Below are 66,494 nucleotides of genomic sequence, written 5' to 3' on the forward strand. Positions count from 1 at the left end.
CTTAACTAAAAATAGATTGTTGTCATGGATCGGTTTTCTCAATATACCTCATTCTTACATATCTCCATTTTCCTTAGGTGATCAAGAACTAGAATGGCTGACCAAACCGAAATGCGTGATCGTATCTCCGCCATGGAAGACCAACTCCGACAGGTTGCTCGCCTTTATGCAATTCATGACAGCTCAAATCCAATCACCCCGAACGGATTTGACTCCTACACCCCACTCTCCCGAGACAAGTAGTCTGGCAAAACGATCGGGCAAGACCCAAATGAGCAATGGCGACATGCGACTGGAAGATGACCCAATGTTGGTCACTGCCGAAAAAAACTAAACTTAACAATGTCCCTAAGATGGGGCAAGATAAAGTGGAAGTGATGGACACTCTGGGGCAGCCTAGTGACAAGTTTGATTACCTAGTGAAGTATTCGGCTCCTTCCAGCTTTTATTTTGACTCCCGCAACATAGTTCCAAGTGGATGGGATGACATGGACAATCGACGTCTCCAAAGATAGAGAACTCTAATGACACCTTAGAAGGAATCACAGTCTGTTTGATGACCTCTTCATAGGAGCCAATGACGAAGGACTTTCGGAAGACATGGACGTTAGCCTGCAATAGTAACTTATTACTTTTGTACATTCCCCGTGTGGGAATTCTTATTACTTTTAGGAATTGGTTTTTAGGAATCGTTTTCAATTTTTCTCTTTTAGGGGTTTAGGAATCACAATTTCCATTCCAATAATGTAATTCATTTGATTCTATTTAATGAAATTACAATTTTATTTCCAATTTTGAGGACATGATGGAATATACCAAACCAGTCCAATGACGATATCCAACCATGAAAAAGAAAAATATCATCCACGGAGAAATCCTGAGGGCTGGACTTTCTCATGCTTCCTCCCAAAAACTTTTTTGAAAAACAAAAGCGTTTCACTGCTAAAAAAAAATGAACAAAAAAATTTTCTAAAGCTTGTAGCAGATTAAACCTGTTTGTTTGTCTGACTCATTTGCTTCTTGTCTCAGTGCATAATTGTATAACTTGTTATGACAAGGGACATCTGAAAATAGTGTATCAAGTTTCAACTAGGGGTGAGCAGCGGTCTAGGGTTGACCACTGGACCAACCCTGACCGCCCAACCTTGCCGGTCCCGATGCCCGGGTTCCCAAGGGGACCGGGTCGGTCCTTGGTCCTAAAATTCCAGGACCAACACTTTGTGCGGGTTGGTCCTCGGTCCTAAGAGTTTTGGGTCGGTCCAACCCCGAACCAACCCCGTATATTATATTATATTATTTATAACTCTCTTATATATTCAAACCTAAGTAAAATGTCTGTTATATTATATTATATTGAAATGTTCTATCAATAGTACTAATAGTAATTTCAATTTAAAACTTTTGTTGAGTATTAATTAAGTGTCGTTTGTTTTGTTTTCAGGTGTTTAGAAGTTCAAGTGAATTAACAAGATGTGAAGTTATATATTCATGATTTATATTAAGTATTTTGAACTTTTTATGGTTTAATTGTATTTTACTAATGAATTCCATTTGCACTTTGCTTTTCAATGTGTCAAATGGTAGAAGTTTTTGAAGAGCAGTACTGCAGTTGCTACGGTGATTTGTTAGTCAAGTGGTGTGAAGCTCATTTTTTGGTTGAGTGGACTCTACATGATCAAATGCAGGAAAACGCTTTTGCATATGATGTTATGAATATTAAAGATAGATGATTACAAGAACATTCCATCTTGTCCCATATCTTGATGAGCGGTTAGTAGGTACAAAATTTCTATTATTGTGTCATCTTAAATTTGTTAAATATGTATTGGTAGTTGCACAATGTCGCATTATTGATGGATGTGTAATTTGAATTTGTAAATTTGCTTTTTTAGGGAGTATAAAAAATAAGACGAAAAAATTATTGATCGGTCCCCGTTGACCACGGAACCGGACCGAACCCATTGGGTCGGTCCGGTCCTTGGTCCCAGGCTCAATAGGGTCGGTCCTCGGTCCTAAAAATTGAGGACCGACACTGTGCGGGTTGGTCCTAGGGTTATGGGGTGGCCCGGACCAACCCGGACCATGCTCACCCCTAGTTAAGATGGGCAACTTATACTACATGGTTGTAGTTGGAGTGGAATCCACCAAAACTCTATCCTAAGTGATCCTATGTGGCCGAGGTCTGGCGGCAGGTAGTGTCACGCCCTGAACCTCGAGCACGCAAACATCCCTCGATGGTCGATAGGATTGCGACGTTCCCAGGATGCATCGCGGACCCATACACATGCGGAAGCAAATTATTAAACTCTATACATCAATTAAACATGGGATAGAAAAACAGGACAACCAATTAACACAAGCCAAACTTTATAAACACATGGGGTTTATATACAAAAGTTTAAAGCTCAAAAGAAGTTACTAGGCTAACCCTACCTCGGACCTTACCTACTTGGGATTTGGGTCTACTACGACACCATCGGGGATGTCAATGTCTAAAGGGTTAGCCACCTCTACTCCGGGCTCATCAATCTCAGGCCCCTGGTTCGCCACGATATTTTCCAAAATATTGGCATCCATGACAGGGACGAGTACCATCTCATACTCGGCATCGACGGCAAGTCCGTCAAAGCCGTCCAAGGGGCCCTCCTGAATCCCATTAGGCCTGTGATGAAATCAAACTTTGAAGCGATGAGGTACCAACTAAGGTAGGCCCTCATCAACCCAAATGGTGGTCACGATGAGCTCACGGGTCCAGGGGGTCCCATGGATAGGGAGTATGGTACGCTGGGTCTCCGCCTCCTATGGCCACCCAAAACGAATGTGGCGTACCACCATTTAAGGACTTGTAAAATTGAAACCACGACGGGGTGAGACAAAGTCTCAACGAGTTCACACCTTAAACCTTGATTAGGACGAGAATTCACCTAGAGGTAGCCTAAACATGCACCATATAAGACTTATCTCGCCTCAAGCACCTCCCCGCATATTAGAGAGGGGAAAAGGCATGAATTGCATTATTTGTTTGGGAAGGGATTTGAATTTTCATGAGACAATGAGAGTTAATTTAAGTTCATAATACACGAGATATTTGGAGTGAGGGAAATAATTTCCTAATAGTGCCGTTGTTCTTTTAAAAAAAATGGTCCCTTCTCTACCTTTAATTGTTCCAAGGAAACCTATTGATTTGAAATGAAAACCTCACTTATTGGGATTTTGTCTAATCCTACAATAAGATTCCTTAAATGTGAATATTAAAAAAAAAAAAAAAGAAAGGAAAGGGAAATCCCATTGAGTGAGCTCAAAACTCAAACAGCCAAATAGAGCTATAAAGCGTGCCCCATTTTCATCTAACAAGACAGCTGGTTTTGGTATTGCTTTTTGTATCAACAAGAACATCAAGAGCGGTGTCCTAATTCAGGAACATATCCTTTCCTTTTCTGATGAATCCTCCCTCCGAAACAAATGTAGGCCGAAAGCACAATCCACCCAAAACATGTCTCAAAGGTGCTAACATACATAGTTTAACCTTGATGGCATAACTTAATAACCCTTCCAACAGGAACTGATAGTTCAATCGGAAAAATATCTAACCTAATTAAATTCATCAAAAAATGCTTCAACTTCCCCACCTTTATTTGCTTGCGACAGACCACGCAATGTCGGAAAGCTCAATGCAATCGACAAAATCTAGGAACAGAGACTCGCATTTGATCTTATTTAGGTCGCAAAACTAAAAAGCAACACGAAAAGCTAGAGATAAAAATTCTCACTCCAACTAGGGGAAACGCGACTAGCATCAAAGAATTCTGAAACGGTTTCACCACCAGCTTCGGAACCAGGTAAGGGCAAGCGGCGATCGCTAGGAACAAAGCCGCAGAGTAGCAAAGACATCTGCTAATTCTCCCTCAACAAATTCGCCAAGTCCACCCATCTGACCGCCTGCACGAACTTGCCCAACGCCCTTGCGCCTCGGTCGGCTCCACGTCGCCTCCGTCGCCGTGGTGGTGGTGGTGGCCGTGGTGATGGCTGTGGTGATGGCCGTGGTTATGGTGGTGATTGCCGTGGTCGTGGTCGTGGTTGTGGTTGTGGTTGTGATCGCTGGCTTTGGCGAGGGGGCGGGACCGCCAATCCCAAGGAGTGGCCACGAATCCGAACCGTGGCAACAAACCACGAAAGCCGGAGTTGCCGGGAATGAGGAGAAGCAGGCGGGAAGCGCCAACTCCTCGCCGCCGCTACGCGGCGGCGAGGCAAGAGGTCGGGACTGGAACCCGCACAGATCGGCCCCGCGGGGGAGGGCTTCCATTGGCGGAGAAGAAGTGCGGAGGAGGGCTGCTCGGGCCATGGAAGTGAAGAAGGAGAAGGGAGGTTGGTTCGGCAGTTGGAATCGGCCGCGGCTGCTGCTTTGGTCTTTAAAAGGTTATAAAATAGAAGGGAGGGAGGGAGGGAGGGAGGGAGGGAGGGAGGGATGGAGTTATACTAGCCACACCACGTGCTCATTGTATAGTCGAGGGGGCGGCTGGGGCACGGCATGATGCAATTGCTAGTGTGCTTTGTTACTTTAGAGAGAGGGGGACTCTCACTTGAAATGCCATGTCATCAGCCTCCAACTTTAGTAAAACAAAAAATTAAGAAATTTTAAAAATAATGGCTTCACAGAACAAGTTACGTGGAGGTTTTGTCTATTTTGGGTTCTAGCAAAACCTAATTTTACTTTGAGCACGTTGGACGAGAAGTGTCCCTTATAACACAATAAGGTTGCGTTTGGCAGTTGGAATAAAATTCGAGATATAATATAATTTATCCTATTCTATGTTTGGTGCTCGCGTAAGACAAGATAAAGTTGAATATGATGGGGATATAGACATGATAAAATTATTCCATGAGAGAGGTGGGATAAAGGTAGATAGAATTTCTAATGTCCATAATAGGAAAGTTATTTTTCTCATATAACAAACTTATTAAATTAACAAAACTGAAATTATATTTCAATATAAATAATATTTGAATTATAGTTTAAGAAATTAAAAATTTTAAAAATGTATTTTTAATTAATCTTATTTTAATTTATATGTTCAACTTTAATTCTATCTTATAATAAACATTAAATCTATAAATTAAGTATTTATATCTATTATATATTTTAGGTATTTTTGTATTTTAGGTATGTTAGTACAGTTTACTATTTGATAAAATTTTATTAAAGAATTATGAAAGGGGAGAAAAGAAATAATAAAGAAAATAATATAAAAAAGAGGAAAAATAAAATAAAAATAAAGGAATAGTGTTACGAGAGATTTTCATCATTTCCGTTATGAACATTTAGGTTCATTTACAATGATATGCCATTTATATAAAAAAAAAATGTACATGATATGATATGAACATATTCAACTTTAATACTTTGATCCACAAAACAATAGACATAATATAAAAAAAAAAAAATCATAGGATTTCATATCCTATCCTATCTAGTCATATCCCGATTAAAAATCCAGATGACCAAACATAGCCTAAGGGACTCGAGGGAAAAATGCCAACTTGGATGCGTTTCTTGAGAAGATCCCATGGTAGAGATATCTTGGACAATTGAAATGCTAAAAAATAAGAACTCTCTCTTTCTCTTTCTCTCTTTCTACACTTGAATATGATACATTTTTATTTATTTATCGAGTAAGCAACTCATGTAACAATTTATACTTAAGTTTTATCGAGTAAGCTAGCGATGTCGACACAATCACTGACATGTCAATTTATTGAGCAAAGCTTTTAGGTACTTGATCGAACAAGAAAAATTGGGGTACTGAATTATAGAAAATATGAAAATTTTATAATTTTTACCTCCTTAGCACAATGGCATTGACCTGATCAACTTTCTCCTTATTATTTTTTTTTTTTCCATTTTCCTCATCCATAGAATATGACACAAAATAATATTCTCACTTCTTCATATTCATTTTCTCTTATTGTCACTTCTTTTATTTTCTTTTCCTCTACCCCTTTTATTCCCCAAACATAGTACAAACAAAGAGAAAGTATGCAGTAAATAATTATGTTCCTTCAAGGAAGAAGAAGCATTCCAAACCTATTTTTAATATGATAATTTTATCTCAATGGCTTTGTTTATTTTTATAATTACATTCATACTATTGTATTTGGATAATGCCAATATGTTGAGACAGGTCTTTTGGTCGATGTCATGAAGATGATTCGAAGATCTTGTTCACTCGATTTCTTGAGTCTTATCTAATTGATCAATCAGCTGAACTTATGTAGATGATTTTTCATCCAAACTAATTAGGCTTTGAATTAGGGTTTTTTTTTTTTTTTTTATGCCTAGGATCCACTAAGCCCGCCGAGCTTACGTCGGGCAGCCTACGGCTCGTAGAGTGTGCGGTACACCTTGAACCAAGTGTCAATACCTAAAGGGAAGCGAGCATAAGACCCACCACCATGGCCCCCACTTAAGACGTGTTAGTAGTCACGGAGTTTCGACCACAGGACTTCGCGATGAAGTGCCCAAAGCCAAACTAACTCAGCTACCCACCGGTGGGTTGAATTAGGGTATTTGATAGCAAGAAATTCGAGAATTTTGTGTTTTGGTTAATAATGAATTTCAGGTCGATGTCAAGTCAAGTCAAGTCACTTTTGGATTCCTCTTATTATTTGAGTATTTGATTTATGGTTGATTATAAAAGTATTCTCTAATTGTAGGCTACAAGGAAAAAAAGATGGAACATTGCAGCTAATATGTCGTTGAAAGTTAATCACATTGCCTATTGTTGCTTGTTGCCAATCATTTGGAAAAGAGAGTTTGCAGTCCACACCATTGTTTTTAGAGAATAAAAATGCCGTTACCTTAACAAAATTCCGAAAAGATATATTTTAACTTATAATTAAACATTATAAGAAGGTGAAAAATAATTGCACCAAAAGCTCTATTATATATCCGTTCCTTCCTTTCAATTAAATCCTCAAACCACATTAAAAACTTCATAATAGTTATAGAACTACACAATGATCACACAAGACACGATAGTCTCCTTTCTACATTCAATCTTTGTGAATAATTTGAATGACACATGTTGATGTGAGTCGGTCCAATTTGACACGAACACATTCCATAAAACAAGTTAAACAACACTGGCCTTGCTCGCTAGCAAAGACTATTATTCTATATTCAACCTTAAGGCCCAATGGATGACCAGGACCTTCACTTTTGATATTACAAAAGATACAAATTAAACAACCAAATAATGAAAGGGGCCATGAAATATTCTTAGTTTTTACTAGCAATCAAAGTTTGGTCATCACTAGTTCGTGCCGGTGACGTGCTTGTGTCCTTCACCAGGGGAGGGGGGGCTCGGGCCTGAGTCCTCAATCCCTCCAAGTGTCTCTGAGTTGGTGAACTTGTGTCCCTCGCCTGGGCTCGGCCCAGCTTGCTTGATGGCCCCAAGCGACAACCCGTCGAAGAACCCTCCGCAGGCAACTCCCACTGGAGCTTTCGGCTCCATCACATTGAAGGGTCGAGCTCTGTTCGCAACGAAAGTGGGGCTGAGCATCGCCAGGACCAAGAGAATGTGGAGAGCCCTTGTTGTGCTCCACATGTTCGACGAAATTACTGACAGAGACAAGCAAAAGCAAATTTATACTGACAGAGACGATAAAGAGCAACTTTTTTTATTTGTTTGAAGGGAGTTTGTGATGCGGAGTCTATGGCCGAGCGGTTGCTCAAAATATATAGTGCGAGCAACGAAGAGTTTTCTTTGACCGGTTCTTCTCGATGGTCCCGGTTTCCCAGTTCTTCTTCTCTTTTTTTCGCATGACGATTTAGTCTTCCCTGTTCAAAGGCCACGTGAGCATTTGCATTTCTGCAAGCTGCCGGCTTGAGGAAGCAACGAGGAACTTCTGTCGTGGCCGAGAGAGCGCACATGCAAGCCGGGGAAGAAGGAAGAATGTAGCACACGACTGATTGACCATTTACTAAAACATATTTACACTCATCTGAAAGGCTAGATATGTCTTGTATCACTCCATAACACACAAGTAGAGAGAGAGAGAGAGAGCAAGTTTGAAGGTCTTAAAGAAAAGGCAGAAGTTGGACCGCAATTTCTATGTCTAGTTTTTCAGCCGGCTAGTCCATAAGCAGCCATGGAGAAGAAATGTTTTACCCGAAACCGAAGACCAAAGACCTTGAGGATGACGGTGTTTTCTTGAGATGATGATGCAGCAGAGACATATTGAACGACTCAAGTGTTCGGAGCCGGCACTCTCTCTCCTCCCGCCACCTCTTATCTGAATGGAGATGGCACAACTTTTTGTTAAGTAAGCGACTTATGTAACGATTTGTACTAAAACTTTGTAGAGTTAAGCAAGTTACGTTATCACAATCACGTCACATGACAATATATTCAATTGAGGTTTTACACCAAGCGGAATTTGAAAATTTTAGGTACTTAATTGATACAAAAGAAGAAGAAAAAGAAGAAGTTAAGGTACTAAATTGTAGAAAAGACAAAAATTTAGGTACTCATGATATCATTGCCCAGGAAGAAAACTCTAAGAATTCACTCAACATTGGAATACTACCTTGAGATGTCTTTTTTTATTTGCCTATAAGTTCATCTGGAACTTCAGTTCTATTTCCCACATATACATGTATATATTTTTATTGTTCACATCTTTCATTCTTGTTTAGAATTTATAGCTCCTTGGCACAAAGGCATTGCCCTTATCAATTTCCTCCTTATTTTAATTTATTTTCAATTTTCCTCATTCATAGAATATAACACAATATATTTTTCTCTCCTCTGCATGTTCATTTTCTCATATTGTCACTCCTTTTATTTTCTTTGCCACTACCACTTTTTTTCCCAAACATAGTATAAATAAGAGAAAATATGCAGTAAACAATGATGTTGCTTCAAGGAAGGGGGAGCGCTCCGAACCTATTTTTAATCTGAATGATTTTATCCCAATGGCTCTGTTTATTTTTATTCTTATATTAATACTTTTGTGTTTGGATAATGCCAATATGTTGAGACTAGTTTTTTGTTCAATGTCATGAAGACGCCACTCAATTCCTTGAGTATCATCCAAAATGATCATTCAAGTTGACTTATGTAGATGATTTTTCATCCAAATCGATCATGCTCCGAATTCTGGTATTCAATATAAAGGAGCTCGAGATTTTTGTGTTTCGGTAAACGATGAGTTTTGAAGTTTATGTCGATGTCAAGTCAGTTTTGGATTCCTCTCATTATTTAAGGTGCTTGAGTTATGGTTGATATTCGAAGTAATCTTCCAATTGCAGACTACACGGAAAAAAAAATGGAAAATGAGATGGTGATGGTCCGTCGTTGGCGATACAGGTGACGAACCATCATCCACCGCCATTTTTCTTAGTAATCGGATATACTTGTTGCATCGGTTTTTACTTCTTTTTTTTTTTTTTAAATCCCTGGTGAAAGTTAATTAAAGCCAATATGCTGTAGAAAGTTAATCACACTGGCTATTGTTGCTGGTTGCCAATCATCCGGGAAAGGGGGTTTGTGGTCCAAAAGGCAACATTATTTTTAGAAAATAAAGGTAGTGTTACCTTAGCTAGCTTTTCACTTGTCAATTAAACATTATAAGAGTGTGAAAATTTCATGATTGTCATATAACTACGTGATGATCACATGTGATATGATGTAATGTCATACATAACAATTTACCTTTCTACTTTCATTCTTTATGAATAATTCGAATTACAATATTTTGTCCAAATTGACATGAACACATTAATAAAACAAGTTAAACAACATCGGCCTTGCTAGCCAGCAAAAAACATTCTTATTCCATATGCTCAAACCCCAATGAATGAAAACAACCTTGAATTTTGATATTGCAAAAGATAAAAATTAAACTACCAAATAATGTCAGGAACTATAAAATATTTTTAGATTCTGCTAGTAATCAAAGTTCGGTCATCACTGGTTCGTGCCGGTGACGTGCCCCGTGTCCTTCGCCAGGGCTTGGGCCCGAGTCCTTAATCCCTCCGAGTGTCTCCAAGTTGGTGAACTTGTGTCCCTCACCCGGGCTTGGGCCTGAGTCCTTAATCCTCCAAGTGTCTCCGAGTTGGTGAACTTGTGTCCCTCACCCGGGCTCGGGCCAGCTTGCTTGATAGCCCCAAGCGACAACCCATCGAAGAACCCTCCGCAGGCAACTCCCACTGGCGCTTTCGTCTCCATCACGTTGAAGGGTCGAGCTTCGTTCCCAATGAAAACGGCACTGAGCATCGCCAGGACCAAGAGAATGTGGAGAACCCTTGTTGCGCTCCTCATGTTCGATGAAATCACCGACAGAGACAATAAACAGAGAACTTTTTGATGATTCGTTTGGAGGGAGCTTGTGATGCGGAGTCTATGGCCGAGCAGGCACTCTAATAGATAGTGCGAGCAACGAAGAGTTTTGTTTGACCGGCTCTTCTTGATGGTCCCGGTTTCCTCGTTCTTCCTCTCCTTTTCTTCGTAGAATAATTAGTCTTTTCCTGTTCAAAGGCAACGTGAGTATTGGCATTTCTGCATGCAGCCAACTTGAGGAAGCAACGAGGGAGCTTCTGTTGTGGCCGAGAGAGCGCACATGCAAGCCAAGGGAAGAAGGAAGAATGTAGCAGACGACTCTTTGACCGTTTACTAAAACGTTTGCGCTCATCTAAAGGGCTAGATACATCATATATTACTCTATTTCACACAAGTAGATATAGGGGGACCAAGTTTGAAGGTTTAGAAGATGAGAGACAGAAGTTGGACTTTCTATGTCTAGTTTTTCAGCCGTCGAGCGAATATAGTCTATAAGCAGCCATGGAGAAGAAAGGTTTTACCCCAAACCGAAGACCAAAGACCTTGAGGATGACGGTGTTTTCTTGAGATGATGATGCAGCAGAGACATATTGAACGACTCAAGTGTTCGGAGCCGGCACTCTCTCTCCTCCCGCCACCTCTTATCTGAATGGAGATGGCACAACTTTTGTTAAGTAAGCGACTTATGTAACTATTTGTACTAAAACTTTGTCGAGTAAGCGAGTTACGTTATCCCAATCAGGTCACATGACAATATATTCAATTGAGGTTTTACACCAAGCGGAATTTGAAAAATTTAGGTACTTGATTGAACCAAAAGAAGAAGAAGAAGAAGAAGAAGTTAAGGTACTAAATCGTAGAAAAGACAAAAATTTAGATACTGATGATATCATTGCTCGCGAAGAAAACTCTAAGAATTCACTCAATATTGGAATACTACCTTGAGATGTCTTTTTTTATTTGCCTATACGTTCATCTGGAACTTCAGTTCTATTTCCCACATATACATGTATATATATATATATATATATATATATATATATTTATTGATCACATCTTTCATTCTTGTTTAGAATTTATAGCTCCTTGGCACAAAGGCATTGCCCTTATCAATTTCCTCCTTATTTTAATTTATTTTCAATTTTCCTCGTTCATAGAATATAACACAATATATTTTTCTCTCCTCTTCATGTTCATTTTCTCATATCGTCACTCCTTTTATTTTTTTTGCCACTACCACTTTTTTTCCCAAACATAGTATAAATAAGAGAAAATATGCAGTAAACAATGATGTTGCTTCAAGGAAGGGGGGGCGCTCCGAACCTATTTTTAATCTAAGTGATTTTATCCCAATAGCTCTGTTTATCTTTATTCTTATATTCATACTTTTGTGTTTGGATATTGCCAACATGTTTAGACTAGTTTTTGGTCAATGTCATGAAGACGCCACTCAATTCCTCGAGTATCATCCAAAATGATCATTCAAGTCGACTCATGTAGATGATTTTTCGTCCACATCGATCATGCTCCGAATTATGATATTCGATATTAAGGAGCTCGAGATTTTTGTGTTTCAGTTAACGTTGGGTTTTGGAGTTGATGTCAATGTCAAGTCAAGTCAAGTCAGTTTTGGGTTCCTCTCATTATTTAAGGTCCTTGAATTAGGGTCGATATTCGAAGTAATCTTCCAATCGCAGGCTACAAGGAAAAGAAAAATGGAAAATGAGATGGTGATGGTCCGTCGTTGGCGATACAGGTGACGAACCATCAACCACCGCCATTTTTCTTAGTAATCGGATATACTTGTTGCATCGGTTTTTACTTCTTTTTTTAATCCCTGCTGAAAGTTAATTAAAGCCAATATGCCGTAGAAAGTTAATCACGCTGGCTATTGTTGCTGGTTGCCAATCATCCGGGAAAGGGGTTTGTGGTCCAAAAGGCGACATTACTTTTAGAAAATAAAGGTGGCGTTACTTTAGCATGGTTCCGAAAAGATAGCTTTTCACTTGTCAATTAAACATTATAAGAGTGTAAAATTTTTATGATTGTCATATAACTACGTGATGATCACACATGATGTGATGTAATGTCATACATAACAATGTTCCTTTCTACTTTCAATCTTTTTGAATAATTCGAATGACGAGTTCATGTGATTTTGTCCAAATTGACATGAACACATTAATAAAACAAGTTAAACAACATCGGCCTTGCTAGCCAGCAAAAACATTCTTATTCCATATGCAAGCTTGAACCCCAATGAATGAAAACAACCTTGAATCAAAGTTCAGTCATCACCGGTTCGTGCCGGTGATGTGCCCGTGTCCTTCACCAGGGCTTGGGCCCGAGTCCTTAATCCCTCCGAGTGTCTCCGAGTTGGTGAACTTGTGTCCTCCCGGGCTCGGGCCTGAGCCCTTAATCCGTCCGAGTGTCTCCGAGTTGGTGAACTTGTGTCCTCCCCGGGCTCGGGCCCGAGTCCTTAATCCGTCCGAGTGTCTCCGAGTTGGTGAACTTGTGTCCCTCCCCTGGGCTCGGGCCTGAGTCCTTAATCCGTCCGAGTGTCTCCGAGTTGGTGAACTTGTGTCCCTCACCAGGTGGACTTGGACCCGATGAGTGCACTTCACCAATTAACTCATGCAAGGGTCGAGCTTCAGATTTGAGAAAAAATGGCGTTGAGCAATGCTAGGACAAGGAAAATGTGGAGGGCCCTCATGGCACTCATGCTTGACAAGACACAAGAGGGCGTTATGAGAGTTGATCTGTATGTGTTAGTGTAGTTTGGTAATCCAAGAGGGATAATTTATAGTGGATATGTAGCACCTTAGAAGGAAAGAAGATCTACGAAGCACCTTAGAAGGAAAGAAGATCTACGAACATATGTAGCACCTTAGAAGGAAAGAAGATCTACGAACATCATTGATATTAAGAAGGAAATCAGAATCAATGTCACCTATGGAAACAATAATTAATTATATGGCAACAATTTATTTTTATGTTTAGTTTGTGGTCCAAATATAGTATGGGTAGGTAGCAAGGATGGTGGTGAAAAAGAGTTTTAGTTGACCGGCTCTTTGTGATATTTATCGTTTTTCTTGTTCTCTTTCTGATTTTCTTCTTTAATAAGAGTAGCTAAAAAGGCACCAGCATGTGGATAGAGAGGGAAAAAGGCATGAATTGCATTATCTGTTTGGGAAGGGATTTGAATTTTCATGAGACAAGGAGAGTTAATTTAAGGTCATAATACACGAGATATTTGGAGTGAGAGAAATAATTTCCTAATAGCGCCGTTGTTCTTAAAAAAGAATGGTCCCTTCCCTTTAATTGTTCCAAGGAAATCTATTGATTTGAAATGAAAACCTCACTTATTGGGATTTTGTCTAATCCTACAATAAGATTCCTTAAATGTGAATATTTAAAAAAAAAAAAGAAAGGAAAGGGAAATCCCATTGAGTGAGCTCAAAACTCAAACGGCCAAATAGAGCTAGAAAGCGTGCCCCATTTTCATCTAACAGTACAGCTGATTTTGGTATTGCTTTGTGTATCAACAAGAACAGCAAGAGTATTACCTTTCACCAAAAAAACAAGAATAGCAAGAGTGGTGTCCTAATTCAGGAACATATCCTTTCCTTTTATGATGAATCCTCCCTCCGAAACAAATGTAGGCCAAATAAAGAAAATTCCTAGAACAGAATTCAACTTCGTTCCGCCTCGATAGAAGATTGGTGCCGACGAAGCCTCAACACATGCTTGCTTCTCAAGTTCCATGAGCCTACGCTTTTATCTTTTAGAAGGGGCAAATGTCGATCTCAAATAGACTCATTCTACTTCTCTATGTGGTCAAACACGAGAATGTCAAGGAGCATCGTGCATAACCTACAAAAAGACAACAATGTCAGTATGTAAAAAAGAAAATGATCTCTCGATGAGGTCGCTTCTTACAACAAAATCGAGGCGGTACATGCCCCATAGTCCTTATTATGGGGTTTTAGTATTTTGTTAAGATTTTATCATAAGAGAAGACATCATTAAGAAAGATCGATCAACGGCCATTAATCGAACGTCCACTTTTATTCTAAAAGTTTCATATCAAAAGTGACATTGATTTTTAAAGATTGGTTTATGATTTTACTCCTGCAAAATGAAGTGACTTTTGTTTTGAAAAATCTGTACACAAATTATTATATGAATTTCAATCCTAGAATGTGAGAGAGAAAGAATTTGATCGAAAATATGATCTCAATTTTTTTGTACCCCAAAATATAATCCTGACTTGAAAGAATTTCTAAACAAAAAGTGGTTTTGAGCCCATAATTAAAAATTTAGACAAGGTTATATGTTTAACAGGGCCAAATCAAAGTGTTTAAAACCTGCATTCAATGTTCACTTATCAAGAGTGCTTGTCAATTGTTTTATTGTAACCCTACATCATCGAGGGCATTCGATTGATTTCCGCGAATTTCAAGATGAAAATTCAATTAAAAAAATCGAATAAAAAGAAGAATGATACTTATAGTGGGCACGACTTCTCTCTCTCTCTCTCTCTCTCTCTCTCTCTCTCTCTCTCTCTCTCTCTCTCTCTCTCTCTCTCTCTCTCTCTCTCTCTCTCTCTCTAATTACATAAACATGCACAGGGGATGTGGTTCGATTTCTACTCTATACAGCTCAAAATGGAGCCATAGGATTATCGGACCGAACCAACAAGATCGCAACTAAGTTGTGTTTCCCATGACTCCGGCTTCTTCAAAGAACCGATTCGTGTCGCATGGTTGCATACTAGGGTGGGGACCTTTGACATTCAAGAAAAAAATTTCAAGGTTAAGATTAGGGGTGAGCGAATGGTCTAGGGTCGGCCTAACCGGACCGGCCCAACCCCGCGCCCCCGGTCCGGTTCCCAAGGGGACTGGGTCGATCCTTGGTCCTGAAATTCCAGGACCAACACCGTGCGGGTTGGTCTCGGTCCCTAAGAGTTTTGGGTCGGTCCAACCTGGACCAACCCCGTATATTATATTATATTATATTATATTATTTATAACTCTCTTATATATTCAAACCTAAGTAAAATGTCTGTTATATTATATTATATTAAAATGTTCTATCAATAGTACTAATAGTAATTTCAATTTAAAACTTTTGTTGAGTATTAATTAAGTGTCGTTTGTTTTGTTTTCAGGTGTTTAGAAGTTCAAGTGAATTAACAAGATGTGAAGTTATATATTCATGGTTTATATTAAGTATTTTGAACTTTTTATGGTTTAATTGTATTTTACTAATGAATTTCAGCTGCACTTTGCTTTTCAATTTGTGTCAAATGGTAGAAGTTTTGAAGAGTAGTCTTTGCATAGCTTGCTACGGTGATTTGCTAGTCAAGTGGTGTGAAACTCATTTTTTGGTTGAGTGGACTCTACATAATCAAATGCAGGAAAATGCTTTTGCATATGATGTTATGAATATTAAAGATAGATGATTACAAGAAGATTCCATCTTGTCCCATATCTTGATGAGCGGTTACTTGTGTACGAAATTTTTATTATTGTGTCATCTTAAATTTGTTAAATATGTATTGGTAGTTGCACAATGTCGCATTATTGATGGATGTGTAATTTGAATTTGTAAGTTTGTTTTTTTAGGGAGTATAAAAAATAAGACGAAAAAAATTATTGATCGGTCCCGGGTTGACCTTGGAACCGAATCGAACCCATTGGGTCGGTCCGGTCCTTGGTCCCGGCTCAATAGGGTCGGTCCTCGGTCCTAAAATTGAGGACCGACACATGTACGGGTTGGTCCTAGGGTTATGGGGTGGCCCGAACCAGCCTGCACCATGCTCACCCCTAGTTTCAACAATCATAAGCTTAACTTGTGATCAACGGGCTTAGAGCGCACTTGCAGTAAAAAACAGATTTTGAGCAACTAAAAGAGGACCATCATTCCCTGGTGGAAGAGTTGACAAATTGGGGGATGACAGGTTTTGGTAGTGACCTGATCGGGATAAAGTCTCAACCCGAGCCAAAATGGATGTGCAATTTGAATTTACTTTGATGTTGCATAGTATCATACTGATGCACGTTCTCTTGTGCAGGGGCAAAAGTGGACTTTTAGTCTTGAATGATAGGGACAATTCAAAGACATCAACTGTTGAGGCAATTCCCATTGTAGAGGAATCCTTGAATGAATGCTTAAAACCATTTTGCAGTATAGAAAACTGTTTGAAGTTGACATGCTTAAAGCTGTTGAGTTCTTTTTTAAAAAAGGGTTTTGCATGATGACTCTTACATGTTTTATCCACCAATTCCACTAAAGAACATCAAGATGGACTAATTTAATGAATGATGTGAAATTGATTGAGCATACTAAATGAGACGAGTCGGGATGATGAAAGGCAAACCCTATCCTATACACAGTCCCATATTCATACACTTGTGAGATGAGTGTGGGAAGGTTCATATCCATAAAGTAAAGAGTTCTCTCGCAAAAGGTACGGCAACCGAAATGATGAGAGGTAATTCATTTCTCTATCCCAAACACTACAGGTGATCCATTACTTAACCCTTTTGAGCCCATACACTTACGGATATTCTTTTCAAATCACCCTATCAAGAATCACCCCACATCGGGGCAACTAAGAGATCAAATGGTATCATGAGGTGAGGAAAATGAATTGAAATTTTCTTGCTCTCACTTGCATCAATCTTCAAGTCATGCTATTACATTGAATTCATGTGTTAATTTAAGTGCCTTAGGATGACGAAGAGCATTTCTTTCTCTATCATATACACTTATATCATTTGCATAGCCCACTTGAGCCTCGCAATTTCATTTCTTCAAACCTAGTTGGTGATCATCCCCCACGCTAGGGCAAGGTAAAAGGCAGATGAAGATTCTTGAAAAGTTTGAGTGTCATTCAAAGTGTAATTGCTTGACGCATGCATTGTGCGCAAGAATTGAATTCAAAATAGAACTAAAGGGCATGAAAAAACAGTGTGCACGGTAAAAGCAAGGCAATGCCCATTAAAAGAAGTGAAAAAAAAAGTGAATGAAAACTAGGGGGCATGAAAAAAAGCGGGTTCGGTAAAAGCAAGGCCAATGCCCATAGATGAAAAAAGAGTCAAGATAGGTGACCGTCAATTACAAGAATCGAATCCCAATGGAGCAATAGTCAAAGAATTCAAATGCTGAGTTTTTACAATCAATGGGGCACTTCATGAAGACAATCCCCAATGGTGAAAAAGAAAACTGGTGGCAATGCCAAGATGATCATCAACTCTCACATTTTACACATTTTGAGCTTAATGATCCTTTCATTTCTCAACCCATGAACCCAACCTACGTTATGTCCCTTACAAAGTCTCTTCAGATTAGGGCATTTGAATTAATGTATGAATTCATATGTTTATAAGCATCGCTCGAAGAAGTGCGAGCAAGATTATTTCTTTGTCATTTTGCGGGGTTCTTGACTTGTAAACCCGGAGATGATTACAAGACTATTCATTCAATAGCCTTGACTCAAAGAGTCCCTTTGTTAAGCCGTTAACCAAGCCCACATTATGGTCCCTGTTAAAGACCTCTCAGATTGGTAAGATCGTACCGCTTGCGAGAATACTCGGACCCATGTCGATATGATGAAATTGAGTGATTCGCATTAAATAAACATTCTAAATGAGAGTGAATGAAAGTCATTTCTAACCGAAAGTCTCTCATTTAGTATTCTTAAGAAATCCATGTCATGAGTGAAGATTGTCTTGAATGATAATTTTCTCCAGTGGAAATTTGGGTAATGCAAAGGTCATTATGCATAAACCCCGATTGAGTTGATGAAAACCTCATCGAATTTTGAAATGTGCATTCTAGAGTAGCTTAGATTGTCTATCTCTTTGATAAATGCATATTAGTTTTTGCTCTAAATCATGTTTGACAGATAATGTTTTCTCAAAGACCCAAGAGCTCTTGATATTCGGGGAGGTGAGAGACCTCTACAGGATATCTAAATTCCAGTAGACATATCCCCAAGAATCAAAGATATCATCAAGTAACTATATTTCTACCCATTCTCAACACTTGACTCGATCAAGCTGTCCTTTTAAATTGACCTGGTGTGCTTTCGCCTGCCCCCGAGTTCCCTCTTTATTGACCCGGCGTGCTTTTGTAGCCCGATGTCCTTTATATTGACCTGGTGTGCTTTCGTAGCCTAGAGTCCCTCTTTATCGACTTGGCGTGCTTTTTGTAGCCGATGTCCCTTTATATTGACTGGCGTCTTTGTCATAGCCCGAGTCCCTTTTGAAAACACTTGAACACTCGACCGAGTTGTCCCCCAAAGATTTTCCTCCCGGATTCAATCGATTAGGCGGCCAGAAGAACGGTTGGCCCCGGGTCAATTGACCTCATTGCAAGGCTGGGCGACCGAAGAATGGTTCGGGTCCTAGCCAAGCAAAACCTCGTTTAGGCGACCATAGAATGGTACGGGTCCTAGACAACATTTATTGCTCCTAACGAGGCGACCGTAGAATGGTACGGGTCCCGGAAAAGCAATTTCCCCATTCAGTGTGGACTGTAGAATGGTACGGGTCTGAAAAATCAATTTTCCGTCAAGTTACCGTAGAATGGTACGGGTCCTCAACAACACATATTCCCTATTTTAGGCGACCGTAGAATGATACGGGTCCTAGAAAGTGAATCCCCGTTTAGACGCATCAGTAGAATGGCAGGTCCTAGACAAAACCTATTTCCCTATTCGGCGCATCAGAATGGTACGGGTCCTAGACAAAACCTATTTCCCTATTCGGCGACCGTAGAATGGTACGGGTCTTGGAAGGTAAATCCCCGTTTAGGCGACCGTAGAATGGTACGAGTCCTAGACACAACCAAACACTGTCATACTGGGCGACCGTAGAATGGTATGAGTCCTGGGAAAGCAGTCTCTTTACAAAGCCATGTTACTATTCTGGGCGATCGTAAAATGGTACGGGTCCTGGACATGTAACACCAACTATCTTGAATCACTCTACCCTCTTTGAAGGTAAGTTATTCCGTAAGTTCCTTACCATTTGCATACAAATTGCATTGCAAACATTTTGACATCTCGGCCTGGATCTAGATGTCTCAATTCTCTTAAGTTGAACGTTTCACTCGGATGTGAATGTTCTTCAACTTTCCTCGTTATACCTTAGTCCTGGATCTAGGTATTTTGAGCTTCTAAAATCATGGCATCTGCTGCCGGACCCGGATGTCTTGATTATTTTCGTCTAAACATTTCACTCTGAATGTGAATGTTTGTCAATCATTCTCATTATACCTTAGTCCTGGATTTAGGTATTTTTAGATTTTCAAAAATTTTGACATTTCACTGGATCTAGATGTCTCAATTTTTTCCGTTGAACATTTCACTTTGGATGTGAATGTTCTACCTTGCTACGCTTCAAGGAACCTGAGTGAGAGTTTGGTACTTGTGAAGTAAATAGGGATTTATCATGTACCTCAAGATACTTTACCGCACTAATTGGTAAGTAATTGTAGGTACGTTCTTTCCTTTGACATCATGCATTTGCATTAGCATTTCCATGCACCATATGAATTGTTTTTTTTTATAAAAAAATGGGATACATTTCCCGACAAAAATCATTTAGTGCATGTGCATAGTCAAAATTTAGGTCTCAAATTATCTTTGAAGGCATCTCTACGAGCCCACCTTCAAAGAGGCGCAGTTTATTTGACACCTAAATTTTGGGCAACTCCATTAGTCATTTATTGTATAAAAATTAGGGATTAATTTTAATCCCTAAGAAAAATATTATTATTCAATTGCATAGCATATAATTTTTTTAAGTGCACTTATTTTTAATTTACATGTTTTGCATTTTTATTATTATTTATTTTATTTTTATTTTCATTTTTAGATTGGTGGTGGATGGGTTCGAATTAATATTTCTAAGCTCTAGTTCGGGCAGGCGGGCTAAGCCCATGAAAGGAGAAAATTAATCAGGCCCGTCGTTATTTTAATTGATTATCTTGTGAAAAATTAAGATTTGATGCGATATTATGATGATTTTGAAAATTAAGAAAATCACATTGTAATCTTATTTTTATCAATAGATGATGAAATCGGGGTGAATATTCATAAGATAGGGATTTTTTGTGATCAAGAGATTATAAGCAATATTCGTGAGATGAAAATATTAACAAAAGATCACATTTTTATTTCGTCTATAAAAGGATGTGTACGGAGTTAGAATGGGGGTTTTTCTTTTTTTTTTTAGGTTTTCTCTCTTCGTCGAACCCTAAAGGAGAGGACTTTCTTCCTCGTCCATCTTCAGTAAAGGGAGAGCTTTTCCTCTTTTCTTTTCCTAACAACTGCAAAAAGGAAAAAGAGAAGTCAGCAGGAGAGTGACGTGAGAGGGGACAGAGACGTGAAAGGAGGAAAGCAATCACTGTTCATCTTCTCTTTCCCTCCTACGTTCGCTGTCATCTGCCTTCCGGGCTTGCACCGCCGCCCATCCGACCGCCGTGACCTCCGATCAGCAACCCACGTCGCAAGTCAGGCGGACCCACGCCGCTCGATCCGACCTGCTGCTGCTGCTTTTGCCCGAAGCCAAGCAGACCTGCGCTGCTCGCTGCCCGCTGTCCGACGACCCAGACGCCAGACCGTCCCTACCACTGCCTGCTCGGAGCTCGATCTGCCGCACCGGAACGCCGACCTCGCCCCCAACTTGTTTTTGCAACCCGCGACCCAGCAGATCCCGAAACCAGTTCGCCGCACCTCCGCTGCCCTGAGCCCATTTGGGGAAGGTTGAGCATTGCCCAGCCAAGGCCAGGTTGATCTCGCTTAGCTAGGACCAGAAGACCTCGTCATGGGCCATCGCTGAGCCTAGCAACCAACTAGAGGAGGAAGAGGAAGAAAAGAAAATGAAGAAAAGAAAAGGAAGAAAAGAAAAGAGGGAGAAAGAAGAGAAAATGACTTGATTCTAGAATTTTCCTGTTAAATAATGAAATAAAAAATTTTCTACTTTTTGATTCTATTCTAGCTTTATTTTTGGGAACATTGTTCCCTATTGACGTTAAACCTGTTAAATGGATGGGTCAAGTAGGGTTTGGGTCAAGTCACAAATGGTCCGACCCAAATCAACGCATTTAACCTGTTTATGACCCATTTATCATAGTATAAATTTTTGACCCATACTCCCTAACCCATTTAACTAAATCTATGAAAGCTTATTTCTTATGATTTTTTAAATGGTATTGCTAAAATACTTTTATGCAATTCAAATTTAATGGACAATTTTATATATATTTTTTAATTTTACTTTTCAAAAATCGAATTTTTAATTATTTTTATTTTTAAAAATAATTTTTTAATTATTTTTATTTTTTAAAAATATAATTTTTCTTTTTTCTCTTTTATTTTTCTTTTTCTTCTTCTTTAGTTGGTCGTTGGCCATGACGATGATCAACAACTTGCCACAAGAGAGCCTCCAACTCGCTCGATCGTTGAGGCTTGAGCCTCGTTAGACGCCGGGCGAGGTTCGAGCCACACCGGTGCCGGGCCGAGCTCGATCCTTGCGGACATTTGGCGAGGCCTTTGCCTCATAGGATCTGGCCAGCTCGAGCCTTGACGACACCATTGGTGAGGCCTCTACCTCGCCAAATGTAGCTAGCTCGAGCTTGCCCGATGCTAGTGAGCTTGAGTCTCGCTCGGCCGCCTGCCAACCGTCGTCATGCGGCCACCGGCTAAAGGAGGAAGAAGAAAGGAAAAAGGAAAGAAAATCGAAATATAAAAAATAATTATAATTTCGTTTTTTATAAAAGATATTTTTATAAAGTTAATGAGGGAGAAGAAATATTTTGAGGCTTTAGTTGAAAATGGGTTCTAAGTCCAATCAATTTAAGAGCCATTTATCTTAAATCTTCAATTTTTAAACCTATTTAATTAGTTTCTTTAAAAAATAAGTGACCCATACATTACCCATTTATGATTTAAATGGATCATATATATGGATCTAAGACCCATTTTGCCACCTCTAACTGACGTTATCAAATAGATTAATCCATAACCATTGCGCCTATTGGTCTTTGTCCTTGTTCTCAGTGACCTAAAGCTCCTGCAATCATGGTAGAATGACCATCAAACCTCCTGCTTCCGTGCATCATTGCGTCTCACCCCTCCAACGTTGCGATTTGTCAGTTGCCGCATTTTTTAATTTCGTTGCTACACTTTACACCCTTGCACTATCCTTGTCAGTGAAGCAAACCTCACTCGACGTCCAGCTGTGTTGATTTCTCAAAGCTGTGCTTTCTTGTGCCTAACTCATCACCGACGCTTCAATAAAACTTATGTCGCTCCCCAAGGTCCTTGTAAACATCATCTATGGCAGCCAAGCTGTAATCCAAAACATCTTGCCGTACTTGCACCCACGCCAAAGGAGCCATTGTTCCTGAGTCTAGATAATTTCCATGTCATGCCAAGACCATTGTGTGACCGACTCCCAGCAGATCTAGGCACACCCAAACCAATCTACGGTCGCCTCCGCACGACAACATTGTAGCCTTCAGGTGCTTGACTAGCAACTCTAGTGCTCCCGACAAAGTCATCAATTTATTCAATCTCTGCAAGCTTCCGAGTGACTCCTCGGCAACCATCAGTCCAGCAATGCCAGCGGGCCACCTGCAACACCCATCTACCACAACTCTAGTCTCAATAACCCCCACCACTACCATCCTGTGCTACTCCGCGAGGTCATTGTCTAGCCCCTTAGCTGCCCTTGCCCTTGCTGAGATCTCCCTGATATCTTAGGTAAGTCAAGGTTTGTGTAATCTCATTTAATATTTTGGTTTAATATATAGTTATTAGATATGTCTCAAGTTTGAGCTCGAAAAGGAAAGCTTTCTACTTCAAGTAGATTTTCTATTTTGAATAGATTCCTGATTGAATGATTTTCGTAGTTGGAGAAGGTTTCATAAAATGAGGTTTCCTACTTTAGATTTGATTCTTATCTATATATAGAAATTTGAGACATAAAGGGTCTAAAATTTTTAGAGCCAGTTTTTGTAATCTTTGATTTCTATAGTGGATTTTGCTTCTTCTTCTTTTTTCTCATGGTTTTTTCCACAAGGCTTTCCACATAAAATCCGGCATTCCTCTATTCTTCTCAATTATAATTTTATTATAGTTTTCGCATTCACCATAACAAATATAGTTTTAGAGCCTTAGGTCATTTATTTATTTATTTTATTTTCTCTAGATCTTTTGGTTATGACTTCAAGCTCAACAACGTGATTTGGTATCGAGAAGTTTGATGGGAGCTGCAATTTCAACCTATGGCAAGTTTGTTGTTGGCTATTCTTGTGCAGTAGGGTTTGAAGAAGACTTTGTTTGGAAAAGGGAAGAAACTGGAAAGCATATAAGATGAAATGTGTGAAAAATTAGATGAAAGAGCTCTATCTGCTATTTCGTTGTCTCACAAATGAAGTTCTATAGGAGATCCTAGATTAGAAAATAGCTATAGGTTTATGGAATAAATTGAGGAGTATTTTTTCTTTTTAAATCCCTCATCAATCGGTGGAGGATCAGACAACGACTCATCATTCTTTGTATGGCTGAATGTGCTTCTCTTAAATCTCATATTTCTGAATTTAATGCTATTATCTTTGAATTAAGAAGTATTTGTTGACACATAATTTTGCCGACCTTGTAATTCATTTATTGGGAGATGAGTACATTTCGGAAAAGATTTGTATTATTCTTTCAATATTCCATGATTGCAATATATGGAAAATAAAAATAGAAAAATGAAAGGCAAGTGCGCTAAGACATTCGATCGGCATGAGGCATATATTTGGCTATATTAAAAAAAGTATCAACACGAGGAAAGGGATATTCTGAACATGCATGAGTAGAAAGGAAAAAGGGTGAAGAAGAAAATGAAATGTTTTAAAAAGTGCTTACAATAGGAAAGAAAGTCTACGCTCTTTCTTTAAGAGCCCTAGTCCTCTCACCTATAAAAGCTATCTCACTACAGACAAAGGAAGGGGGAGGCCACACAATTCAATATATGTGAGAAAAGAGAGAGGAGAGAATGAGAGTTCCCTTGGCCAAGCTTTGGCCAGGACCCACGCCATCGCTGCTGTCATGCTCTCATCATCCACGACAACTTGTCGACGAGCTGCAAGGCCTGCTGTGCCAAGTTCGTTATCATCAACCTTGACGACGCTGCTACTCTAGTCTAGCTGTGTTGACGACGAAGCTACTCTTCACTCCATGACAATGCGGAGTTGCTGATCTTGCCGCCTGCATCACCCGTGCTGTACCACTTATGCAATTCTATTAAATTCAACCACTTCCTAATTGAACTATGGGTTAATTAAATGGATCTAACGATCAATAGCCCTCGATTGTGTTGCATGAGGGCATGACCGGTTGCAGGTTGGAGGCGACTAATGGAGGTCTCCGAAGGGCGTCGGATGGGAATCTGCTGAGAAGGAGAAGAACTCATGCCCTTTTTTTGATAAAATCGTCACGCCCTTTTCTTTTTTTTTTGATAAAATTGCGCTCACCTCTTTCTCACCCTCCATTGAGAATCCCTCCGACATCCTCAAGCGACAGCCAGCGAGAGAGAGAGAGGGGTTTACGTCGCTTGAGAATGGAAACCCACGGCTCTAATGGAGGGACGATGGAACAACCGAGGCTGAGGAAAGTTAAAATCCTGACTAATAGTGGAGTTGGAGCTCGTGATGATCAACAATGGAGGTTAATTCGTTGTTCCTCTGAGCTCCAGATCTCTCTCCTCTCTTCTCTGTGTGCGTCCCCTTTGCTCAAGAATGACGCCCTCTTTTGCTCTCTCTTTTTCGAACGTCTCATGTGAGGCCAGCTCTGGCACGAAGCAATGCCTGCTTCCTTCTTTGTGCGTTAGTTTTCTTCAGCCTCGGCGAAACGAGAGAAGTGTAGGGAATGAGCTGGGCCGAATGAGAGAAATGCAAGGAACGGTGGATTGGAGTTTTGGGCCTCTTATTCTTGATGGGCTTGAGAGAGGGCTTGAGTCCGATTTTGTTTAATGGGGCAAAGACACCCATTTGGGTAGACGTAATGGGTCCGAATTGGTCCTAGTTAAAAAGACGATATTTAATTTGTCAATTAAAATTCAGGTGTTAACATCGTAAAGAAGAACAATGTAGCTTAAACATGTTGGATAAAAAATAAATAAAGCTGGTTTTGTTATCATTATCTCTCTATTTAGCAAATTGTGCTACTGCTCGAACGAAATTTCCTTCTTGTGATTTGTGATATTGTAATCAGTAATAAGACAAAGTGTACAATAGTAATAGTAGTACTTGCATTTTGATAGTGGGATCTATTTTGTAATAGGAGTTGCACGATTGTAACTTTTTTTGAAGATTACTAGGATCTGTCCATGTTAAGGCTGTTATATAAGAATGCAAACATACGTTTGGGAACAAAGTTGAACTGCTATAAATTGTTGCATATTATTTTATGTCTGTTCATTATCATCTATATCTATATAATAGTTGCATTGGCCTGCTTGATACTTTCAACTTGGTCTCTAGTACTGTCTAGATATGACTTGCTATCTTCCACAAGAAAAGATTGTGGAGTTTAGCAAATAATTTATTCACCACTCTTAAGTTATGTTGTTGATATGAACACGTTTTTCCTCAATAAGGTGAATAAATAATAATAATAATAATAATAAGCTGCTGCAGTTATCAACCGAGCAATCCTAGATTATGTTTGCAAGTCGAAATGCACAAGCTCAATTCTGTAGTCTATTCTAAGTATCTTAATTAGTTCATGTAATGCATGGAAACATTGCTAATCATGGGCTTTCCGTTTGTATTGTGGGGGAGGGAGCATGATGACTAGTACAGTGGGCAAAATTTGTGGCCCTAGTTCGAACATTCTCCACCAAGTAAACTGTGGTTCATCCACACTGGACATCACTTTACAAGCCAAAGAAAAAAAAAAAGGAAAAAAAGAGTATCCCCTAACATGATAGTTCGATTATTTTCAAATTAACGATTACCTATTAATTCAATTATTTGAGTTTTTCAAATAATCTATTCGCCTCCCTTTAAGTTATATTGTTAGCTCCAATATTTTTTTCCTCAATGAGGTGAATATAAAAGAAAAAAAAAAAACAAAACCAAATACAATGTTGTAGTTACAAACCGAGCCATCCTAGATTTGGTTTGTAAGTTGAAAGGCATAGGCTTATTTCTTTTGTCTATTCTTGATATCTTAATGGCCCTGATTTGAACATTCTCCACCAGGTAAACTGTGGTTTATCCACATTGAACATCATTTTTATGAGTCCGAAAAATAAAACAAAAAAAAAGCAGGTAAAGTGATCAAAAAGTAAACTTAAAAGTCAACATTTTGAATTTTCAGGTAAAAGTGAAAATGAAAGGAAAATGCGGTGCTAATAATGGACAAAGTATTAAATGACTCTTTTAGTTGAAAACTAGGCTCTATCGCAATAAAAAATCTTAATCTCAAATTTTTAATTTTATATGATGCGTCAGTTAAAAATCAGATTTCAATAGTAAGGCGTATTATTAACATTCTAGCAAAACCACCCATCAAAGCCATTTTTAACCATTGGTCATTAAGGCGTATTCTCAAAATACCTATATCTACAATTGTGGCAATAGGCGTGTCATTTGGTAATACACAAATTTGTCTAGTATTAGTAGATAAAATGATTTCTTTCACTTTTGAATCCCAAACAGTTTGATTAGGGGTTACTAACAAAGATTTAAGGTCATTTCTTCAATTTACTCTTCATTTCTAAGTTCGTTATTACGGGTAGTTCCTACAAATGATTGGACTAATGACGTATACAATACTTGAATTCTCGATGTAGATGCTACCTAATTGGTTCTCATCCTTCATAGAATGGGTACCTCGATTTAATAATTATACATGTTATTGTTAGAAAGATATCCTAGAATAATTATAATTCGTATATAATTATATTGAGTGCATCTAAGTGGCTATATATATATATATATATATATATATTAAAATAATAAGTGCAAGGAATGGATAATTAAATAAATGAGACTTATTCTTGTTTATCTTTCTACATGAAATATACATCTATACAAATACCTGGTTTTTGTTTTCTTTTCCCTGGTTCTTTTTTGGTTGTTCTTTCTTTTCCCAAGTTGCATCGGTGGCCTTTTGTAGTGTCCGTGAACGTTTTTCATTTTCGTAGTTCTGTTTTTTTTTTTTTTTTTTCCATCCATTTTATTGCGAAGAGAATTGGGTTTTTTGGGGAAGGGCCTGCATCAAGTATGGTTATTAAATTGAGCAAACTAGTAAAGGCCAATTTTGTCCGATCAGAGCTGATGTGGAGGAATCCAAAATACAAGAGGATCCGTAGAAGAAGGATGATTATGTTCTTTCCTCCCAAACAAGAAAGCGAAAACAACAAAGGGGAACAAAAAGGAGAATCGAGAAAAGCCTTCTTTCTTGGCTTTAATGGGTGAGTGGACACAGATTCTTTTTGCTGCCTTTCTTCCTTAAGAGAGGAGGAATGTGGTATTTGCATGGAGATGAGTAGAGGGTTGTATTGCCGCATTGCAATCATTCTATGTGCATGGAGTGTTATTGTAATTGGCAAGTCATTTCATGTTAAAGAGAATTCGGAATTGTCAATAGAGTATTAATTACTAGATAGAGTATCGATTGGATGTTGTTATTACAGGTGAGAATAAGTGAGAATTGTAGACACGATATCAAGCACCTTGGATGGCGCTTCTCCATGCTGTCCATGAGCCAAATGATTGTCTAATCTCTTCAAATGAGAGATAAATGATTGTCTAATCTCTTCAAATGAGTCCATTTGAAGAGATTAGACAATCATTTGGCTCATGGACAGCATGGAGCAGCGCAATCCGGGTGCTTGATATCGTGTCTACGATTCTCAATTATTCTCACCTGTGATGACGATGTCCAATCGATACTCTATCTAGTAATTTTGAACATCTCAATTAAATATTAAATGTTAGTGGAGTCTCCTCATCTGTGATGATGATGTCCGGTTGACACTCTATCTAGGAATGTTGAATATCTCAATTAAATATTGGTGAATTTGTAATCATTGATTATCATGTATCAATTTTATGTTGCTTGGTGTTTGCTCTTTTATCGTAAAATAGGTCATTCAATTTATCATGTGTTTTAAGAAGAATGATGCAATAGTTTCTCTATGTGAAAAAGGTATCTTTGCTAGCAATGACTGGACTTAGGAAATACAATCTTTGTGATGAAATATATATTCTTTAGTCGTTCTTTGTCCTTTTCAAATGTCAATCATTTTAGGCATATCTGGAGAGTATATCAAAGCAAATTTGAAAAAGAAAATTTCAACTAACTTCTGCAAAAGAAGGTGCTATGGAGTTTGGGTTGATAATTGATGGAAAGTCCTAGAAATTTGCTCTTAACAAGAATTTGGAGGACTTGTTTCTGGATCTTGCAATCAATTGTGCTTCCGTGTTATATGTTGTCGATCCTCAGCCAAGCAGAAAGCTCTTGTAAGTACCGGGTTTACCCGGTTCCCGGTCCGACCCACCCGGAAAACAGGGTCGGGAACCGTTCCGGTTAAAACTGGGCCGGGAACTGTTCCCAAACGCAGACTGTTTAAACCGGTCCGGAACCGGTTCCGAGGGATTACCCACCCGAACCGTTCCCGCCCGTTTGGGAACCGGTTGGAGAACCGGTTTTTACGCCTAAAGCAAACCCTAATTTTATTTCTTTCTTTACCTGCAGAGGGCCAGAGGCGCAGACGCAGAGAACCAGACTCTCCCGGTTCACCTCGCGCTCGCACCACCGCTGCCAAGCTCCTCCTCCTCCCCCGCCCCGCCGCCCGCCGTCACCGTCACCGTCGTCGCCACCCCGACAACCTCCACCTACTCGACCCCTTCCTCGCCTCCTCCTCCTCGCTCCGGCCTCTCGTCTTGCCTTCCCCAGAGCCCCCCGCCGCGGGTGCGCTTCGTCGCCAAAGTCCGCGCCCTCCGCGACCTCCACCTCCCGCTCCTCTCCGACTTCTTCCTCGGGTGGACCCACCGCTTCGCCCGCGACCGCGGCGTCCCGCGAGTCGTCTTCTCGCCGTCCGGCGCGTTCGGGCTCTCCATCGCCTTCGCCCTATGGCGGGACCTCCTCCGGCTCGACGAGGAGTCGACGATCTCGTTCGCGAAGCTGCCGGACTGCCCTCGCTTCCCGAAATCACGAAGCTGCTAACCCCGCCAAGCTCGCACCCGAGCGCCGACGCCTCCGTTCAATCTCGCCATTCCACCTCCCCGCTTTCCTCTCCGAACCGCAACCGGCAAAGGCCTTTTTTCTCGTTCCGCCGCCTTCAACTTCGCTGCCTTGTACTCCCCTTGACTCACGGGTCGCGGCTTCGTCATCGTCTTTAAATCAGGTAACGTCTGATTCTTTGCTGCTATGCGTTGGTTTGATTGTAGTTGGAACCAAAGTTCAACCTTCTGCGTTCAACCTTCTGTGTCGGGCTTGAATGAACTGGGTCATTTGATTTCGAATCATTGGCATTTGAGTCAGTCCACGAGTCTAGAATTGGATCAGTAAAATCTACTCCTCAAATCGTCGGCCATAAATCTGTTTGATAAAATGCCCCTAAGGCATGATTGAGAAATGATACATGATATTATCATATCTTATAACTTGTTAACATATTTTCTCAATTGATTGCCAAACTACGCATACTGTTAAGAAAAGTTAGAGACGGCGCATATGCAGTCGCTCACGCGCAGCACACGTTCGCACAAACTGGGGAGTCAGAGTTGAAGGATTCCTTCCTAATTTCCCGGTGCAAGTTAGGAATTTTAATTCTGGGATGCGAAACCGAACATTTTTTTACAGACAAACAACTCAGGACAAGTGTTAGTGACAACGTAACCCCATGGCCAGCCAGTTCGGATCACGACACAATCTCTCTGTCTTGGAAGCAAAACAGAACAGCTGTTGCTTGTTATTAGTACTATGCACACAGAGGAAGAGGAAGAGCCCTCTGCCAAAGGCCCAAGTTTGGGCATTTTGTAATTTTAGGGTGATGAGGCGCTTTTTTTTGTCCCCTTTTCTGATCTGATATGAGTATTAAAGATCTTATGTATACTGACCTGTTGGTGAAGCTGAATGACACCAAATTTGTTTGTTTGATCTATGTAGTTTACAAGTTTAATCATGCAAAATTCCTCTTAATAGTTAACCATCGTTAGTTAAGACTCTTCAGCTTCTGATCTTATTAAATCCTAGAGTATGGATTATTGTTGATTTTTCTTTATATATGAATTTTAGGTTTTTGTCAGAGATTTTGTACCATCCGAAGAAGGAGAAGAAGATCGAGCACATGAAGGACAATGTTGATATGTGATCAGCCAAAAATTGTATTACAACTAGTTAATTGGCTAAATTGCTAGCTTGTATATTACTGGAATATGAGAAACTCGATGTATTTTGTGGGATATGGGGATGCGAGATGGTCGAATTATATACTTGGTTGTTTTTTTCAAGAGGAGTCCAAATTTTATACATGTTCCCAATGAGTTTGGTCGAAGGACGTGCTTGGTCCGACCTTTTTGTTTAAGCGGATAACTTATCTAGAATTGTTTTTCTAAGGTTAATTTTTATGCAAAACAGGGTCCAATGAAAACAGGGTCAACCCTGTTCCCGGACCGGAAAAACAGGGTGGGCCGGAACAGGTCCAATGAAAATGGGGGTAGGGAATGGGGGTCCAAAAAGCGAGAACCGATTATAACGGGAGTAGGAACAAGGTCCAGTGTCTAGACCCTACCCACCCCCTGACCCGCTCACCCCTAACTATTACTGCAACTTTCATACTATTTGGCTTAATAAAATAAGAATAATCTCTCAGACATATAATAGAAAAATGCAAGTTACTAGATTGGTAAAACTGAAACTTTGGTGAAACAACGTTATTAGTTGGTTATCAGTTGGTGATGGTGCACATGATGTTAGTGTGCTTCAAGAGGCCGACATGAGAGTTGGCATTACTGGTGTGGAAGGGATGCACGTGTGCTTCAAGGCACGTATGCCTTTGGGCACATGTTTGGAGTTTCAAGCCCTCAACTAGAATAATTTTTTGAAGCTTTACCGTAGTATTGGTTTCTTGCTTCATATGACAATGCAACAATGTCAAATCCGGGAAAATCACCAACACTAATTTAGATTTGAGATGGCAATTCAGCAATGAAACATGGTCATTCTTTTGATGACGAAATTTGTCATATGTCAAATCAATTTCTTACCTAGCTTTTGAGGAAGGTGAGATGGACTCAGATCATCATATGTAGTAACAAACATGTTAAATATGTCTCGAGTTTAAGCCCGAAGCGAAAAGCCGAATTTTGAAATAAATTGAAATAAAGAAAGATTTGTGTATTTGGAAGTTTGGCCTGAAATAGGAAAGTCCAAACATGGACTTGGACTTGGACGTGCGAACCAAGACAAAAGAAAAAAAAGGGAGGGGTTCTTTACCTGCAGCGTCCGTCACCGAAAAAGGAATCAATCGGTGGGGCCAAGGTCAAACCTTTGACCGTGGGGGCACACACGCGCACACACACGTATATATACGAGGATTCACTTTCTTCTTTTGGGGAGTGTGCGTGGGACGGCCGAAAGTCATTGCGAGAAAACCCTACGAAGCCGCAGAGGTTCGACGATCCAAGAAGCCGCACATTCACCGATCAACAAAGTCACGTGAAGCTCGAAGAGATATGTGATTTCATGTGTACGCAAACCAGGCGTACGTAGAGTATTGTATTTTGAGCTTGAACGCGTGGTAATTTTGTGCCGTGACTTGGGTTTGGATTAAATTGGGGTTTGGGAAACACCGAGAGAGTGTTTGAGTGACTTGAATATGTAATCTCCTTGTATCGCTTGATCTATAATGAAATATGATGCTGCTCTCCTCGTGGACGTAGGCTTTTACGACTAAACCACGTAAATCTGGTGTCTGGTTTATTTTTCTTCTTCCGTCTATATTTTGTTCGATCGCTCGCCTTAATCGCAACAAAACATATGATCAATAAATGCATGATATGGCATACACTGCATCATTTAAAGTTGCATCTCAATCTTAGATATGTAGTAATCTACAGGTTGTAGAAAGAGAAAGAAAATAGATAATCAAGTCACACCGTTTCTCAAGAGGTTGGTTTAACCAAAAAAATAAAATAAAATGAACATGCATAGTGCTCAAAAGCCTAATGCTAACTTATGCTTGAGCTTTTTCTTACACACGCATATCTTTAGATATCATTTGAATAACATGTGTTTTGTCGACAGTTATCCAATATCATACCATTATCTTGTGTCGTCAGGGAGAAAATCAAGTAAGATGAAAGTATGCATTTCTCACCATGCCTAAGAAAAATAACATTGCTTGTCGCCTGACATTTGTTGGGGAGCACATCGGACATATAACAACAGTTGCTATAGTCTGCTAATACAATGATAAAAGCCCACATGAACGGATACAAAAAGTTGATCCTTGCTATACCCATGATGTTGCATTTAAAGCTTAAGCTTCAAGCATTACCCCTTGGAGTGGAAACTAGTAAAATTCACCTATTACGAAGGGTGCCTCACCTTTCTTGGCATTCATTCTTACACTCCTTTGGAGCTGATTTTCTAGGGTAGAGTAAAATTCAACCATTACGAAGGGCGCCTCACCTTTCTTGGCATTCATCCTTACACTCCTTTGGAGCTGATTTTGAGAGAGAGAGAGAGAGAGAGAGAGAGAGAGCAAAGAATTGGTATTACAGGGTGGCTGATGGCAAGGTGTTAATAGGAAGCCAATTCAACCATTCAACACATATTGTTCTCATAAGGTTGAGGATATTGCGGTGGATTTGGTACTTAAATATATATAATCCAATAGCGTGAAAGAATCAATGTACTTGAGCCAACTTAGAGGGGAAACTCTTTTCGTATGGGCCACACGTATGTAGGACTTAATTCCAAGGACGCAGTAAATTAGTAAGATTTGGGGTGCCAAGTCTATGCCATGTCCAAACCTTAGCAATACTGTCATGTTCTGAATGGATGCACGGCCAACTTGAGCGAAAATTCCTTATGGGATAGATAAGCAACTTTTTCTCCTTTTGGATTTCCGGAACGACTCCAGCAATCCCAATCAATGACTTAGAGGTATTTAAGATGGGCACTAGCCAAAACACTCGTGAGAAAACTATTTAGAACAGTGATTTCGGCATTCCTTACACTAGCACTTAAAATCTAAGAAACTCAATTGGAAAAGTTCCGTTCCATATTGGAACGGCACATCCTCTTTCATGGAAACTAAGGAGTAGCTTAGAACTTACTTGAGCCTTTTCTTTGTAGTAGCTTCAACAACCCAATCGCCAATACAGTTAAGATCGGACCCTTTAGGACGTAGATACACCTAGCAGCCTTTTCATTGTTGACATGAGCAAACTTAACTGGACCAATCATTTATGACAGCAAAAGTTACATTATTGTTTCATTACCTTCGTTACAACCGATATGATGGGATTTGCACCAACAAGATCACTTACACGACACAGAAAACTGCCGTCGAAGTCAACAATGTCAACCTGGAGCGATCAGCGGGAAACAAGAATAGTCGTTTTCACCCACCAACAATGTGTAATACTTTTGTCTCACTTGATTGGTTCAAGATTGACCAAACAAATCGAGCAAGAAAATCCAAATTGGAAACAGGATTGTTTGCGGAGCTCTTGGTTGAATCTTGTGAAAAATGCCAGCACAACAATTTGATGATGAGAGCTTTCTCGCCATGCAAGTGAGATAACTTGTTTCTCAGCTCTTGGGCAGTAACAAATTGCTTGCCACCAGAACAACCACCATTTCCACCTACGGCGGTTATCATGCGGCCATGAAACGGGAGCCTTGGGGAGCTTCTCTCTTCTTGTTCTTGTTCTTCTTCTCGGTGTCTTTCAGTTTAACCTCTTTCATTGCGAGCCTCGCGGTGTCAATGGACTGCTGGCGGTATTGGGGATGCGGTTCATGGTGCCTTTGGGTTCAGGTCCGGGTCCGGCGAGCTCAGGTGGGGAGATGAGGGTATGACATGTGAATGGTGAAGACTCTGGAATGAAGGATGGTAAGATGGTGAGGGAGAGGGAGGGGAAAGATGAATGCGGAGAGAGGATCTTGGGCGCCATTGACTGATGAGAGTCCCGAGAAATGTTTTGGTTTACCGCAAGACCTTCATAGGAAAATAAAATTGAAAAGGAACACGGAAATCTTAGCTACAGACTCTAGTTATACAAATGCCGCATTTCCGTATAAAAATTTACTCTCATAATAGTCCAAACTCACCCGCCGCATTTTACATACAAGATTTGCTGTTGGAAGATCTAGCTAGTTTGCTGCATCCGATTTCATAAGGTCTTTCAGCTGATCTCTTGGGGTTGAAAAACACTTCCGGAAGGTAGAGAACACGGCAGGTGCTGGCATTGATAAGGCAAAAAGCACATCACTTAAGTACTCGATGTCAACTGACAGCTGTTGGGCTCCACGATCTGTCAAATAATGTATTCCTCGCAACTGCTCCATGAAAGGGGCCGTGGCGCATTCAGCAACCTTCCAACAACAAATAACAAGGGGTTCAGAAAGGGTTGATTCATCGCTAATCATTAGGCTTAGTTATTTCCACCAGGGGATAAAAAATGGGAGTTTTAGAGAGGAAACTAACTCCAAGTCAGGGTTCTCAATAAGAACCACCTAAGGCCTTTCAATTCCTAGTGAAGAAGCCTAGACAGATTTTTCATTTACTCAATAACCAAGTGAAAACCAAGTTAGTAAATTGCTGAACCGCAATTCAAATCGCCTAGGTTTAATCCCCTAAAAATAAATGGAGGCATAAAATCTCCAACTTCGTTATTTTGTCACCAAGCAAATGGCCTATCTGATGTCTCAACAGGCCCTTACATATCCATCCCTTGTTAATGTCCAAAACCCAGCTCTTGTTTTATTTAACTAATCAAGGATTCTACGCATCCAGAATAGAAGTGGCAAGACTTTGCGTGAATCACCTTGAAAATCCACTCAATTGCGAAGAACTACACTTCATCATTGCTGGCATCACCACTAAAGATGGCCTCTGCAAGTGGCTCCAACTGTTGGGGTAAAGTAAGAAGATATTCGTCAATACTTGTCATATAGGGCTGTGGATATGAATTGAATGTTGGTAGGGGAAAAGCATTTGGTCCTGAAAGATGGTAGTTCCACGAGATAGGTTGATAGAGAGAATCCGCAACTTTCACGCATATTAGCTTTTCCGGTGAAAATGATTTTTATCCCTGGCCCTCAAAGCAAACCTATTTAAGATGGTATTCCATTGAACTTTCGTGGATTCAAGACAAGTTTTGCTGGGAGCTATTCTTAGAGCATTGCATTATTCAAGTTTATGAACAATGGAGCTTCAGTGTGTCGACTCCAAATTTATGAACAGTTTCTTATTTTAATTGGTCAAAACTCTCGTCATACGTTTGAGTTGGACCAAAACCTTTTTTCCAGGTTGAGCATCACATGTGATGATTCAGTAGGGAGAAACTTGCTAAGTCTGTTTAGAACTCTATTAGGTTAGATAGTTTGTCAAAAACAGCTGCCTTTTATTATAAACAGGAATTTAGAGTCAACAATAGTTGTTGAGGCCTTCTTTGTAATTCTAAGTAGTTGTTAATAGTTTCTAAGTTGTAACTATTCAAGTGATCTTAGATTAATAGTATTTTGTAATTTACTGTATTTAAATGACCCGCTTCTACTAAAAATTCAGGTGTTAATCTCTTTTTCGGTTACTTCTTATAAATTCATCTTTTATGATACAATTCACAAAAAAGTTTTATTATAACACGCCAATCCTAAGCTCATAGAGTGTCACGCCCCGATCCTCGGGCACGTGCACATCCTTCTATTTGGTCGATTTTATAATGCGATATCTCAGGACAATGTATCGCCGACCCTTTCATTTTTAAGCACATGCGAAAGCAGTTAAAATCCCCATACAATAAAACGATGGGATAGAAAAGCAGGGCCATATTTTTCATATTGAAATTTATAACCAAACTTTTATACAAACCATAAATCACTTCATAACTATTCACATCAAAAAGGAGATCTCAAAAGAAGATAGGATCTCAATCCATCCAGACCGTACTCAAGGCCCCTCTCGGGACTATCTTCTTCTTCCAAAAATCCTTCTCTTCAGATCTCACCTCCGAGTTCTCCTTCTCGGATTCCTCCTCCATAGCTCTTCAGCGGGGTCCTGAAATGGTTTTCCCCAAACTGGGATGAGACTACGTCTCAGCGAGTTCTACCCCACTAAGCCCGATTAGTAAACCAATATACTAAAGGCTGCCTAAACACGCATAGGACAATGGGACTTACCTTGGCCTCCGATCCCACCTCGCAAGTCAGTATAATTCACAATGAACACCCATTCACTTCAAACAAATCGAACCAACGATTACATGTCATACAAATCAATCCCCCGCTGTGGGATATTTAAAAGCTAGGCCACGTGTATTCTCCAGACGACCTTCCAAGTCTCCGAGTCACGTGCCTCGAACCTTGGGCCCACGTGCATTCTCTAAGGCGACCTCTTCGCCAAGGTGATACATCAAGTCACCGAGCCACGTGCCCTTTTAGATGCATGCACTTAGTCACGAGCTCCATCAATGCTCTCGGGCGTCGATTCGCCAAGGTGACGTACAAAGTGAACACTTTACTATGCTCTCGGGCGTCTTTTTTTCGCCAAGGTGATACACGATCACAGAGCCAACGTAAACAATTCAATATGCTCTCGGGCGTCTTTTTCGCCAAGGTGATACACGATCACAGAGCCAACATAAACAATTCAATATGCTCGGGCGTCTTTTTCGCCAAGGTGATACACCTGATCACAGAGCCAACGTAAACAATTCAATATGCTCTTGGGCATCTTTTTTCGCCAAGGTGATACACAGATCACGAGCCAACGTAAACAATTCAATATAATCAACCACTAAACTCACATGCATTTTCCAGGTGATATTCCAATTCACCGAGCCCACGTGCTTCCTTTCGTGTGATAACCAATACCCAACGATTTCTCAATCAATTAATTAAATCAACTCAACAAAGCATTATAAATGCTAAATAACACACTTGGCCAATTCAATCTCAATCAATTCCAATCAAATTAGGGTAAATCCCTAAAATATCACAATTTATTCAATTCCATACAACGTGGAGCTCAAATAAATAAACGGATTGCGCCACAACGATCGGCACGAGATTTCGGTTGTCGGCCATCAAAATCTTAATTTCCGAAAAATAATTACTTTATTTATTAATTTCGAAAATTAAATAATTATTATAAAAATTCAATTTAGCTCAAAATAAAGCCCGATTACATAAACGGACTTCACCACGGTCATCAAGCACAATATTCCGATCCCTGCCATCTCAGTTGAATTTTCGGAAAATAAATAATTATTTAATTTAATTCCGAAAGTTAATATTTAAATATTAAAAAAATCCACTTAGGCCCGAAAAGCCTAATTGGAGCCCACTAAGGGTCGGGAAAAATCTCGAGGCACTTCCAATAATTAGTAGACCGCGTCTACTTGTTAATTGCTCAATCAATTTATCTAAATCACATCACAATTGACTAATAATTGCTAATTTATTTAAATCTAACAACCTAAACATAATTAATTAAAACTAAACCAACCTTAAGCATAATTAGCCAACTAATCCAGGATTAGTGAGATTACTCACCAAATCGCGCGCAAATCGGACCAATCCGACGGCGGCGACGCGAGGAACGATTGTTCCCAAAGCACGGCTCGGGTTCGGGGCCGGGAAACGGCCCAAAAGCGGGCCCGAAGATGCTGGAAACCCCACTCCGTGGGTCCGCCGGACGGAGCCGATCCGGGCTGCTCCGGCGGCTAGGCGGCGAGGGAAGCGGCGGAGGGCGAGGGGGTGCGGGGAGGTCCCATGGCGGCTAGGCGGTGGCGGAGGTGGCCGGGACGGTGGCTGGTCGGTGCGGAATGGGGCGAAACAGGGCGATTCGCGTGGAGGGAGGAGCGGCGGCGGCGGGGCGGACGACGGCGAGCGGGCGCGGCGTGGGCGTGCGGTGCGGTGCGGGTGCGCGGCAAGACGGGCGGCTGCCGCTGTCTTCGTGCGCTCGCGGCTTCCGCTCGAGCTTTTTGCTTTCTGGTTTTTGCTTGCTCGAGCGTGCGGAAGAAGAAGAAAGAAAGAGAGAGAGAGAGAGAGAGAGAGAGAGAGAGGAGAGGATGAGGATTGACCGGTCAAAATGAGGAGAGAGGAGAGAGAGAAGTCGGTGGGGGAAAAGGGGGAAAGTTGTCCGCACGGATGGGGGAAGGAAAAGGGGAGAGGAGAGAGAGAAAGAAAGAAAAAAGAAAGAAAAGAAAAGAGAGGGAGAGAGAGGAAAAGAAAATACATATTCACTTATTTCAATTTTCATTTTCTTTTCCTTTCCTTTCTATTTTCTTTTTTGGGTTTCAATTTTTCTTCCGATAATTTCTTTATTGAAATTTTTTTAACCCGTCAATAAATTGACGAGCGATGAGACAGGATCCTTAAAATAAGAATTATGACGCGCTTAAAATTCGATTCCCGAAATCGAGTTCAATTTCGTGGTTAAAACCAATCGACGTGATTTTAGCTCAATCCAACCAATTAGGTAGCTTTTAGGGATTTTACAAACATACATCCCTTAACGGCTTCACCTAATAGGTACGTCGACGAAATGCCCATTTCACTTTATCGAAACGGGTCGAATTTCGTGGATGTCACAACTCTTCCTCTTATAAAAATTTCGTCCCTTGAAATTTAAACCATTACCCTTTGTTCAAAAGGCGGGGGTACAACCTGCCTCATCGATTCTTCGCCTCCCAAGTCGCTCCTTCAAAGGCCGTGGTGTTGCTGCACCACTTTGACCAACGGGATGGTCTTTGTACGCGTAACTTGCTCTTTACTATCGACAACTGACCGGGCTTTCAACGTATGACACACGGTCATCCACGTCCACCTCGAAATTGAGCACGTGGATCGAGTCGACTCGTACTTCTTAACATCGACATGTGAAAGACGTCATGCACTTGCGTCAATCTTGGCGGCAACGCAAGACGATACGCTAGGTTTCCGATTCTTTCAAGAATCTCAAACGGACCTACGTACCTCGGACTCGCTTGCCTTTCTTACCAAAGCGAAGTTCCCCTCATTGGTGACACTTTAAAAAACGTGATCACCAACTTGGAATTCCAAAGACCTTCGACGCTTATCTCGCATAACTTTTCTCGCCCGCTCTCGCGCCGTCTTCAACTGCCTCTCGATCACGCCACGGCATCTACCGATTGGCACAACCAACTCGGGCCCGTTATCTTCCTTTCTCCGACTTCATCCCAACACACTAGAGTTAAATGCTCGCATACAACGTTTCAAATGGAGCCATCTTAATGCTCTGCTGATAACTATTGTTGTAGGCGAATTCCACCAAATGAAGCCGATCCTCTCAACTTCCTTTGAAGTCTATTACACACGCTCTCAGCATGTCTTCAAGAGTCTGAATTGTCCTTTCGGACCGGCCATCCGTCCGAGGATGATACGCGCGTACTTGCATCGAAGCTTTGTACCTAAAGCACTCGCAAGCTCTTCCAAAAAGCAAAAAGAAATCTTGGATCTCTATCGGATGTTATCGAATCGGCACTCCATGCATACGAACCACCCGACGCACATACAGTGCAACGTGTCTATCTAGACTCGGTCCTTTCGAACCGCAATGAAGTGAGCCGACTTTGTCGGCACAGCCGACTACTACCCAAATCGAATCATTTCCCTTTGACTCCTTGGTAGTCCGCCACGAAGTCCATCGTGATATGCTCCCATTTCCACTGGGGATCGCGAGAGGCTGCGAAATCCTCCCGCTTGCAATGCCGAGCTTTTACTTGCGACAAGTCAAACACTTGGCCACATGCTTGGCGATGTCCGCCTTCATACCTGACCACCAGTAGTGTTGACGTAAATTCTGATACATCTTAGTGCTTCCAGGATGAACGCTGTAATTGCTACGATGTGCTTCAGATAAAATTTCTTCTCTAAGCTCAACATCGTCAGGTACCACCAAACGTCCTTGGAACCTTAGAGTCCCATCATCAGAAACTTGAAAATCAGCTTTTCTTTTGTCAGTATCCTCTTGAAGAATTTTCTGTACGTCTGGATCTGTCGGTTGAAGTTCTTTGATTCTGACTTGGACATCCGGTTCAATTCTGAGGATGGCCATAAAACTCGAGAGGTGGCCTACCTCGAATTTGAATTCCGAATCTCGAGCTCTCTCAATTAAGTTCCACTCCTTAACCAAGATTTGCGCTATTGAAGACTTCCTACTCAATGCATCGGAACCTTATTTGCCTTTCCCCGGTGATATAAAATATCACAGCTCATAATCCTTCAACAATTCCATCCATCGACGCTGTCTCATGTTCAACTCCTTCGAGAGAACAAATACTTGAGACTCGATGGTCCGTGAAGATCCAAACTTTTCTCCACACAAGTAGTGCCTCCAAATCTTCAACGCAAATATGATGGCTGCGAGTTCTAAGTCATGCGTTGGGTAATTCAATTCATGAGGTCTCAATCACTGGAAACGTATGCAACAACTCGCCATGTTGCATCGCAAGACAACCCAATCCCCTGAATGACACATCACTATAGATCTCGAATCCTCTGGGACCAGATGGAATCGTCAACACAGGTGCGGTAGTCAGCTTTTCCTTCAACTCTTGGAAACTACGCTCGCACTTGTCTGACCATACATATTTCTCTTCTTTCTTCAGGAGCTTTGTCAGAGGCGACGCTATCGATGAGAACCCTTCCACAAACCGTCTGTAATAACTCCGCTAACCCCGTAAAACTTCGATCTCTCACATCGATGTCGGTCTCAGCCACTTGATCACGGCTTCTATCTTGCTCGGGTCGACGGAGATTCCTTCTCCGGAAATCACATTACCTAAGAACGCAACACGAGTCAACCAAAACTCGCATTTGCTATACTTAGCATACAAACATGAGCTCTTAAGGTCCAAGCACTAATCTCGATGATTCTCATGCTCTTCATTACTTCTCGAATAGACTAAGATATGATCAATGAACACAATCACAAATTGATCCAGATATTCCTTGAACACTCGTTCATCAAATCCATAAATGCAACTGGAGCATTCTCAATCCGAACGCATCACCGTAAACTCGTAATGACCATACCGGCACGGTAAATGCCGACTTAGGAATATCCTCCTTCCGAATCCTTAGCCGATGATATCCGTCCTCAAATCGATCTTCGAGAATATTGACGCCCCTTGCAGTTGATCAAACAAGTCATCTATCCCGGCAATGGATACTTGTTCTTGATCGTTACCGATTGAGCCAGCCGATAGTCGATGCACAAACGCAACGAACCATCTTTCTTCTTAACAAATAGAACTGGTGCTCCCTAAGGTGATGCACTAGGACGAATAAATCCCTTATCCAGTAACTCTTGCATTTGCACCTTCAGTTCTTTCAACTCAGATAACGCCATTCGGTAAGGTGCCTTTGAGATCGGTTCTGTCCCTAGTGCTAGCTCAATTACAAATTCAATCTCTCTTTCTAGCGGTAATCTTGGCAATTCTTTTGGAAAGACATCTGGAAACTCCTGTACCACTGCAATATCTTCCATTTTCAACTCTTCAACTCCGTCGTATCCACGACAAACGCTAAGTACCCTCGGCAACCCTCGTCTAACAAACGAGTTGCTTCCGGCGATTTAGATTAAGGAAATCGAAGGTCCTCCTCGATTCCCGACAAACTCAAGCTCTTACCCTCTAACGGGTCGAATCGAATCGCCTTGCAATAGCAAGAGTCCATTTTAGCTCGTTGATTGGTGAGTCACCCATGCCACTTATCAAATCAAAATCATACATGGCTAGGACTAACAAGTCAATTTTCCCCACTCGCTCACCAATCTCTAACTTGCACCCCGAACATCCCAAAGCAAAAGAATAACTTTATCTTTCAAGGGTGTAGATATGCAAATTGCCGATTCTAACAATACAGATTCAATCCTAGCATCCTAACATATTGCTCGGCAATGAAGGAATGGGTTGCTCCCGAATCAAACAAAGCATATGCGGGTTGGTCATTGAGCGAGACCGTACTGTAATCACGCCACGCGCAGCCTTCGGCTCGACCTTGGGTAATCGCGTACACAGACTCTCGAGCCGGAGGTCTCGCTGTCCTCCTTGCAAGCATTCCGAGGGACATACCCTCCTATCTCTCTATCGGTGGCGACGGCAACGAGGGCATGTCTTTTTGCTTCTTTGGACAAAATCTTGCTATGTGGCCTTGTTGGCCACATTCAAACATGCACTGTCCTAGCCGGACATGGTGCCGTACCATGTTTTCTTCCGCACAAGCGACACGCATCATTATTCCTAATAGGTCCTGGCCTATTGAGTCCACTCTTCTTGCTTTGGGCGGCTTTGGAATCTATTTCAAACACGGCCTCTTTCCTTGGCGGATGTTGTCTCTATGAGAGCTAAACCTCGATCCGAGATGAGGCCGTTGCTCATATACCTCTCTCTATCATCTCGAGCCCGACGGTAGACTTCACGATAATCTACCAAATCCAATGGTAATAGAGGTTGTTTCAGTTCTGTACGAAGACCATTCCTAAATCTCCGAGCTTTCTCCTTGGGGTCCTCAATTAATCTTGGGGCATATTGAGATAGTTCAAATAACTTAACCCCATACCGATCGACAAATCATCGATCCTTGGCGAAGCGTTGGAACTCCTCCATCTTCAACTCTCGGGCGGACTCGAAAATACCGATCACTAAAAGCTCGAGGAAGGTGTTCCACACCCTTGGTACTTCTTCCGGAATACGAGATCCTTGGTGGCTTTCCACCAAATGTTAGCATTATCTTGAAGTTGATACGCTAGTATCACCTTTCTTCTTCATTACACATGAAGACCTGCAATGCTTTCTCCATATCTTGTACCCACTCGTGATGCGACCTCGTGGTCTCCAACACCTAAACCTTGGTGGATCTAGCCTTCGAAAGTGCCCCACTAACTTACTTATCGATCTCTCTCGCAACCACTATTCCTAGCCGACCTTCAACATTCATTGCGGGAGGGACTATGGTAGGTGCAACTGCAGAGTGCGGTGGCGGAGCGGAGCGAGCAATGCGCGGCAGCACGGCATTAGCGGCGGCTCCGAGCGGCGACTTCAACTATTGCCGGCTTTGCCGATCCATTCTGTACCCATCGCTTCCCGACGCAAGATCCCATCCACTGGGATCATTAGGGGTTGCTACCCGACATCTGGCTGACAGGTGGATTCACTCCACTCGCGCTAGCCCTTTGCCGGCGCCGACCACGTCCCGCCTCGAGTTCCAACACGAGTTGGAGCTCTACCCCTAATAACGGCCCTACCGGTCCTCTTTGCAAGAGTTCTCGGCTCCCCGATCGCTCATGGTGTAGACTTACTCAACTAACACTGTTTCTAATTCCACACCGAATTAGAAACAGAAAGCGATCCAAACAACAAACAATTTTAGCACTCGCCTAACACGTACATGCACCAAGATGAATTTAAAGGCATTTCCTACTAACTATTCCATGGTCAACGCTCCTTATCACTCCACTTCAACTTCGCTCTGATACCACTTAAATCGGATGTCACGCCCCGATCCTCGGGCACGTGCACATCCTTCATTTGGTCGATTTTATAATGCGATATCCTGCACAATGTATCGCCGACCCTTTCATTTTTAAGCACTTGCGGAAACCAGCTAAAATCCCCGAACAATAAAACGATGGGATAGAAAAGATGGGATAGAAAAGATGGGCCATATTTTTCATATTGAAATTTATAACCAAACTATTATACAAACCATAAATCACTTCATAACTATTCACATCAAAAGGAGATCTCAAAAGAAGATAGGATCTCAATCCATCAGACCGTACTCAAGGCCCTCTCGACTATCTTCTTCTTCCAAAATCCTTCTCTCGATCTCACCTCCGAGTTCTCCTTCTGGATTCCTCCTCCACATGCCTCTTCGGGTCCCGAAATGGTTTTCCCCAACCGGGATGAGACTACGTCTCGCCGAGTTCTACCCCACTAAGCCCGATTAGTAAACCAATATACTAAAGGCTGCCTAAACACGCACAGACGCAGGACTTACCTTGGCCTCTCGATCCCACCCGCAAGCGCATAATTCACAATGAACACCCATTCACTTCAAACAAATCGAACCGATTACATGTCATACAAATCAATCCCCGCCGGGATATTTAAAAGCTAGGCCACGTGTATTCTCCAGGACGACCTTCCAAGTCTCCGAGTCACGTGCCTCGAACCTTGGGCCCACGTGCATTCTCTAAGGCGACCTCTTCGCTAAGGTGATACATCAAGTCACCGAGCCACGTGCCCTTATAGATGCCTGCACTTAGTCACAGAGCTCCATCAATGCTTTCGGGCGTCTTTTTCGCCAAGGTGATACACTGATCACAGAGCCAACATAAACAATTCAATATGCTCTCGGGCGTCTTTTTCGCCAAGGTGATACACCGATCACGAGCCAACGTAAACAATTCAATATGCTCTCGGGCGTTTTTTCGCCAAGGTGATACGATCACAGAGCCAACGTAAACAATTCAATATAATCAACCACTAAACTCACGTGCATTTTCCAGGTGATATTCCAATTCACCGAGCCCACGTGCTTCCTTTCGGGTGATAACCAATACCCAACGATTTCTCAATCAATTAATTAAATCAACTCAACAAAGCATTATAAATGCTAAAATAACACACTTGGCCAATTCAATCTCAATCAATTCCAATCAAATTAGGTAAATCCCTAAAATATCACAATTTATTCAATTCTATACAACGTGGAGCTCAAATAAATAAACGGATTGCGCCACAACGATCGGCACGAGATTTCGGTCGTCGGCCATCAAAATCTTAATTTCCGAAAAATAATTACTTTATTTATTAATTTCGAAAATTAAATAATTATTATTAAAAATTCAATTTAGCTCAAAATAAAAAGCCCGATTACATAAACGGACTTCACCACGGTATCGCACAATATTCCGATCCCTAGCCATCTCAGTTGAATTTTCGGAAAATAAATAATTATTTAATTTAATTCCAAAAGTTAATATTTAAATATTAAAAATCTACTTAGGCCCGAAAAGTCTAATTGGAGCCCACTAAGGGTCGGGGAAAATCTCGAGGCACTTCCAATAATTAGTAGACCAAGGCCTACTTGTTAATTGCTCAATCAATTTATCTAAATCACATCACAATTGACTAATAATTGCTAATTTATTTAAATCTAACAACCTAAACATAATTAATTAAAACTAAACCAATCTTAAGCATAATTAGCCAACTAATCCAGGATTAGTGAGATTACTCACCAAATCGCGCGCAAATCGGACCAATCCGACGGCGGCGACGCGAGGAACGATTGTTCCCAAAGCACGGCTCGGGTTCGGGACCGGGAAACGGCCCAAAAGCGGGCCCAAAGATGCTGAAACCCACTCCGTGGGTCTGCTGGACGGAGCCGATCTGGGCTGCTCCGGCGGCTAGGGCGGCGAGGGGAAGCCGGCGGAGGGCGAGGGGGTTGCGGGGGAGGTCCGGCGGGGCTAGGCGGTGGCCGGAGGTGGCCGGACGGTGGCTGGTCGGTGCGGAACAGGGGCGAAACAGGGCTGATTCGCGCGGAGGGAGGAGCGGCAGCGGCGGACGGCGGGACGACGGCGAGCGGCGGGCGCGGCGTGGGCGTGCGGTGCGGTGCGGCGGTGCAGCGGCAAGACGGGCGGCTGCTGTCTTCGTGCGCTCGCGGCTTCCGCTCGAGCTTTTGCTTTCTGGTTTTTGCTTACTAGCGTGCGGAAGAAGGAAGAAGAAAGAGAGAGAGAGAGAGAGAGAGAGAGGAGAGGATGAGGATTGACCGGTCAAAATGAGGAGAGAGGAGAGAGAAGTCGGTGGAGGGGAAAAAGGGGAAAGCTGTCCGCACGGATGGGGGGAAGGAAAAGGGGAGAGGAGAGAGAGAAAAGAAAGAAAAAAGAAAGAAAAGAAAAGAGAGGGAGAGAGAGGAAAAAGAAAATACATATTCACTTATTTCAATTTTCCTTTTCTTTTTCCTTTTCCTTTTCTATTTTCTTTTTTGGGCTTCAATTTTTCTTCCGATAATTTCTTTATTGAAATTTCAGACCCACAATAAATTGACGAGCGATGAAGACAAGATCCTTAAAATAAGAATTATGACGCGCTAAATTCGATTCCCGAAATCGAATTCATTTCGTGGTTAAAACCAATCGACGTGATTTTAGCTCAATCCAACCACCAGGTAACTTTTGGGGATTTTACAAAATGATACATCCCTTAACTGGGCCACCAAATAGGTTAGCTTAACTCAATGAATGATCGTCTTTTGAGAAAAGAGCCATGGCACGTCGACGAAACGCCCATTTCACTTTATCGAAACGGGTCGAATTTCGTGACATGTCAGAGTGATAGAGGGAACTTTACAAGTGCTCTGCAAGCTTCAATGGTATGATGCTGATATTGGGTGGGGGAAGACAAAATGGTTGAACTTGATAAGTACAGAGAGGTTGATGAACACTAAGGTTATCATATAGATGCTAGAGATGATCTTGGAATGGAGGCAAGCTGACACTGAACGAAAAGGATCGATACTATTGGATCCTGATCAAGAACCATTGGAATTTGCTTGCTTGTACCCTTGTATCATGGAATAGTAACCAAAATATTTATGTCAGACTAGGTATATGTGGAAACTTGTTCTTCACTTTTGTTGATCTACTTTTGGTCTGTGAAAAGTTGGTGATCCAACAAGTGATTATGGGTGTTCAACTACAATTTTATGTAAACTACCCACCAAGCTTCTAGTAGAATTACATCTGCAATCTTCAATCATACTTGTCTTGATCGATTCTACTCAAACTTCTTGTTAAAATATATTTTTTTGTATCATCACTTGATTAAGATTTCCCTATGGATTGTCAAGAAGTGTCCAACCATGTCTATTTCTTGCTATGCTCACAAATTGAGTGAGCCTTTGATTTATTTAAAAAAATATGGAATATTCTCGCTAATTTGTAAATATGTTTCTTTTACATTATGTCAACGCGAGAATATTAAAGTTACGATCATCATCTTTTTCAATTTTAAACAAATTAAAATAAAAAAAGGTAAATTAATCACACTAAGGACTCTTCGAAAATATGTTTACCAAACGGTATTTTCCCAAAGTTGCTTTGCAAGACACTTTTTAATTACAGTTACAAAACAATCTTTGCATTTCACCAAATCCCCCTCAACTAAAGGCATTTACATTTCTGAAAAGCCTTCATTAAAAGTTAAACAAACGTACCCTAACTTCATTTTCGTCGTGACTTTCCTAATCAAGATTCTAATTTAGAAGAGGATGAAAGTGTCAATCACATGTCAAATGCAACTTGTGAGGTTCAACGCTATTACGGCGGGGAAATCTAAAGGCTTATGGCTCCCATCCCAATTAGGTCAAAAGAGTTTTCCTATCCATATTTATGTTGGACAGTCCTCTTTATCATTAATTGGAATGAGCAGGACCAAGAGAGGATTATCACAAGTTGTTCCCCATGCGGGTTCCTCCTCTCGGTATCACTCTGAGAAACAATAGCACGTCTCTCTATATGATAACAAGATAAATCTTCAGACTACCGTGCAACAGTTGAGAGCAGCCTGCTAGGATTGGTTATTGGCCACCTTGCAGAAAAGCCTTGTACCAATTGGCAGAGTCTTTAGCAATGCGTTTGAGGTTGTCCTTATAGTCAGTGTAGTAAAGCCCGAACCTCGGTTTGAAGCCCGAGGCCCATTCCCAGTTGTCAGCGAGTGACCAGTGCATGTATCCTTGCACATTCACTCCGTTCCTGCATTGCCCAAATTGATCAGCTTCAGAAGTTGTTACCGGGTGTTGGCCTCGGGGCAGAGCTAACATTAAGAGTTTAAACCGGTCGTCCTAGTAAAACTGGATCAAGCCATGACTTGCCACACACATGCAATCACGAATTAGCGATAACTTGGTGTGAATGCAAAGAAACATGCATATCATCCTCTTTTGACACATGCGGCAAATTAGACATGCGGTTAACAAGATGCTTGCATTGCAGTGGCAGATAACCAAAGTAGTGAGGATTGCAAATGTCATGGAATTGAGGACTTACTTCATCGATTGAAGGACACGTGCGAGATGCTGCTTCAAGCAATCAATCCTGTGAGGATCGTTCAGCGCTTTGGGCAGCGGACGGCCCTCTACATTTCCTTCAGTGACACCTGTGATAAAACATATTTCCTGAGTAAAATATGTTACTTTTTATATGGGAGGTCCAGATATGTACGATGATAATCTGGATGATATATCATTAGAAATGCGACTCCTACCATTCTCAGTAATGTAAATCTTTGGGTTTTGGTACTTCTTTTTTTACATGGCCCAAAATTTGCACCAGACCATCTGGATACCTATATATCCACTCAATCCCTTCAGCCTGAAAACAAAGATCCGTTATTGTGGTAATAAGGTTCGACTGTCGTGCTGCAATGAGGTTGTAAAAGCATTACTACCTTTGGACCGATTAATACGCCGTCCCTCGATGCTGAAATTTAGAGGAGTGGGTTAGAAAATGATCGATTATCATTCCTAATCATCTTAATACATCTTTCATGATCTTAGAATGGTAAAGATATGGCTCGTCATTACCAGTTTCATTCACTAACGAGTCGGTAGAGTAGCTAATTGCCCCTTCACGTTCATTTTCCGGGATGTTTCGAGCATACTGTGTTGAATAGTAGTTGATACCAATGAAGTCGAGAGACCCCTTCATCATCTCCTTCTCCTCTGCAGTGAAAGTGGGTAATCTGTCTTTCACCAAGCTTCTCATTATGCTTGGATAATCTCCATTCACCAACGGATCAAGGAACCTATCAAGAAATAATGACTTCTTGTTGAGCTTCTCCAAAAATGAACTATCGCATGGAGAATGAACTAGCGCGAAATTTATGTGGCATCTATTTCCTGAAAGGCCGCTGAGTGTTCAACGTATATATTTAAGTTCTACGGTCGACGTGGACGCCCAGAATAGGACTAAAAGAAGTAGAAAAAATGTTGGCAAGTAATCCTTCTCGCATTCCTCCTTTTTCAAAAGGAATTGACAGAAATGAAAATAATGAATCCCCTTGCTAGCAAGATCAGAAGTAGTGCTAACCCTGCATTGATTCAATTTGCAAAGGCAATTCATCAGGCAAGAGTAAGGACCTCTCCATTCTCCCTAACACGGGTGGAAAAATTGATACACAGCCCATCCTCTATTGAGTAATCCCTGAGTGGCGGCATCAATAATTGTCTTGACTAAGACTAACAGGGTCGACTCTACTATCGGCAGAGGCGAGCGTCAAATTAGTTCCCCAGATGAGAGGAGTTAACATCTCTGAAATGTCATTTAAATGCCATAAGATGATTTTGGTACTCGACTTTAGCAAGGCTAATGTGGAAAACCATGAATAGACAGGTAATTTAAACTGTCTTAGAACCAAGGATATGAACTTATGGAGGTGCAACTATTGTGATTAGGCATCTGAAAGCTCATGTGTGTTGTAGCTACATAAAAGAAGGTATATAAATCTGATCACGTCCATGTATGCAGATGGAAGATTCACTCACCAACCCACAGCGAAGTCCATAGCTCTCTCTGCTGCAGCTTTGTCATCTGAACTATCCGAGTATGGAATATAATTTTTTCCCACGAGGCTAATTCCAATTTCTCCTTTTTTGGTCAGCCTACAGTAGTATATAAATCGTCGGGTAAATACCTTTCTGAGAGAACGAAGCACACAAGTCTGATATTTGTGCAGAGTGTTGATCGGACAGAATGAAGGCAAAAAGCCAGCATTAATTTGAAGTGTGCTTAATGGCATGCATACAGGAACTAAAATCGTGCATCACCTCACCTTAAATTTTTCTCTGTAGAGCTTAACAGCAGTTGCATGTGCAAGCAAATGAGTGTGGGCTACGATGTAAGGCTCTGTAGAAGAGTTACTGGCAGAAAAATTTGTACCTGACCCGGTGCAGCTAATCCAAGGTCATACCCAAATAGAGCTGTAGCTAGTGGCTCATTTGTGGTAATCCAGTTCTTTACCCTATCTCCATATGTCTTGAAGCAATCTCGCAATAGTCCCTAAAATCATTCCTGCATATCCAGGGAAACACCAAACCCAAACTTGTGCTTCATTGTCAAGAACTAATACTCAAATCATTTAATTTACAGAGTACCTCGTGCTTACAGTATATTACGGCTTAAGAATCCGCCATACTTGTCCTGCAAGGCTTGAGGGCAGTCATTGTGCATCAGTGTGACAAAAGGTTTGATGCCTGCAAGTAATCACAGAGTAAGATTAGGACAAAAGCTTCTTCACAATACAACAGTATCTCTCGGTGTCATTGTCATTGGCTTACCGGATGCTACCAATTCATTTATCAAATTGTTGTAATAATGAATACCCTGTTGGTTTATTCCACCATTGACTGATCCTTCTGCATTGGAATTTAGAGTGGCAAGCAGATCAGCATTAGAATCTCTTCGTTGGCTAATACTTCACATCTTCACATGTAATAAACAGACGGTTGGAAGAGCAAATGCTACCGGTACGGTACTTACGAGGAAGAATTCTGCTCAGGAGATGGAGAATCTGTATGTGTTTACCCCGAGTTTCTTCAAGGTTCCTACATCTTCCTGTACATGATGATAAATTTATCGTATACAGATGACTGATTTGTCACAGGTTCTACAAAGAATTATGTTGTTGTCTATGGTTGAAAAAAATACGGAATTGGACTCACCTTGTAACGATTATATGAGTCTATAGCAACCGATGCATTACTCGCATCCCGGATCTTGCCTGGACACGTGAAATTCGGGGAACAAGATGAGGAAGAACTAAACCCAATTAGTGTGTTCAGCTTTAATCAGAAAGCTTTTTTACATATAAGTTGACACCTATTTTTACAAAAAAAAAAAAAAAAAAATCCGTCATTCAAAAAGTCAATAAAAAAATCAAGAAAATTGGAAAAGAAAAAAAATCGATCGGGTCGACTGGATCCGGCCTTGGCCCGACCCGCCCACTTCTCTTTTTATATATTTCTTCCCCCGCGGCCCAGCCACCTTTCCCCCGTCGGCTGGCCCCACGCCCCATCCTTCTCCCTCCTCCCGTCTTCTTCGTAGACCTGCAGGCACTGCAATGAGGAAGTCAAGAAGGATCTGCAGAGGGGATCGATAACTAGCGATTTCAGAAAAATGGAAGCAATGAACGCTTGGCTGCAACGTGGCAGCTCCCGCAGTTGACGAAGCCCAAGAAAACCTGCAGTCGTTGTAGCTGAAAATAGATCAACTCGGTCCCCGAGGAGAAGACTCGGCCGTGTGCATACATAGAGGCAAGGAGGCTGGACTGACCGAGAAAGATTAGAGCTGAAGATGGAAAAGAAAGAGAGCTGGCTTCGTGGGCTAGCGAAAGGCATTTCGGACAGAGGCAAAGAAAAAGGAACCAACGGAGGTTTTAAAAGAAAAGATGAGAAGCAACGCAGAGGGGGATTGGCCGAGAGAGATTGGAGACGGCCTTTGGCGAGAGAACTTGAAGGGAGGAGAGGGTTCTCGACTTTTTTTTTTGGGTGGAGAGAGAACAAAGAGCACCAAAGAGTGAGCTTGAGAGAGGGATAGAGGACCCGGGGAGAGAGCGTTTTGCCGTCGCTCGAAGTACGCCTTTGCTCGCCATCCAACCGTGTAGGCTTCCCGTTTCACTTCGAGGTCTCGGGCCGGAGCTCGCGGCCGACCTGTTCACGCGAGCTTTTGGCTTCACCGATCCTCCATGAAAGCTCATAGATGTCCTAGTGTATGTTGATAGACGTCCGTACTTGTGCTTGAGTTTATACCGCCTCGAAGATCCTTCTTTTCTGTTGTGTATGCTAACCGGTTGATGAAATGCTTGAAAGAGACTTGAGTCTCATGAGTACGTTGTGGCTGAAAATATTTGCTGTGTTCTACACCTGTTCGAGTGTGATGTATGTCCCTTTAGCGGATTTTGAGTGTTGCTTGTGCATATTGTGTCGATTTTACTGGATTCGAGCCTCGAGTGAGCCCGTATGTTTATTTTTTAGTTGCTGCACGCCCAACGCTTGACAGAATATCCCAAAGAGAATCGAGAAAAACTTGCGTTCAAACCCGGTCTAATTTGCGCTTGTTTATATATACGTTGGACCATGTCTGTCTCTTATGTTTTCATCGCAATTTCATGCGATTTTCGTGAAGTAATCATGTGGTTAGAGCTTGGGGTGTTTGCATCCGAAAATGGTGTATCAACTCTCGGAGTTAGATGGCCGGCGTTGATTTGCGACGGTTGGGTTGGTTTTGGTGCTAGAAAGGATGCTAAGTGCTTTGGTTATTGTTGTTGTTCAATTAGTTTTGGTAAAGAAACAAATTTTGGTGAGGAATGTCGTGAGGAAGGAGAAGGCATTCTTCGGGAGGGTTGCGGGCGTGCAGGGGACAAGCACGAAGGAGAAGAAGACCCAAAAGAAAAAAAAACATAAAAAAAAAAAAGAAAAAGAAAAAGAAAAGCATGGAAAAGTAAAAGTAAAACAAAATATTAAAAAGAAAGGAAAAGTTGGTCTTGGGAAGGAGGAATCGCAGGAGGGAGTGTGCGACTGAAAGGATTTTTCTTTTATTTTTTTCAGTTTTTTTAATATTTGAATTTTTTTAAAAAAAAATCTAAAAGGGCGAATCTGGATTTAGGTCGGGCTCAATGGCGGATCGGATCTACCCGCTCCGAACCCATTATCCGAATATAATAATTAAATATTAAAAATATATTAAAATTTCAAGAATTCAAAATTTTCAAAAATTAAAAATAAAAAGAATTCGAAAAATAATAAAAATTCAAAAAACTTTCCGAAAATTCAAAAAATTCGGAAAACATTAAAAATTCGACCCTTTAAAAATAAAAAAATTTAAAAAATTTAAAAATTTTAAAAAATTTTAAAAATTAAAAAAAAAATATTAAAAAATTAAAAAAATTTGAAAATTAAAAAAAGTGTAGGATTTGGTTAGAAAATTGTTATGTATTGCATTTTTAGTGTAATTAGGCATTTATTTGCTCGTTTATTAATTATATATCATGTTTAATTTGCATATCTAATTATGTTTAATTGCACGTGTTTAATTTTATTGCAATTAGGACCTTGTTAGCTACGATTATTACTTTAATGATTGCGCACCTACATGATCACCTCGCATGTTAGTGGATAGGTATAAAATCAATTCAAACCGCCTGCCAAAATCATTTTGTTAAAATGAACAAGATTTGGTACCGAAAGGGCACTAATTGGTTAATTAGTGTAATCAAGTCCCCGAACCTAGATTCTCTCGATTGTGTAGGGAAGTGAGGCACGCCTCCCATGCCTCACTTGTTTCAGCCAACCCCAATAGGCTAGTGGTGACTCCTTTGTGCAAAATCCATGAAAATATCCCAACGTCACGCGGGTATGGGCTTGGGAGAGCTCGCGCCTGATCATTGGGCCTTAGGCCCGTCCTTTGGGCAATACCCCTAAACCTGTTCCCTCCCCCCGAGGGTAGGTCGCGACAGCTTGGCGACTCCGCTGGGGAATTGGTTTTAAACTTTTGAGGACTTAGGCCAAAATTAATCTTGTTCAAAAATATTTTTGTTTAGCAGCAAAGATAGTATGTGCATCCATAACATGTCAAATGTTAATTGTTTATGGGAGTTATAAGGGGGTGGTGATTTCTAACGTTTGTTTTGTAGGGGTATAAGAGTGAATGGTTTATTCATGTTTGAAGTGCTAATTGTTTTTTAAATTGTCATGCATGAGTCTCCCGCATTGCACTACACCATAGCACACACAACCCGCCGCCGGACTGGGCCGCATAGGATCACCTAGGATGGTGTTAAGGTGGATACCACTCGACTACAACCGCGTAGTACGATTCGCCCACCTTAACCCCGAAATTTCTTTCTTCACGTTGAAGGTACCCACCCCGGTCCGCACGCGACACACGGGTCGGTTCTTTTGACGGCGAGAGTCACGGGTAACCCGACCTAGCCGCAACCTTGCCGTTCGGTCGGTGATCCCATGGCTCCATTTTGAGCCATTTAGAGTAGAAATTGAACCACCGTCCATGCGTATGTCTATGTCATATTGGCTTTGCTACTCAATGAGTAGGGTAAGATTTTCAAATTCTCTCCTTCGTAATTTACTTATTCGCTTTCTTTTTGGTTGGTTCATGGCAAATTAGGTTGATTGTAACCGTGAGTAGTATATGATGGGGATGCCCGAGATTCACATCATTGCTACCCCGAAAGCCGAGCTTCGCACATGGTGGGATAGACTAGACTCGACTGGCCATGATTGGGTTCGATCCAACGTCGGACGATTACTTCCCCTTTAGAAATAGAAACTCATTATGGTGTTGTACGAGCGTTGGCGCATGTCTGGTGCCCCGAGACTTGCACATTCGTATTCGTGACACGAGCTCACTCCAAACTCGGAAGAATACGGTATTGTCATGGGAAAGCCTTTGGTGCTGGAAAGTTAATTGGCCCACCAGGGGACCGAGCATGCATCGACCTTATCTCGATTTCCTTAGAGTTAAGGAGGATGACGTGAGGAAAGTTTTTGAAAGCTAATCGCAAGACTTGCCCGTTTTCATTCCTAAATGAGCTTTTTTTCAAAATACCCCATCTTTTCAAAAGAATAGGATCTTCCCGCTAGCCTTCTTGGGTTTGTGTTATTCCCATTGTGAACGCTATTAACCCTTCCGTGGCATGGGTAGTTAAGAGACATGTATGGGAAAGGGTTTTGTTAACGCCATCCGACTGAAACTTTTCTTTCCCTTACTCAAGCAAAGAAAACAAAAACAAAATTTTCCATGCTCCTCCCGAACTCTTGCAAATTTGGTTTTTTCTCTCACGTTAAAGGGTTTGGTAGTTTAATGACGCAGAACGACATCTCGACTCTAGCCACCCTATCCCGAAGTTTAAAGATAGGAAGGTGTTTGCCCCGATTATCATTATTAGTGGTTAGCTTTCATGACCAACCCCGGACCTCGAAGATTTCCAATGGCACGCCAAATGGCCCGAGTTCGAGGTAGCGCGGTTCGTGTGTGGGCCCTACGGGACCTGTTCCTTTGTTGGGGAATTACCTGAGTCACCGGGAGTACTACCCAACCCGAGTCGCTCGCGGCCTCAAGAAGTTCAACAACTTCCATCGACGATTCAAGAAGACCCGCTCAGGATAGACTTCCCGATGGATGCCAAGATCACGAAGACCCGCTTGCGTTAGTCAAGTCCATGTGGGATATGTGCCATCCCCTAGGAAGTCGATATGGTCCAGAAGAGGAGTTGGAAGGACAAGAGAAGACCTATTATGCCTCAATGGAATACATCCTTAGGCATAAAAACCCGAAGAGCCTACGCTCAAGATTCGACGTGCCATTAAAGACCACCCATCGAGCCGAGATCAAGCGCCTGGAAGCTCGAAGAAGCCGAGGAACGTGCCTCGAAGTTGACTCGAGTTAGAGGAGCAGTCACAAGCGAGAGCTGTCCTCATTAGTTAGATCGAGTCAAGTGCGATATGTAATGGGTCAATGCTCACCTATGTTACAATGTTAAAGAATTTGTCTCGAGTCGCGTTATCGGGAGTTAAGAGTCATGATTAACCTCGTTGTTTGGGGTTCTCCCTCATGTCTCTTTCCCGTTATGTAGCAACATTGCTTTCAATGAAACGAGCAAATTTGGGCGATTAGATCTTTGTCATGGACCGACCGCCTAATCATTACTCCATGCTTACATGCTTATCTATAATTGTTCGGTACTAGCCGATCGATTATCTTTTACCGATCGTCGACATGGCCAAGCGAGATCCCCACCGCACGCACGCAAAAGTCGAATGGAGAACGAGGACACCAACATACGCTTGGCCAAGATGGAGGACCAGCTGGCCCAACTCACCACAATGATGCTTGAAATAAGCCAGAAGCTTAAGGAGCCCCCTGCTGTAGCTGTCATGGGAACATCCACTCCAGTGTCAACAGAAGGCACGCACGTTGCTGATCCCCCTGGGAAAGAAATTGCTGGGGAGGCTCCTTCTATCACGCCAATTATCGTCAATCTGGATCCTCCTCCAAAGGAAAACCCAACACCCCGTCTAAGCGAAGAGAATGAAAACGCTTGGCAAAGATGGAGGAGCGACCGTGTGCCTTGCAAGGTTACGAGCCGAAAGGAGCCGATAGAACATCCTCCATACACCAAGACTAACTTCCCGAGAACTTCCAAGAGCCCGAGTTCACAAGAAAATATGACGGAACGGGATGTCCCAAGACCCACCTCGATATTACATGAGGAAAATGGCTCGTACGCCGACAACGTGCCATTTCTCATACACACGTTTCAAGATAGCTTGAAGGCATTGCCGACGTGGTTCATTGCGCTGACATTGAAGAATTCACTAGTTGGGAAGATTTGACCAACGAGTTCTTGCAGCAATACGATTTAATACCGAGCCTCGCCCCTACGAGAGAAGAATTGACCCGCGTTGAAAAGAAAAGAAGTGAGTCATTTAAAGCTTTTGCGAAAGGTGGAGAACCATGGCCTCACAGGTGAAGCCGCCTTTGAATGAGAGGGAGATGAAGCAACTATTCCTCAAGACATTACCCCCGAATACTTCCAAGGATTAGTATTTTCGGGATGCCAAACCTTTCCGCAAACTGGTAGATGTAGGTGAAGGAGTTGAGTGGGCACTCATCGAAGGGAGGATATCCACCAGAGGCACGAAGAAATTCCGGGCGAGAAAAGATAAGGAAGCTGCGGTTGAGGTGAGCGCTCGTGCAGAATCATTTTACCCTAAGTCGCCCACAAAGACTCGCGCACAAGCTTCATGGCCGTTCAAGGGAGCTCATCATGAGCATATGACAAAGGCAAGAGACCCTTTCGAAAGGAATTTTCCCCACTTTGCCCACGACCATTGTCAAAGCTGTTGCCTATGCTTTTTTGAAAGAGGATGGTTGCAAAGGAAGTACCTGGGGGACAACCCCACGAGGTTCGCCGGGTTTGATGTGACCAAGACCTGCAAGAGTACCACATGGGAGAAAGGGGGCATGATGTAGATAGTTGCAATGTGCTAAGGTACAAAGTCCAACAGTTACTAGACAAAAACATTTTGACGTTTAAGGAAGCTCAGCCTAATGTGCAACAGAACCCCCTACCGGACCATGCGGAGGGAGTGAACTCACCTTTGAGGAGACACGGGCAAGTCAACAGCCTCTAGTTGCGAATGCTTCCAAGTTGTATGAGTCCTTAAAGTGTTGGCGTGATACTTATGGAGGTCATCGATGTCACCCCTAAGAGAAATCAACCATTTGTATTAATCTTACGTGATAGCTTCAAAGGAATTCTCATTAGAGCTTGACTCATCCTAAAGTGAAGAAGAGCATTTCCTTCTCTACCCAAACACCGATATCCATTGTTTTAACCAATTTGGGCACGATTATTCATTTCGAATCGAGCGGTGATCATCTCCCTTCACTGGGGCAAGGCATAAGAATTGACCAAACACAATTGACAGTCACGAAAAATATCTCGAAAGTCATAAGAACTGTAAAAGTTCAAAGAGAAAAAAAAAAAGTTCGACAAATTATGGGGCATGAAAAAGCAGTGTACCTAGTAAAAGCAAGGCCAATGCCCGTCAAGGAAAATAGCCAAAAGGTTGCATCTTATGTGAAAGAAAGATTATCAAAATCCAAGTGCCGGAAAAAAAAAAAGAAAAAAATCATCATCGCAAAGGGCAAAGGGAAATTAGAGAAAGGAGCAAAGCTCCCATGTAGAAATGATTAGTCAATGGGCTTTCCCGAGATGTGCAGCGTTTCAAAGCCAAATGCCTTCGAAGATCGAATGACATGGTCACGATGCTATGATGATCACCGACTCTTAAAACCCCCCTTGAGAATTTTAAGCCTTTCAAGCCTTTCCTAAGCTAACATTACAACCTCTTCCGGTCTCTTCTGATTGGGATGGTTTGAGTGAAAATGAGAATGCCACAAAGAAGCTATTGTTGAAGAAGTGGAAGTAATCCTATCTTGTCTTATCTTCAAGTTCTTGACTTGTAAACCAAGATAGCAACAAACGTTCCTCACATTGGCCTCAAAGCACAATTCCTTTTCGTAAGTCCTAAACGAGCCTATATTTGCGGCTTTTTCAAAAGACCTTTTGATCGATCATACTTGTCTTCATCGCGAATGTTTTTGAAAGCCTTTGATGCAGGTTATGTGAGGTACCCTCAGAACCAGTTATCTCCCACATGAACGGATGGGATCAAGCAGCCATTTGATCGAAAGTGCGTGAGAAGCCCTTTCGACTAAGAAGCTCTAGTTTGACATGCTTAATAAGCCTTGTTCACAAGTCGTGATCGTCTTGATAAGAACTTGACTCTAGAGAATTTGATGATTAATGATATGTCCACAAGCAATATGACAATTTTGCGCCACATGATGCCGATTGAAATCAAATGTTTTTTCAAAACAGTCGGACTTAGCTTGATTAGCTTGTTCAATTAATGCTACGATATTGCCAATATGTCTCTTGATGACGTCCTAATGACATTTGCTCAAGTTGAGTTTGACAGATTCTTCAAAGAAGCCATGTAGTTTCAAGGAGTTAGCGGGCGCATCCACTAAAACCCAAAGGTATGGTTAACCTTAAACCAAGTCATCCCAAAGGTTCATGTGGTTTTCCTCAAACCATGTATTTTCAACTTGGTCGAAACCATTTGTTACACGGTGAGCTTTTGTAGCTCGGTGAGCTTTGTAGCCCGAGTCCTTCTTCCTATGACACGGTGAGCTTTGTAGCCCGGAGAGTTTTTGTGGAGAGCTTTGTAGCCCGGAGTCCTTCTTCTTATGACACGGTGAGCTTTGTAGCCCGGAGAGCTTTTGTAGCCCGGAGAGCTTTGTAGCCGGAGTCTTCTTCTTATGACACGGTGAGCTTTGTAGCCCGGAGAGCTTTTGTAGCCCTGAGAGCTTTGTAGCCCCGGTCGTTCTTCTTATGACACGGTGTGCTTTGTAGCCCGGAGAGCTTTTGTAGCCCGGAGAGCTTTGTAGCCCGAAGTCTCTCTTCCCATGACTCGAGAGTTTTATATCCTGCAGTCTTCATGCTCTTCTTATGACCCGGAGAGTTTTTGTATCCCGGAGTCTTCCTTTTATCGACAAGACGCACATCCATAAATGAGTCCTTTTGTCGACCTGATACGTGCCTCGTGCACTCGGGGTCCTCTACCATTGAAATAAATTAGGTGTCTTTTTTCTTTTGGATGCAACATCTTCGATGCTACATTCAAAGAGGGGCAGCTGTTGACACCTATTTTTACAAAAAAAATGTCATTCAAAAAGTCAATAAAAAATCAAGAAAATTGGAAAAGAAAAAAAAATCGACGGGTCGACCGGATCGCCTTGGCCCGACCCGCCCACTTCTTTTTATATATTTCTTCCCCCCGCGGCCAGGCCTCCTTTCCCCCCCCGTCGGCCCGGCCCACGCCCATCCTTCTCCCTCCTCCCGCCTCTTCGCGGCAGGACCCACGTAGAAGACAGAGCAGAGGAAGCCGAAGAAGGATCTGGGCAGAGGATCGACAACTGCGATTTCGGAAAATGGAAGCAATGAACGCTTGGCTGCAACGTGGCAGCTCCTGCAGCTTGACGAAGCCCAAGAAAACCTGCAGTCTGTTGTAGCTGAAAATAGACTGAACTCGGTCCTGAGAAGACTGACCTGAGGCATACATAGAGGCAAGGAGGGACTGACCGACCGAAAGATTAGAGCTGAAGATGGAAAAGAAAGAGAGCGGCTTCGTGGGCTAGCGAAAGGCATTTCGGACAGAGGCAAAGAAAAAGGAACCAACGGCGGTTTTAAAAGAAAAGATGAGAAGCAACGCAGAAGGGGGATTGGCCGAGAGAGATTGGAGACGGCCTTGGCGAGAGAACTTGAAGGAGGAGAGGGTTCTCGACTGGTTTTTTTTTGGTGGGAGAGAGAACAAAGAGCACCAAAGAGTGAGCTTGAGAGAGGGATAGAGGACCAGGAGAGAGCGTTTGCCGTCGCCCGAAGTACGCCTTTGCTCGCCATCCAGAACCCAGGTAGGCTTCCCCGCTTCACTTCGAGGTCTCGGGGCCGGAGCTCGCGGCCGACCTGTTCACGCGAGCTTTGGCTTCACCGATCCTCCATGAAAGCTCATAGATGTCCTAGTGTATGTTGATAGACGTCCGGACTTGTGCTTGAGTTTATACCAGCCGAAGATCCTTCTTTTCTGTTGTGTATGCTAACCGGTTGATGAAATGCTTGAAAGAGACTTGAGTCTGTGAGTACGTTGTGGCTGAAAATATTTGCTGTGTTCGCACCTGTTCGAGTGTGATGTATGTCCCTTAGCGGATTTTGAGTGTTGCTTGTGCATATTGTGTCGATTTTTACCGGATTCGAGCCTCGGAGTGATCCCGTATGTTTATTTTTTTAGTTGCTGCACGCCCAACGTTTGACAGAATATCCCAAAGAGAACCGAGAAAAACTTGCGTTCAAACCCGGTCTAATTTGCGCTTGTTTATATATACGTTGGACCATACCGTCTCTTATGTTTTCACGCAATTTCATGCGATTTTCGTGAAGTAATCATGTGCGTTAGAGCTTGGGGTGTTTGCATCCGAAAATGGTGTATCAACTCTCGGAGTTAGATGGCCGAGCGTTGATTTCTGGCGTTGTTGGTTTGGTGCTAGAAAGGATGCTAAGTGCTTTGGTTATTGTTGTTGTTCGAATTAGTTTTGGTAAAGAAACAAATTTTGGTGAGGAATGTCAGAGGAAGGAGAAGGCATTCTTCGGGAGGGGTGCGGGCGTGCAGGGGACAAGACACGAAGAAGAAGACCCAAAAGAAAAAAAAAACATAAAAAAGAAAAAGAAAAGAAAAGCATAGAAAAGTAAAAAGTAAAACAAAATATTAAAAAAAAAAAAAAAAAGAAAGGAAAAGTTGGTCTTGGGAAGGAGGAATCGCAGGTGGGGAGTGTGCGGGTGAGAAAGACAACTGAAAGGATTTTTCTTTTTTCTTTCAGTTTTTTTAATATTTGAATTTTTTTAAAAAAAAAAAATCTAAAAGGGCGGAATACGCTTTAGGTCGGTCAATGGCCGGACGGATCTACCCGCTCCGAACCCATTATCCGAATATAATAATATTAAATATTAAAATATATTAAAAATTTCAATAATTCAAAAATTTTCAAAAAAATTAAAAATAAAAGAATTCCAAAATAATAAAAATTCAAAAACTTTCCGAAAATTCAAAAATTCGGAAAACATTAAAAATTGGACCCTTTAAAAAATAAAAAAATTAAAAAAAAATTAAAAAAAATTTAAAAAAAGTTAAATTAAAAAATTAAAAAAAAATTAATTAAAAAAATATTAAAAAAATTAAAAATTTGAAAATTATAAAAAAGTGTAGGATTTGGTTAGAAAATTGTTATGTATTGCATTTTTAGTGTAATTAGGCATTTATTTGCTCGTTTATTAATTATATATCATGTTTAATTTGCATATCTAATTATGTTTAATTGCACGTGTTTAATTTCTACCGCAATTAGGACCTTGTTAGCTACGATTATTACTTTAATGATTGCGCACCTTGCATGATCACCTCGCATGTTAGTGGATAGGTATAAAATCAATTGGCTAACCGCATCGCGAAAAATCATTTTGTTAAAATGAACAAGATTAGGTACTAAAAGGCACTAATTGGTTAATTAGTGTAATCAAGTCCCGAACCTAGATTCTCTGGTTGTGTAGGAAGTGAGGTACGCTCCCATGCCTCCCTTGGTTTCTAGTCGACCCAAATAGCTAGTGGCGACTCCTTTGTGCAAAATCCATGAAAAATATCCCAACATCACGGGGTATGGGGCAGGGAGAGCTCGCGTGATCATTGGGCCTTAGGCCGTCCTTTGGGCAATACCCTAAACTGCTCCTCCCGAGGGTAGGTCGCGACAACATATCAGGAAAATCAAATGGTAAGGCGTATAGAAATATAATAATAAAATAGTCGACGTTAAAAAGAAAGAAAGCGAGAACCTTTTTGCAGCATAATCATCCCAAATGCTTGGTCCCTTACCACCTGCAGATCCTTCGATCTGCATAATAACAATTTTCGGTCCTTGTTACGCAGGAAATACGAAAAAGCCCCACTTGTTCGGCCGTTTAGGCCATAATGAATCATGTAATTGATCAACATGAACTCCCATTTCCAAGACATGCATATTTAAAGCTTGAACAAATACTGATATGCAAGTTGTCATCATATATTTATCATGCTGAAACGGGTATTCACTCTGAGCAGAAGAGGCAACTCAAACAAGAAATCACTTGGGAAGTCTGACCTCTTGACCGATGGTTCATCTATCGTCACTGCACAAAGACGTAACGTTAATATCTCCGAAAGACTTAGAACATGGTTGAGCTGCTGGTCAAAATATTATCTTTTACTAAGGAGGAAAAAAAGAAGAAGAAGAAGAAGAAAAAAAGAAGAAGATCCAAGTCGTTTCCAAAATGATTATAGACATGACGTACGTCTCCAGAACATGCATGTCGATGCAGAACAGAGGTGGTAGAGTGCGAGTAAAAGGACCATTGTTGGTGATGGTGATGGTGATGGTGAAGAAGATGACACGATCAATGAAGCAATCGAATAGAAAAATTGGGTTGGGTGAAGAATTAAATACTGAAAGCATTCTCCTTTGAGTAGTAAGAATGTGAAGCGGATCAACCAACTTCAAACAGCACATATTCCTAAGATGGTAAAGCTTGTTCGTTTGACAACTCTTGACTCCAATTATATCCTTCCATCTCAAACAACTCTTCAAACCAGCTCTCTAGTAGTCTTTTAGTTTCCACTCTGAAATGAGAAAATATTGGATACCGCTTAAATTTCACTGTGTCAAAATCTTAGTCAATTCATTAGGCGACATGTGTCGACCGAGCCCCACTGTGCTAGAACCCATCTGATACTTCATAGAAAAGAGTTAAAATATATGGAGAGACCACACAAAGAAGGGAGAGCAAATTGCAAGCATTAGGGAGGGGATCGGGGAAGGGATGAAAGCATTATCAGCGACCACATGTCGCTGAACTTGGATTTGCTGTGAATCGCAAAACGAAACTTTTTCCTTTGACATCAAGATGGAGTCCGTCACTCCCCTCCGCTGCTGCTCCATCCCTTCCTTTCCTGGATGGTTTTGCCCTCCTCCTCCATCTCCAGTTGAGGTCGGAGAAGGGAAAATGGGCCATCGCGGAGGGGAGAGAGAAAGACGAAGACCGTGAAAGGAATGCATGCACCCAAAGAAGAAGACCGTGGAAGGAATGCACCCAAATTTGAGGTCGGAGAAGGGAAACTTCACAAGATGCACCCAGAAAAATAACGAAAAGAGAGACCAAAGGCAACCAACCATTGGCCACGTCGTCGACGACGCCGACAAGATTGAAACAAATGAAAAAGACGACGTAACAGTGCGAGTAAAAGGGCCATTGTCGGCGATGGTGAAGAAGATGACACGATCAATGAAGCGATCGAATGGAAAAAAAAACTGGGTCGCGTGAAGAATTAAATACCGAAAGCAAACTCCATTGAATAGGAAGGATGCGAAGCGGAACAACCAACTTCAAACGCCACATTCCTGACATGGTAAAAACTTGTTCGTTTGACAACTCTTGACCTCCGACCATACCCTTTCGTCTCAAACAACTCTTTAAACTAACTCTCTAGTAGTTTTCTAGTTCCCACCCCAATTCTAGAAGGTTTAATATATTTTCTTTAATCTAATAATAGGGCCTCACATAGAAAAAGCATTGTTGAAGGAAACCCATTTGTAAGGTAAAAAAACAAAAACATGTAATGACTATGTATTAGTTAAGCCAAAAAAGGCTTTGTTTGATATTTAACAAAAGTAAAAAGTATCTTCCTTTTATTTACATGCCAATATACGTGAATGTACTCATTAATATTTTTACTTTGTGAAAGTATCAAGTGTTTCTAATTCAGAAATAAAGGGTAAATGCATATATCACAAATTTCTAATTAAAAAAAAAAAAAGGTAAAAAGAGAAAAGTCAATCCAAACAAATTGTAAATAGTTTATTTGAGCGATTATTAATAATAAATTTAGTGCGGTATAGTAGGCTATAAACCAAATATATTTGGACAAATAAAAAATAAAACCATTATGTTGATCTAATTATCTGATTATATAAGTAAGTGAAATATAGAGCTTTTTAAACAATACAGAGGGCTAGTGCCCCCATGTGGATTCTTTCTTAAAGCGATGGAAAAATAACATAATTAATTCATGAACTTTAGTCTAATATGTAATATGATCCATGAATTTTAATTCAATATTTAATGCATTCCCTAAGCCGTTAATTCATTTAATGTGAATTTAAATTTTAGTCCAATGTTCAATATGATTCCCCAACTTTTAATTATTTCCATATAGTTTTAAAACTAAGTTGAACATCTATTAATTATTCAATAATCTACATTGAACAAATCAAAAGTCTGAGATGATATTGCAAATTGAGCCAAAACTTGAGGATCATATTACAAAATTGAAAGTTTAGAAATGATACTGCATATTAAATCAAAATTTAGATATGCTTTGTATTATCATCCCTGCATCAATATGCCATAATGTTTTTGGATCCCTAAGGCCCTATTTGGTAACCATCCAAACAAGGCCAAATTTTGATTTTTTGTTCCCCGAGAATCAATTTGAGCCCCGAGAATCGCGTTTGGTAAAATTTTCGTTTAGGGGCTAAATGTTCCTTGTGAACAGGGAGTTGAAATAATTAAAAAAAAATGTGATTCTTGTTCCGAATCAGAATTGAGAATCAAAACCCTTCTTCTTCTTCTCTTTTTCTTCTTCATTGACCGTCATCCCGCTACTCGCCCACTCGCTGCTCGCCGCCGTTTCGCCGGTCGCCACCACCGGTCACTAGCAATCGGTCCGGCGAGCTTGCTCGGAGGCAAGCCTAGCCCTTGGCGAGGCCAAGCCTTGCCAATGGCGGGCAGGCCTCGTCGAGGCTAGGCAAGGGGCCCGCCTAGCCTTGGTGAGGCTCGCCTTGCTCGGGCGGTGACGCGGCCTCGCTGCCCCGCTGGTGGCCGGGCACCTCGCCCACCCCGGGCGAGCTCGTCCCGGCCTCGGCGAGGCCGACTGACTACCGCAAAGTGGCTCGCCATCGGCGAGGCAGGCCTCGCCGGATCTGCAAGACCGAGTCTTGGGGGCTGGGCGAGCCTCACCTGACTTCCAATGAGGCTTGCCCGAGATGAGGGCCGGCCTCTCGATGGCCGATTGAGGCGTGTTGGCGTGCTTCCGTGGATCCAACTTTTAGATCAATCAAGAACAGAAGCACCGTGTTAAAAGGTACAGAAAATATGCACATGTTTCTAAGGTGGGAGAGTTGTCAGTTGGCCTAATATGCCCCACCAATTTTTATTTCAAACATTAGCCGCTCGAGCTTCATAATCAATGTTAAAGAGCAAGTGGAGCCCATTCGAGCAAGACTTTCAATTCCATGCAAGAAAATTTCTTTTATTTGAATTATTATTTCAAAAAAATGATTGGATGATAATATTTGATTTATTATGAAAATAACTGTTTAGACTACAAAAAAACTAATTAATAAAAAATTATAAATTATTGCAGGCTTTTAAAGAATTTATTACTCATAATAATTTCTTATTTTCATAATAGCTCAAAAAATTGTTGTGCTAGCAAAATCGTATTATTTTTTACCCAATTTCCTTTCACTTCTCATGAGAGATTTCTCAGCATTTTGTGTGAAATGCTAAGTAGCAATAACATTGATACATAACATGATATGACCGATAAGAAAAGTGGGGAATGGTGGTTATGTCATCGAGAATTGC

At 41.4% G+C, this 66,494-nt stretch overlaps 1 pseudogene; it reads right to left on the reverse strand.

The window, feature by feature from the left end:
• Positions 1 to 48,204: 48,204 nt before the first annotated feature.
• Positions 48,205 to 55,777, reverse strand: LOC120287062 (annotated as a pseudogene).
• Positions 55,778 to 66,494: the final 10,717 nt, after the last annotated feature.

The sequence above is a fragment of the Eucalyptus grandis genome, chromosome 8, assembly GCF_016545825.1.
Source record: "Eucalyptus grandis isolate ANBG69807.140 chromosome 8, ASM1654582v1, whole genome shotgun sequence".
NCBI classification, from domain to species: Eukaryota; Viridiplantae; Streptophyta; class Magnoliopsida; order Myrtales; family Myrtaceae; genus Eucalyptus; species Eucalyptus grandis.